The sequence below is a fragment of the Macaca fascicularis genome, chromosome 11, assembly GCF_037993035.2.
Source record: "Macaca fascicularis isolate 582-1 chromosome 11, T2T-MFA8v1.1".
NCBI classification, from domain to species: Eukaryota; Metazoa; Chordata; class Mammalia; order Primates; family Cercopithecidae; genus Macaca; species Macaca fascicularis.
In genome coordinates, this window is record NC_088385.1 from 13,857,603 (window position 1) to 13,925,376 (window position 67,774).

Below are 67,774 nucleotides of genomic sequence, written 5' to 3' on the forward strand. Positions count from 1 at the left end.
AGGTGGAGCTTCTAGTAAGCTGAGATTGTGCCACTGCAGTCCAACCTGGGCGACCAGGCCAGAGGCCCTCTAAAAAAAAAAATGTCTAATGTCAAAATGGAAAGCACAGGGGGATGCTGTTGAATGAGTTCAAGGTTGTCTTAATGGAAAACCTGATAATTTCCAAAACAGCTCTAATTAACTCCTATTCAAATACTATGCCCTTGTTATAAGATAAAATGTTTCATACTGATGTTGAACTGAAAGATGAATTCTCATTTGCTAGCATGTAAATCAGTTCATATTCCTATTCATAATTTTGCAATTTTATTCCTTCTTTAACCTCTCCATAATTGGTGTTAAGCAATGGCAGTTGTTGGGGAAATTTTCTAACCTAATACATAAATCATACATCGGATGCCTACACTGTTACATGCAGCTAGGTCAAAACTAGAATCATGACCACTGTTGAATCTTCATTTTTTCAATGCCAGATTTAGTGAATCCCAGCTTTTCCTACCAAAAGCATACAAAGTTTTCCTGAGAAGCCCAGTAAGGCCAATGTTCCTTAAAATCTGGTTGCCACTAACTAATAATTTTGTATAACTCATTGTTAACATGCTCATGAACACAAACACGTACACACACACACACACACGTGCGTACACATACACACCACTCATGGTTGAGAAAAATTACTGTCCTATAATTACTAAAATGAAAAATTAATTTTCTTACTCGGGCTTTTCAGTGCATTTTCAATATTTATCAAACTTAATCTCTCATGTTTAGGCCTTTGACTAAGTTATTCTCTTGAGCCTTAAACTTCAATACTAGTTATTTAATTAAAATACTCAGTAATTTTATAACTGTTCCTTGGGCACCTAAAAAAATGTTTCTCATTGAAGAGTCTACACTTCTCTGTGTATAAATATTCAGTTTTGTTTTCCTATATTTAATTTATTTTTGATTACTTAATGTTTTAAGAAGAATAGTTGTTAAAATCAGTCTCCAATCTTGGATTTTATTTCTTTTCATTTTTTATAGTATAATGGTTTCTAAGTGGGGATCTTGGAGTCACACTGCCAAGACAAGAAACCAGATTCCCTGCTTGCTACGTCTGTGACCTGAGACTCCATTTTACAACTACTCCCTACCTCAGTATAATCACCTATAAAAAGCAGATGATAGGCCGGTGGAGTGGCTCACACCTGTTACCCCAGCACTTTGGGAGGCCAAGGCAGGTAGATCACCTGAGGTCAGGAGTTCGAAACCAGCATGGCCAACACGATGAAACCCTGTATCCACAAGAAATACAAAAATTAGCCAGGTGTGGTGGTGCACGCCTATAATCCCAGCTACTCAGGTGGTTGCACCGGGAGAATAATTTGAACCCAAGAGGTGGAGGTTGTAGTTAGTTGAGATCACACCACTGCACTTCAGCCTGGGAGACAGAGCAAGACTCCATCTCAAAAAACAACAACAAAAAAAGATGATAATAAAACTGTCTTTGGTTAGTTTTCTTGGGAGTTAATATACTATTTGAATAAGTACTTTCCATTTTACCTGTTTGTTCTAGGCAGGAACCAAAGATTGTTAATTATTGATTTCATCCTGTTTATCTTGATATTTAAGACACCAGTGAGAACTTACACTTCGTTTCTTTTTTCTTCTCCCGAGACAGAGTCTCCCTCTGTTACCCAAGCTGGAGTACAGTGGCACGATCATAGCCCACTGCAGCCTTGAACGCCTGAGCTCAAACAATCCTCCTGCCTCAGCTTCCCAAATATTTGGAACTATAGGCATGCACAACCACGCCAGCAAACTTTTTAATTTTTTCTGGAGATGGAGTTTCCATATGCTGCACAGGGAACTCCTGCTCTCAAAGGACCCTCCCACTTTGGCCTCTCAAAGTACTAGCACTACAGGCATGAGCCATCACATCCAGCCTGCAGTGGGAGTGCTTGAAGGTCAGATGCTACCTACCTAGAGCTTCGGCTCATGCCCATCCCAAGGTGATCTGATCAGTTTGTAGCTATTACCTCTTCCTGAATGTGTAATTGAAATGGATACATATGGCAGCTAGCAGAACTGTCACATTCTTCTTGAACTGTAGAGTAAGGGACAGTATTATAGCGGGACCAAGGGGAAGCCTCTGATATTCTCCACTACTGGCAACACAATGTATAAAATATAATAACCACATTCCCTAAGGAAGGGAATTGATCACTGCCATGACAAAACACTTGAAAAATTACAGGGGATGGTAGTCCTTTCTATAACCCAATGCACTTAACCTATCTGACCTCTATCAAAACCAGATGGATTATAGAATGAATGTAGACTACCATAAACTTAAATCAGCACTCACAAATGCTTTTCAGGAAGTGCTATCTTCATGGAGCAGAGCAGAGCTTCTGGTACTTTATACGGGGCTCATGATTTGGTGAATGTTTCTTAATCTACACCCATTAAAAGGGAAATCAAAACAATTTGCCTTCTATTAAGAATAATAGCACTGCTTCACTGTTTTATATCAGAGCTATGTCACTTCTGTTCTCAGTTCAATTTGCATTTTTTAAACATCGTGCTAATTTAATATATTAATAATATTGCAGCCCGGGCCCTGAGGCACATGACTGTAATGCTAGCACTTTTGGAGGCCGACATGTGCAGATCACTTGAGGCCAGGAGTTTGAGACCAGCCTGGGAAACATGGTGAAATCCTAACCCTCCAGAAAATACAAAAATTAGCCAGGCATAGTGGTATTCCCCTGCAGTCCCAGCTGCTAGCAATGTGGAGGTGGGAGAATCACGTGAGCCCAGAAGGTTGAGGCTGTAAGGAGCTCTGATCCTGCCACTGCACTCCAGCCTCAGGGACAGAATGAGAACCTGTTCAAAATAATAACAATAATAATAATGTATTAGTTGGTACAATAATGAGGAAATGACAAGTTTCTTAAATACAGTAAAATACCCTAATGTTGAATGGAAGGAAAATACCAAAAGAAAAGAAATAAACCTGAGGAGATTCAGGGACCTACAACGTAGGTGATGTTTTAAAGCGGTCAGTGTCCCCAGTCCACATGTCCAAACAATCTTTTTTAAAGTAAAGGGCATTTTGTTCTCTCTATATATTTCCTATCACTATAAAAGAAACACAGTGTTTTGGGGGCCTATTGAGATTTTGGAGCCAACGTGGGAGGGGACTTGAGAGAATTGTTGCTACAGGCTGGGGTGGCCAGGTGCATTCCCTTATTTGTCCCCTCCCATGTTCTACTTTTGTCATATCAGAGTGTCCTTTTGTCAATCCTCCCTGCAATTGGCTACTTTTAGGATCCCATTGATTGGTGCATTTTACAGAGCACTGATTGGTGCATTTTACAGAGCAATGATTGGTGCGTTTTACAGAGCACTGATTGGTGCATTACAATCCTCTGGCCAGCTACAGAGTGCTGATTGGTGCGTTTTTACAGAGTGCTAATTGGTGCATTTTACAATACCCTTGCTATCTACAGAATAGTTCTCCAATTCCCCACTCGACCCAGGAAGTCCAGCTGGCTTCACCTCTCAATGTATTATCACTGGTTGTGATTGTTTGAGTATCCTGACCTTAAACTCTATACACGCCTAATTTGTGAATGTGCTGGGTCATTCTTTTTACTTTTAAATGTTGTGACCAGTGTTAAGCCAGAAATCACCATAGCATGTTAATTGATGAGTTCAATCATCTCTTTATGGACAAACAAAAAAATGAAATCCAAAGACATGTGAGACATATATGTCTAATATAGTTTCGGAGGGTTTTCTACTGCAGAAAAACAACTGATAAAATAACTCTGCTAAACCAAGAGTGTGGGAAATATGTACAACCTTGTGTCAGGAATTCAGGAGCCAAAAGAAAAAATAGATGGGGAATGGCAAAGGTTTGTCCTGTGAGGTGGATAATTAAGGCTAGAAGAAATCCTTTGGAAAGATCTGGGGGTGGCAGATAACGTCATCTCAAATTTCCTCATGTTGCAACTAAATAAGTTCCTATTTCAACTATCTTAGAGCTGTATAAGAATGTATACAAATAGTTAATATTTACCCTCAGTATGGAATGAGACTAGTAATAATAATTTCTAGGAGACATTTCTCCTAATTACAAATTTGTATTATTAAAGTTATAATGCACACTTAGAAATGAACCAATACAAAAATGGGAAATATCACAATGTATCATAAACACTCAAGTAACCCTGATGCAGGGCAAGAGAAGGAACACAGAAAACAGCCTAGGTCCATCTCCATGCCACTTTCCTGACATGAAAATGATAATGATTTTCTTTTCTTTGTAATACTTTTGTCAAAGAAGAGAATAAAATAAAGGTCTAGGCATCTTCCTGCAACTTGGAAGAAACTAGAAATTGATTTGATGTGAATAGTTCTTTTTGGATAACAGCTTGTCTCTTTCTGGGTCATCACAAACTCTCCTCACAGGGAAATTCAATGAGCAATACTGGATCTCAAAATGTCATTTCAATTAATAAGATAAAGTATCTCAACCACAGCTCCACCATTCTATCCCATAATTTTAATTTTACGCTGTTTTTATTAGCAGAAATCAAGACTTCTTAGCTTATCACAATCTTTAAAAGATCAAATAGTAAAAGAGTACTTACATGTTTATCAAAAAATGAAGGATATCTGATATAAGTAGACTCGAAGTCCCATGGAAACAAAACCGAATCTGGTGCATCTATGGAATTCCAACATTTATTCCCTATCCGTGAATATAGTTTTGGTTATAGAACTATACCTTTCGAACTCCATCATCACTCACTCAAGTGTGACAGAAGATCTGAGGTCTTAACCTCTGTTTGAAAATTTGGTCCTAAAACCTGCTCTTTAGAAATAAAAGCTTGCTCATAAATTGTGTTATTTGCTTTATCTTTCTTATTAGGGAGTTTTATTTACACTAAAATCTACGTTGTTTCTATACTGATCATAGGGAAAGGAGGATTCCTTTAAGGTCGTCCATAAATAATTATTGCTTAAGCAATGTATTGTAAAATTAAACTACAGACCCTTTGATATATAATGTCCCAGTATCCACCCATCAAAGGAAGACTGACTACCTTGCCCCTGAACTTTGAGTTCAATCATTTAACTTGCTTTGATAAACAGAAAATTACAAGACTTTCCATAGAGATTTGAGATGACTTAGATACTGGGGATGTATTGAGCTTGACTTGAACTTTGCTGTTGACTACTGTAACTTTCCCACAATGATGATCTTTTTAAAATTACTTATTTTCCAATTTATGTCATTAAATATTTCAAAAACAAATAATTTCATGAGATAGATGAAGACATAGATGATGATGATAATGACGGCAGGTGAAAGGGAGAATGCTATTTGATAAATGTGATTTCACTCTTGTTTCTACGTACTGGAGTTCAGGGTGATGAGAGAACACTATTATTCCTCCTCATGGCCTCATGGTTTTTCTATTACTCTCAGCATCAGGCCTAAACAAATACCCTCACATGGCATTTCATCAAGAATAATGTAAACCCAACATATTTTGATGATTTATTTGCTTTTATTCCTTTTACTACATTTTAAAAATTAATAAGAAAAGTGACCTTTAACAATTAGGATTCTATTTTGGAGATTTTGTACATTTTTTAATACGAACATGGACACATACTCTATGTAATAATACAGTGTATCAACTTTATTTCATCTTTTAATAGCATCATTAGCAAGCCAAATTCTTGCAAATGCTTTTTCCCATTCTTAGTTTTGGTGACTAAATCTGGATTATTTTACTACAGCAGTCAAAGTAGCATTATATAAGCAAAGATATATACTCAAAGATCATGCTAAATGTTTCATACCCTTACAAATTTGCCTTTCTATGATTTTTTTTTTCTAATGCAGAGCCAAAAAATTTATAGTAACAAAATACTTTACCCAACACACCAGTGTACACAGGAATGGTATTGTGAAATTAGAATGCTAACATATGAATATAAACATTTCATTTAGAGACACATTTTTAATATATTTAATTTAATATATTTAATAACCATCATACAATAATTTATTGGAAATTCATGAATTTCTGACACTTTCAAATGTGGATCATAAGTTATTTAATTGTAAATAAGGAAAAAGCTGTCTATCAATCATAAATATTCAAATTTCGATGTTTCAAATTCAAATTAGCCTTAAGAAGGTGGATTTCCAGTTCTTGCTTATCTCTTTTGTTTTAACTAATGTAATAAAATTTTGGGCCAGGTGTGGTGGCTTGCACCTGTAATCCCAGCATTTTGGGAGGCTGAGGCAGGAGGATTCCCTGAGCACAGGAGTTCAAGACCAGCCTGGGTAACATGGCAAAACACTGTCTCTAAAAATAATAGGAAAAAATAGCAAGGTGTGGTGGTTCACGCCTGTTGTCCTAGCTACTCAGGAGTCTGAGATGGGAGAATCACTTGAGCCAAGGTGGCAGAGGTTGCATTGAGCTGAGAGTGTGCTTGTGCACTCCAGCCTGGGCAACAGAGTGAGACCCCATCTCAAAATAAAAAAAGAAAAGTTTTAAATTTTAACTTGCATTTCTTAGTACCATAATGCTCTATTCTCCTTTATTCAGCATAAACTCTAATTACAATGGTATCTATGAGAAGATGTTATATCACCCTAACTTTATACTTAGAAATGTACTTTATATTTCTGCTTTTTTAACATTTTTATTGTGGAGCATAACATACATACAGAGAGTAATAACACCTAATAAACAGAAAAAGAAAAAATTACAACATTAACATTGATGTTACCATACCTTTGTCAGAAAATTGAATTTGCCAGCCATCCAGATAATCCCAATATATGTCTTCTTGTTGGTATTTTCTGCCCTCCTGACTATCCCAATTGTTATGATGATCACTCATATTTCGCTGTAGAGTTTTATCAACAGTGTAATAAATTACAATGTATTAAAAATAATGTTTTCCAAACTTTATGTAAATGAGATTATACTAAATGCATTTTTCCATCTTGGTAATTCCTCTCACATCTGTATTATTTTCTATGTAGCTCAAATGTGTTCATTTTCCTTGTATTCTTCTGTTGTGAACATGCCAGTCTTGTTCGTTAATTTTGTTCACTGTATAGTATTCAATTGTATAAGATATGCCACTACTACTTTATCCATTTGTAGGACTGATAGACATTTGGAGGACTTCTCAACTTTAGCTATTAAAACTCAGTGACATGCATGTGTATGTATATGTATTCTGATAAGAGTGAAAATACTGGGTCTTAGGATGTGACCCTTTATCTTAATCAGATAATGCCATACTCAGCTGAAATGAAGGCACAGATTTATAATTCTGGGAGTAGTGTATGAAAATTCTCATTTTTTCATATCCTTTCCAAAATAAGTAATGTCAGGCTAATATTTACACTTTTGTATTTGTATAAAATATTATTAAACAATAGTTTCCAAACCCTTTTCTATTCTTATTCAGAATGTATTTTTACTTCAAAAAATTACATTAATCTTTTTCATTCTATGACTGTTATTTCATATACACTTATTAATAATGCCTTATATATTACACATATTTATTTATATTTCATTACAAATTTGTCTAACCTTTTTTCTTCAAGTTTCAAATACTCTCTTGTTATAAGCAAGTGTAATTATACTGGAGATATTTCTGTTAATCAATCATTATGTCAAATGACTTTGAAAAAATATCATTAGTTAACAGCATACTGTCAGGGAAATTTCAGGATTGTTTAACAACTGTTAAAATGACTCAAAGAAAAAAACATGTTGAAATATAAAAATAGTGTACAAGCTTAATGTAGGTGTCCATGGGAAAATACAAATATATTATTGTTGTTAGTGAAAAAATGATTGGTAGTAAATTTATCATATCTGAATTTTTTTAAAGTCAGGCCTGATATCACTGGTCAAGATTCCCCTTAAAGTCCTGACCTTAACTTCTGTGTGTACCTGATTCCTGAATGTGCAGTAATATTCTCGTTCCTTTTAAATTCTGTGACCGATGTCAAACAGGAAAGCATCTCATTATGCTAATGGTTGAAATCAATGCTGCCTTTATGGAAAACATGATAATTTCCAAAACAGCTCAAATTAACTCTTATTCAAACACAATGTCCTTGCTGTAAGATAAAATTTTCCATATAGGTGTTGAAGTGAAAGGTGAATGCTCGTCTACTCGCATGCCAAGGAAGAGTTTTTTAATTGTTCTGCAATTTTTTCCTTGTTTAACTTCTCCATAATTTGTGTTCAGCAACTTCAGTTGTTAGAGAAAATTTTATAGCCCATTACATAGATGACACATTGGTTGTATAACCCAGTAAAGGGAGCTTGGGAACAACTAGGATCATCATCAAAGTAGATTTAATTTTTCAATGCCAGTAATATGTTGAGTGAATCCCAACTTTTCCTAGCAAAAGCATTCAAGATTTTCTTAGGAACCTCTGAGAGGCCCATAATTCTTAAAGCCTGGTTGCTATGAATACTTTTGTATAATTTATTGTTAACAAGCTCGTTAACACAAACACACTCACACACATATACACCCCCTCATGGATAGAAGGAATTGTTGTCCTATAATTTCTAAAATGGAAAATTAATTTCAGGGAGATCAACCAGGTAGACATAGCCCTATTTTCCCATTTGGGCTTTTCAACCCATTTTCAATATTTATCAAACTTCTCTCTCATGTTGAAGCCTTTGAATAAGATTTTCTCTTGAGTCTACTTAATTTTTAAATACTAATTTTTTATTTAAAATACTAAGCAATTGTGTAACTATTGTGGGCTACTTGAAAAACACATGCTTCTTGCATGTTCAACTTTGTATTTTCAGTACAACTTTGTATTTTTCTCTTACTCTATTTTCTCTCCTCTAATCTTACAGAACTCCAGAAGTATGTTATATATTCTGACTGTAGCATGAATGTTACCCTCTAGTCTTATGTTTTCCATCTCTTTCTCTCTATTCTTCGTTCTTTGTAGCTATCTTCCAATTCACTAATTATCTCTTCTACTCCATCTAACTGATTAACTCTGTCTATAGATTCTTAATATGGATAATTCATTATTTTAGTCTTACTCTTTTAGTGTTCAGAATAATCTTTTATTCTCTTTCCATAAATTATTTTCTACAGGGAAACTGAACAAACTAATCTTAACACCGTGTTCTTTTTAAATGTGTTTTTGATTTTTGGGTTTTTTCTTTTTTGTTTTAGTATGTTAGTAATGAAAATAGTAACAAATTTCTTCTTTTCCCAACACTTTGTTCAGAGAATAGAATAGAAGCTTCATCTTGGAATTTACCTTCAATTTGAAAGAAACTGGAAATTAAGTTGATGTTAGTAGGTTTTTTTGGGATAGTAGTTTTTCTGTTGTTTAATGTAGGTGTCTGTTGCTAGGTCCACACCACAAAATCTCCTCCCAAGGAAACTCAATGAGCAGCACTCCATCTGAAAATATCACTGCAATAGATAAATTATAGTTCATCAACCACAGCTACATCATTGTATTCCAGGAATTAATTTTCACTTTGCTTATGTTGTAAAAATGGGACTCTGTGCTTTTGAACTCCAGCATTACCTAGATGCAATAGAGAAGATGTGGACTTACATCTTTTATTTATTTAGCCCCAAAATCCTATCTTTAGAAACAAGAGCTTGATCATGAAATTGTTTATTTATTTTTCTTATTAAGCAATTTTATTTATACTAAAATCAAAATCTTTTTATACTGTTCCGGTGATTGGTTTAATATCATCTATAATTGTTTTCTTAAGCAATGTGTTTTAAACTACACTACACTTAACTCTCTAAATCTAAATGTATTCAGCTTGACTTGAACCTTGCTGTTTACTAATGTAACTTTCCCACAGTGATGTCCCTTAGAAATTACATAGACTTTGCCCAAATTATATATGTAAACATTTCCAATATAAATCATTTAATAAGATAGATGTAACTGTAGATGATGATAATAATCATGATGATGTCAGCTAAAAGGGAGAATGTTGTTTAATAAATGTGTCTTTTCAAAGTACTAGAGTTAAGGGTGGTGGGAGAATACTATTATTCTTTCTCATGGATTTATGATTTATGATTTATTTTATTTTATTTTATTTTAAACATGGAGTTTCACTCATGTCACCCAGGCTGGAGTGCAATGGCGCGATCTCGGATCATTGCAACCTCTACCTCTCCGGTTCAATCAATTTTCCTTCCTCAGCCCCCATATAGGTGGGATTACATTTGCCCACCACCACGCCCAGCTAATTTTTGTATTTTTAGTAGAGACGCAGTTACACTATATTGGCCAGGCTGGTCTGGAACTCCTGACCTCAGGTGATCCACCAGCCTCGGCCTCCCAGAGTGCTGGGATTAGAGGCATGAGCCACCATGCCCTGCACAATTCTTATATTATTCTCAGCATCAGGCCTAGACAAATATCTTCACATAGTATTTCATCAGAAATAACATAAAACCAACATATTTCCAATGTTGTTCTTGCTATTATTTTTTCTTTTACCACATTCTAAAAATTATAGTAAAAGTGACCTCCAGCAAATAATACTATTTTTTTGGGGGGCTGTTTAACTTTGTTCCAGTTTCATATTAACTTACACAAATACTCTGTGCAATTAGAGAGTGAATAAGCTTCATTTCATCTTTTAATAGCATCATTAACAAGTGACATTCTCTCTACTGCTTATTTACATTCTCAGCTACTGTCACAAAATCTGGGTGATTTTATTATAGCAGTCAAAGTGGTTACACTACATACATTTTATGCCTTAACAAAATTTTCTTTCTACTAATTCTTTTCTAATATTCAAAAAATTTGTAGCATCAAAATATTTTTCCTTACACATGTGTACACATGCATGGTATTATAACATTTGAATGGTAAAAATATGTGTATAATTACTTAATTTAGGGATAAATTTAGAAAATTGTCCTTTATATTTAATATCTATATTACTAAAATACGTTGGAAATTCACTAATTTCTGCCACTTTGAAATGTTGTTATCATAAATATTTAAACTGAAAATAAGAAAAAAGGTATCTAGTAAAATACAGATGTGCAAAATCTAATGTTTCAAAGTAAGAATAACATTAAGAATGTGGAGGTAGACTTCCTTCTTATCTTTTCCTTTTTTAAATTAATTTAAAGAAAAGTTTAAAATTTTATCTTGGATTTATTACTATCATAATGCTCTATTCTTCTTTATTCAGCAAAAATTCTAATTACCATGGTATCTATAAGAATATGTTTCTTCAGCCTATTTTATATTCATTCATTTATTATATGTTTCTGCTTTTTAAGTGTTTTCATTACTGTCAAACATAACATATATATAAAGTAATAAAACCTAGATGTACAGCAAAGAAAAAAATTATAGCATTAAGAGTCATGTTACCACATCTTGGTCATGAAGTAGAGTTCGCCAGCAATCCAGACACTCCCCATATACGCTTCCTGTTGACATCATTTCCCTTTTGTTTCCTCCATCCCTATTGTCCCAATTGTTATGACAATCACTCATATGCCTCACTTTAGAACTTCGACAACAATGAAATAAATTGCAGTTCATTAAAAATATATTTTGTAAACTTTATATAAATGGAATTACACTGAATCTTTTTTCCATCTTAATATCTCATATCTATGTAGTTCAAGTTTGTTCATTTTCCTTTTTATTAATATTCTTTGCAAATGTCTCTCTAGTTGATTCATTTTGATTGCTGTGTCGTATTCTATAGTACAAGTATGCTGTAATTCATTTATCCATTTTATCACCGATGGACTTCTAAACTTTAGCTATTGGAACTCAGTGATACGCACATGTGTGTATATATATTCTGATAAGAGCGCAATACTGGATATTCAGATGTGATTCACCATCTTAATCAGATAATGCCAAACTCAAAGTAATTACACTGATTTACAATTCTAGGATTACAATGCTAGAACTGTAATGTATGAAAATTCCCATTACTACATATGTTTCCAAAATAAGTAACATCAGACTGCATTTTACACTTTTATATTTATTTAAAATATTATTAAACCTAACATTTTATAAGCCTTTTTCTATTATAATTGAGAATGGATCCTTAATTTAAAAATTGTTACTCTTTTTATGACCATGATTTCATGCACATTTATTAATAATGAGTTATATATTTTACATATTCATTCATATTCCTTTATTAGGTTTTCTAATTTTTTTCTTAAACTTTTAAATACTCTTTTGTAATGAATGAGTGTAATTATACTGGACGTATTTCCTTTAACTAAACATTATGTTAAATGACTTTGAGAAATATGGTTAACAGCATACTGTAAGGTAAATTTCAGCATTGCTTAACAACTCCTTAAAAAGATTCAAAGAAAATAATATGTTGAAATATCAAAATAGTCTATAAGCCTAAAGAAGGTATCCAGGGGAAAATATGAATTTAACCATTACTGTTATGGAAAAAAATGAGTAGTAGTAAACATACCATGTCCAAATTTTTTAAGGCAGGCCTAATATCAATGGACAAGATTCCCTTTAAGGTCTTGACCTTAAACTCTGTGTGCACCTGATTTCTGATTGTGCAGTAATGTTCTTGTTCCTTTTAAATTCTCTGACTAATGTCAAGCAGGAAAGCACCAGGGCATGCTGTTGAATGAGTTCAAGGCTGTCTTAATGGAAAACATGATAATTTCAAAAGCAGCTCAAATTAACTCCTACTCAAATACTATGTCCTTGTTATATGATAAAATTTTTCATACTGATGTTGATGTGAAAGCTGAATTCTCATTTGCCAGCATGCAAATCAAGTCATACACTTATTCATCATTTTGCAATTTTTTCCTTGTTTAATCTTTTCATAACTTGTGTTCAGTAATGTCAATTGTTGGGGAAATTTTCCAAACTAATACATAAATCATGCATTGGATTCCTACACTGTTACATGTACCTTGGTCAAAACTAGAATCATGACCACTGTTGATCCATTTTTTCAATGCCAGATTTATGGAGAGTGAATCCCAACTTTTCCTACAAAAAGCATGCAAGGTGTTCTTGGGAAACCCAAGAAGGCCAATATTCCTTAAAATCTAGTTGCTGCTAACTAATAATAATTGGATAACTTATTGTTAACATGCTCATTAACACCAACACATTCACACACACACATACATACCTCTCATGGCTGGGAAAAATTACTGTCCTGTAATTTGTAAAATGAAAAATTCATTTTCTTACTTGGGCTTTTCAGCCCATTTTCAATGTTTATCAAACTTAACCTCTCATAGTTAGGCCTCTGACTAAGTTATTCTCTTGAGCCTAATACTTAAATATTAATTATTTAATTAAAATATTCAACAATTTTATAACTATTCCTTGAGCACTTAAAAAAACATGTTTTCCATAGAAGAGTCTACACTTCCCTATGTATGAATATTCAGTTTTATTTTTCTCTATTTAATTTATTTTTGATTACTTAATGGTTTACAATGAATAGATGTTAAAATCAGTCTCCCATCCTGGATTTTATTTCTCTTCAGTGTTTATAGTATAAAGGTTTCTAAGAGGGGATCTTGGAGTCTGACTGCCAGAACAGGAAACCAGATTCCCTCCTTGGTATAGCTACGATCTGAGACTCCATTTTCCTACTAATCCTTGAGTCAGTATAATCACTTACAAAAAGCAGGCACGGTGGCTCATACCTGTAATCCAAGCACTTTGGGACGCCGAGGCAGGTGGATCAGCTGAGGTCAGGATTTTGAGACTAGCATGGCCAACATGGTGAAACCTGCCTGTCTCCACTAAAAATACAAATATCAACCAGGTGTGATGGCACCCGCCTATAATCCCAGCTACTCAGTGGCTGCAGCAGAAGAATTGTTTGAAACGAGAAGGCAGAGGGCATAGTTAGTCAAAATCACGCCACTGCACTCTAGCCTGAGAGAAAGAGTGAGACTCCATCTCAAAGTAACAACAACAACAAAAAGGAGATGATAATAAAACTTTCTTTGGTTAGTTTTCCTTGGAGTTAATATACTATTTCTATACTACTTTCAATCTTACCTGTCTGCTATAGGCAGGAACCAAAGATTGTTAATTATTGATTTGATCCTGTTTTTCTTGATATTTAACATATCAGTGAGAATTTACACTTTTTTTTTTCTTCTGAAACAGAGTCGCCCTCTGCTACCCAAACTGGAGTACAGTGGCAGGATCATAACCCACTGTAGCCTTGAACACCTGGGCTCAAGCAATCCTCCTGCCTCAGTTTCCCAAGTTTTTGGAGCTATAGACAAGCACCTCCATGCCTGCTAATTTTTTAATTTTTCATAGAGACGGAGTTTCCATATGCTGCACAGGGAATTCCTGCTCTCAAGGGATCCTCCCACCTTGGCCTCCCAAAGTACTAGGACTACAGGTATGAGCCATCACATCCAGGCCACAGTAGGAGTTTTGAAGGTCAGATGCTACCTAGAGCTTCATTTGGCTCACATCCATCCCAAGGTAGATCTAATCAGTTTGTAATAATAACTCTTCCTGAATGTGTAATTGAAATGGATATATATGGCAGCTGGCAGAACTATCACATTCTTCCTGAACTATAGAGTAAGGGACATTATTATAGCAGGACCAAGGGGAAGCCTCTGAAATTCTCTAACGGCAACACAGTGTATAAAGTATAATACCCGCATTCTGTAAGGAATGGAATTGGTCACTGCCATGACAAAAAGCTTGAAAGTAACAGGGGATGATAGTCTCTTTAAATTCCTATTCAGTTAAGCAGTCTGGCCTCTACCAAAGCAAGGTGGGTTATAGAATGAATTCAGATTATGATAAACTTAAATCAGCACTTACAAAAGGTTTCCAGGATGTGCTATCCTCACTGAGCAGAGCAGAGCTTCTGGTACTTCTTATGGGGCTCATGATTTGGTGAATGTTTCTTAATCTACACTCATTATGAGGGAAAATAAAAAAAGTTTGCCTTGTAAGAATAATAGCACTGCTTCCCTGTTTTATGTCAGGGCCATGTCACTTCTGTTCTCAGTTCAATTTACATTTCTTTAAAACATCGTGCCAATTTAGCATACGATTAATATAACAGATCAGGCCCTGTGGCACATAACTCTAATCCCAACAACTTAGGAGGCCAAAACGGGCAGATCACTTGAGCCCAGGATTTTGAGACAAGCCTGGGTAACACGGTGACATCCAGCCCAACAAAAAATACAAGAAATAGCCAGGCATGGTGTTGTGCCCCTACAGTCCCAGTTGCTAGGAATGCCGAAGCAGGAGAATCACTTGAGCCCAGAAGATTGAGGCTGCAATGAGCTGTGATCCTGTCACTGCACTCCAGCCTTGGGGACAGAATGTGACCCTGTCTCAAAATAATAGCAATAATAATAATAATATATTAGTTGCTACAATAATCAGGAAGTGGTAAGTTTCTTAAATATAGTAAAATACTATAACATTGAGCAGAAGTAAAATACCAGAAGGAAAGAGAGAAATTGGAGAAGATTCAGGGACATAAACACAGGTGATGTTTTAAGGTTTTCAGCGTCCCTAGTCCACAAGTTGAAACAATCTTTTTTAAAGAAAAAGGCGTGTTGCTCTCTCCATATATTTCCTATCTTTACAAAAGAGGCACAATGTTTTGGGAGCCTATTGGGATTTTGGAGTCAACATATTCTACATTTGACAATATTGCTCTGACTCATGAACGAAGTTTCTAAAGGTTACTGGTCTCAGGTGGAGGCCAGAACTAAAGAGGGCTCTACAGCAGATATAGGCTCTGGTCCAAGCTGCTCTGGCCACTGGGCCAGATGATCCAGCAGAATTCAAAGCTGCTAGAGGCATGCAGAGTGGACATTATAGGACTCTGTGCATGTCTCTGACAAGCCTGTAGGAGAGGGGAGAGCAAATTCCTGTGGAATTAGTGCAAAACCATTCCCTCTTCAGCGGAGGAGTATCCTCTGCCTGACAAACAAAACAGCAAATGCAGAACATTAATCCAAGCATAGAGTTCATCTAAGCACAAGCCCCTCTAGGCACAAAACTCTGTGCAGCTCTGCAAGTCATGTGCCCCTAAAGCCAGCCATGACTGGAGGGCATGAGCACATCTGAGTGGCAAAAGGATAGGACTGCACTGGACACAGACATGTGCTTTCTTAGATTCCCTTCACTATCTCCCATTCCCCAGACCAGCACCTTGCCTGCTCCAGATCATCATTCCATTTGGAACTCGAATGCATCACCACACTGTGGGCATGAGGTCTGACTTTCATAACCTCCACCAAGGGACTAGATGATATAAGACAGAACAACAGAGAAGGTAGTTCGGCCTCAGGGGTACCATGGCCAATGGGAAATACAAGACTAATGACAGCTGAACAGATACATTCTCCCTCCTCTTTCTCTTCCATGGACTAATGCTGGCTGTGGTTTCCCCTTGTACCCTTCTGGAAAAGTGCTGGGAGCCAAGTGCATGCACCTAATGACCACCGTGCTGTCTCTCTCACCTCACTGTGAAGTGGCTGCCAGCAGAGTCACACCAGACATCACCACACATTGTTTCACGTTTGTTCCTGTCTCAATTTCCACATGTTCTTGCTATTTTTGTCTTGAACTTGCCTTCCAAATAAATATCATCACTTTAATATCAGGTATTACATTAAAAACATTTTAGTAAAGTAGCTGGTTACTAACTCAATTTTTAGAAAGGAAATGCCATTTTTTATATGATAATCAACTATAAAATATCATAATACAAATATATATTTCACAATAGAAAAAATACATATGCAAATAGACCAAAGTACTTTATATGCTTTTTAAAAATATTGTAATAGGTGCCATCTAATTTTGATGTTCTACCTTGTCTCCAATTCAGACACCTGATACAGCTGCATCAAGACTATATTATTGTGGTATTTCCCCTAAAATTGTGGAATAGCCAAACTTTTCCTCTGAGGAATCATTTTGCTGAATAAGCATGCAACCTCAACCTGAGACCAGAACAGGGGAATTCATGCAACTGTTGATGTTGTGATGAGTTTCCTTTTCTTTGGTTTACCACATCAACTCATCCACTTTATCCACCCATTTATTTGCTCATTAAAATATCATTTCTGACCACCTATTCTTTGTGCTGGGTTTTAGGTACTGGGAGTCAACAGAAAGCAAGATAGAAACAATTTCTTCTTTTTTGGCTCTTACATTGTTCTGAGGAAGACGTGTGATTTTAAAAAATACATAAATCAGGTGTGGGGATGATTTATCTTCAGGTTTATTTTTTTTTTTCTTCTTTTCTTTTTTTTTAATTTATTTATTATTATTATACTTTAAGTTGTAGGGTACATGTGCATAACGTGCAGGTTTGTTACATATGTATACTTGTGCCATGTTGGTGTGCTGCACCCATCAACTCGTCATTTACATCAGGTATAACTCCCAATGCAATCCCTCCCCCATCCCCCCTCCCCATGATAGGCCCCGGTGTGTGATGTTCCCCTACCTGAGTCCAAGTTATCTCATTGTTCAGTTCCCACCTATGAGTGAGAACATGCGGTGTTTGGTTTTCTGTTCGTGTGATAGTTTGCTAAGAATGATAAAAAAACATTGTTAAAATATTATAATACCAAGAATTAATACAGTCATGTAGAATTTAGCTGTGAACAAGACTGCACATTTCCTTCTTATAACACAGCTTCCTGTTAGGAAATATGTCAACACACTTCCATTTCATCACTGACAACAAACTTACAATGTTAAGGCACATCCTATAATTAATACATAGATTTCATAGATGCTATTTTAACACTTACAAAAAGTTTCACTGAATTATTTTCCATAATTTCTATACTATTTTCACATTGTTAGTTTTTTTTTAGAAAAGAAAAGATTGCAGTTCTCTTATCTGAAGTTTAGAAGGAATTTAATAAATGGAAGATAAGGATATCATTAGCAATTCAGGGGCTTAGAGGTGCTTTAGAAAAAATAATAAATAATTTACATCAGAGCTCAATTTCAAAAAAAGCCTTTCTTTAGATCAAAAGTTGGAAGAAATGACTTTTCTAACTGCATATGAAAGCTGATAATAGCAATCAAGATCATGATCATGATTTTTCATCCCTCTTATAGAAGACTTTTTTTCCTAAGCTATTCACATACTTGTATTAAATCTAATGTTCCTCAGTACTGTTTATGAAAGACATAGATGAAATTTACTCTACATATGCTTGTCACTCAAATTTTATTGTGTGCATTGCTTTCTAACAACAATTCTGTTTGCTTTTTACTACACATAAAATAGGAATTCATAATGGAATAAAACCCCAAAGAAACATCCTCACTATTGAGATACAATTGAATGACATTATTATCCAAAAAGTTACAGGTTAAAACAACGAATTCTAAGAACACTGTGGTATATTTGTGTGGTTCAAATAACAATAAAAAGAGCAATATTTTTCCCGAGATAAGCTGTCAGTTCTTAATAATTATAAATAGACATAAATTCTTCAAATGAAATAAAAACTACATGCATAAAATAAACATGGCTTCATAATTCTGAGGAATTTTTGTCGTACTCTCTATAATTTGGCAGTTCTCTGGAAAAAACAATAAAAAGCATGTTATTGTCAATGTTCTTCAGTTTTTCATACACACATAAATACACACACACACATAGATACTTTTCTAGACTAACATTAGGTAAAAGACTTTTCTAGGTATACATTTGGAAATTATTCATATACATACATTACAGAAATCCCAGTAAGAAAAAGAAAATGTTTCATACACCACCAGTTTGTTTTCTGCTAGAAGACACACAAGGCCCCTCTCGTGAATCTACAGAGATGAAGGCTTCTGTCCTTTCACCCAGTACCTCACATTCCACAAAGTTGAAAGAAAAATCTGCTTTAGTTTCATGCTTCCCCAAATCAGGATGAATGGGTGGGTGGAAGGATAGCTGAATACAGTAGCTTGGCAGAACATGATGACAGGTTTGTTTTCCAGCCTCTCAAAATTCCAAACTGATAGCATTATGGCCAGAAAGTAAATGGCACATAACAGGAGAAAGGAGGTCACAGTTTGTAAAGCTTTTATGTGGACCTTGGTGGTGGGATCTTGAGATCCTTTGCCATGGACCTGCATCTTCTTCAGATGTTTACACAGAGAGCAGATTAACAGCAGAAAAGATATCAGGGTCAGAGTGATGGGTACAAAGTTTGCTAGCATGGTTACAGTCATATTTGAAAAGTATATTGCACTCCTCAATTTGATCTTCCATGTCATGTTTCCTTCATATTCTTTTGTCTGTACAATCTGATTCATGTTTATGACAAAAAGATGACAAGCCAAAAATAGCAAAGACCCCAACAGCATCACCAGAATGACATTCATAACTCTCCTCTTTAAGTGAAGAAAAATCAGGTTGGAGAAAGTGGCAATCTTGAGCAAATAAAACATGCTGAGGCTAGTACCAAGCCAGTTGCTGAAATGGTTGGTCACTACCCAGACGTTATAAGCAGTACTTCTTACTTCTACACTATAAAAAGCTAGATTAAACTCAGTTGCACACCAATGTAGTAATAATACCCAGAGCAAACCAACTCTGAAGACAGCCAGAGCAGTGAGAATTTAGTCAGCAAATGAGATCTTTTGTCTCTTGACCCACTCAATGGAATTTACCAATGCTATGAAGCCATTAGCAAAATTTCCAATAAAAAATATATAACCACTCTTAGAATGGAAAAAGTGATAGACAGAAAAGTTATCATGTCTGAACAGACAGAAAGAAAATTTTAAAATGCCGGTGGAACATCACAGCTTGTGATGGCTTGAATATCGTGACCTTAACTCTATATGCACCTGATTTGTGTATCTGCTGTGACATTCTTTTTACTTTTAATTGTCGTGACCAGTGTAAAGCCAGAAATCACCATAGCATGCTAATGGATGAGTTCAATGCTCTCTTTATGGAAAACATTCTTATTTTCAAAACAACTCAAATTAACTCATTCACTCACTGTCTGTTCTTGTTATAGGCTGGAATTATTCATACTGAAGTTGACATGAACCCTGAATTCTCATTTGCTAGTATGCAAACAAGGACATATTCACTTTCAGTGTTTGCAAGTTTTCCTTGTGTAACCTCTCCATTATTTGTCTTTAGCGACTTTAGTTGTTAGGGAAGTTTGATAACTCAATACAAAGATCATATAGTAAATGTCTAAATTCTTAAAGGGAGCTTGATCATAACTAAGATAATCACCTATGCAGTCTTTTTTAAACACCAGGTTTAAATACACAGAATCCAACCTTCTTTTATCAAAGGCATCTAAGATTTACTTGAGAACCACAGGCAGGCCAGTACTCCATAAGATCTGGTTGCTGCTAATACTTTTGTGTGACTTCATTATTCACAAGCTCATAAATACACGCACAAACACACACATGTGCCCATCACTTATGAATGGAATGAATTATTTTCTTGTAATTTGCAAAATATAAAATGAGTTTCCAGGAAGTTGTCCAGCTGAAATTAGTCCTATTTTCCCACTCAGGATTTTCAGCCCATGAACAATATTTATTTATCAAACACATCTCTAGTTATTAGGTCTTTGGTAAAGTTTCTTTCAAGTTTAATGTTTAAATATTTATTATTTAATTAAAATATTCAGCAATTTTATAAGTATTCATGGGTACCAGGTCCTTTGATATATAACCTTGCAGTAACCTCCCATCACAGGACGACTGACTACTTTTCCCCTGAACTTGAAGTTCAATAATTTAGCTTGCTTTGATAAACAGAAAATTAATATACTTTGCATAGAGATTTGAGACGGCTTCCATACTGGGGATTCTTCCTCTTTCTATTTAGGGTGAGAATATCTCCTAGCTAGTACTCTGTTCCCAGAAGGAGAATGAGAAACTAATGAAGGCAGATTGTCCCCACCCGATCCAGACTAAATTGGCCAAACTCTAACGACCTCCAAGATGCAGAATTTGGCCCACCACAAATCCCCAGAGACATCCACCAAACCCTGCTTAGAAAAATGAAATCTAAAGATATAATATATAAATATATGATGTAGTTTTGGAGGGTTTCTCTTGCAGAAAAACATAACTGATAAAAGAACTCTGCTAAACTAAGAGTGTGTAAAATATGTACAACCTTGCTGTGTCAGAAATTCAGGAGCCAAAAGGAAAAAATCGGTGGGGAATGGCAAAGGTTTATTCCTATGAGGTGGATAATTAAGGCTAGAAGAAATCCTTTGGAAAAATCTGGAGGTGACAGATAACATCATCTCAAATTTCCTCATGTTACAACTAAATAAGAAAGTTCTTACTTCAACTGTCTTAGAGTTGTATAAGAATGTATACAAATAGTTTATTTTTCCTGCAGTATATAATGAGTAATAATAAATTTATATGAGATATTTCTCCTAATTTAAAATTTTTATGTTAAAATTATAATGCACACTTAGAAATGAGCCAAAACAAAAATGGGAAATACCGCAATGTATCATAAGCACTCAAGTAACCATGATGCCGGGCGAGACAAGGAACACCGAAAACAGCCTAGGTCCACCTCCATGCCACTTTCCAAGCCCGTAACCCCTTGTTCACATCTCTGGAGATAATCAATATCCATAATTTATGATGATCATTTCCTTGATTTTCCTTATACTTTACCAATTAGGTATGCAACCCTAAACTGCACAGCTTGGTCTGGCCTGCTTTCAACTGTGTGTAGGTACAATCCTTCATGTTCTTCTTGGTTGTGGTTTCTTGGTCTCAACATTGTGTTTCTGAAATTTAGTCACAGAGTTGCATGTACATATGATTTTTTTTCACTTCTCTATGTTGTTCTCTTGTGTGGATTTACTGTAATGATTGATCTATCCTTAATATATATTTGGCCAGCTTTTTTTTGAACAGTTATGAATAATTCTACTAAAGCATTCTCTCAAATATCATTTGATACAATTCCTTTGTATATATACCTTTGGATAGAATTACAGGGTCATTGTTCAAAATCTCCTCATAGATGTAGAACAGTTCAAAAAATACTTTAAGTAAATTTACTCCTGTCACCTCCGCCTCCAGTCTACTTTTTGCCATTTGCATATATACTATCAATTAGGTAATTACCGCAATAAGACATTATTTTTGACAGTAAACATTTGTTTACAATTATGCATATATTTACCAAATCAGTCTCCAATCTTGGATTTTATTTCTTTTCCTTTTTTAGAGTATAATGGTTTCTAAGAGGAGATCTTCTAGTCAGACTGTGAAGACAGGGAACCAGATACCCCGCTGGTTAGCGTATAGCTATGATGTGAGACTGCATTTTACAACTACTGCCTGCCTCAGTATAATTACCTTAAAAAAGTAGATGATAGATTGGGCATGGTGGCCCAGGCCTGTAATTCCGGCATTTTGGGAGGCCAAGGCAGGTAGATCACCTGAGGTCAGGAGTTTGAAACGGGCATGGCCAACACGGTGAAACTCTGTCCCTACTAAATATACAAAAATTAGCCAGGCGTGATCACGCACACCTATAATCCCAGCTACTCAGTTGGCTGTGGCAGGAGAATCATTTGAACCCAGGGGATGGAGGTTGTAATTGGTCAAGATCGTGCCACTGCACTCCAGCAGGGAGACAGAACAACACCCTGTCTCAAAAAAAACAACAAAGAAAGGAGATGAAAATAAAATTGTCTTTGGTTAATTTTGTTAGGAGTTAATCTATTCTTTACATAACTACTTTCAATTTTACCTGTTTGCTATAGGCAGGAACCAAAGATTGTTAATTATTGATTTGATCCCATTTTACTTGATATTTAAGATACCAGCGAGAACTTACACTTTTTTTTTTCTTCTTCCTCTGAGACAGAGTCTCCCTCTGTTACCCAAGTTGGAGTACAGTGGCAGGATCATAGCCCACTGCAGCCTTGAATGCCTGGGCTCAAGCAATCCTCCTGCCTTAACTTCCCAAGTGTTTGGAACTATAGGCATGCACAACCATGCCAGCTAATTTTTTTAATTTTTTTGTATGGATGGAGTCTCCATATGCTGCACAGGGAATTACTGCTCTCAAGGGATCCTCCCTCCTTGCTCTCCCAAAGCACTAGGACTACAGGCATGAGTCCTCACATCCAGCCTGCAGTGGGAGTGCTTGAAGGTCAGATGCTACTTAGAGCTTCGGCTCATGTCCATCCCGAGGTGGATCTAATCAGTTTGCAGTTATTACTTCTTCCTGAATGTGTAATTGAAACCTGTAGAGTAAAGGTCATTATTATAGCAGGACCAAGGGGAAGCCTCTCAAATTCTCCTCTACTGGCAACGCAATGTATAAAATATAATAACTGCATTCCCTAAGGAATGGAATTGGTCACTGCCGTGACAAAACACTTGCAAGTTACAGGGGACAGTAGTCTCTTTAGATCTCTATTCACTTAACCTATCTGGCCTCTACCAAAACCAGATGAATTATAGAATGAATGCAGACTACCATAAACTTAAATCAACACTCACAAATTCTTTCCAGGATTTGCTATCTTCACTGAGCAGAGCAGAGCTTCTGGTACTTTTAATGTGGCTCGTGATTTGGTCAATATTTCTTAATCTACACCCAGTAAGAGGGAAAATCAAAACAATTTGCTTTGTATTGTAAGAATAATAGCACTGCTTCACTGTTTTATGTCAGGACTATGTCACTTCTGTTCTCAGTTTAATTTACATTTTTTAAAACATCGTGCTAATTTAATATATTAATAATATTACAGACCGGGCCCTGTGGCACATGACTGTAATCCCAGCACTTTTGAGGCCAAAACAGACACATCACTTCAACCTAGGAGTTTGAAATCAGCCTGGGTAACATAGTAAAATCCTACCCCAACAGAAAATAAAAAATTAGCCAGGCGTGAGATTGTTCCCCTGCAGTCCCAGCTGCTAGCAATGCCGAGGTAGGAGAATCACTTGAGCCCAGAAGGTTGAGGCTGTCATGAGCTGTGATCCTGCCACTGCACTCCAGTCTCAGGGACACAGTGAGAACCTGTTCAAAATAATAGCAATAAGAATAATAATTAATAATAATAATATATTCGTTGGTACAATAATCAGGAAGTGGCAAGTTTCTTAAATACAGTAAAATACCCTAATGTTGAATGGAAGTAAAATACCAGAACAAAATAAATAAACCTGAGAAGATTCAGGGACCTACAACATAGGTGATGTTTTACAGCGTTCAGTGTCCCCAGTCCACACGTCGAAACAATCTTTATTACAGTAAACGATGTTTTGCTCTATATATTTCCTATCACTACAAAAGAGACACAATATTTTGGGGGCCTATTGGGATTTTGGAGCCAACATATTCCACATTTGAAAATATTGCTCTGACTCATTAACGAAGTTTCAAAAGGCTACCTGTCTCGAGTGGAACCCGGAATAAAAGAGGGCTCTACAGAAGATATAGGCTCTGGTCCAAGCAGATTTTGTGATGAGTTTACTTTTCATTTTCTAATTGGTTTACCACATCAACTTATCCGTTTTACCCACCCATTTATTTGTTCCTTAAAACATCATTTTTGAACATCGACACTTGGTACTGGGTTCTAGAACCTGTGAGTCAACAGAAAGCAAGGATGACATGATCTGCTTTTTTACAGTTCTTACATTGTATTGAGGAAGATATATGATTAAAAAAATACATAAATCAGCTGTGGGGATGATTTATCTTGAGGTTTAAATAACATCGTTAAAATTTCATAACACAAAGAACTAATACCTTCATATATAATTTAGCTGTGAACAAGACTGTACATTTCTCTCTTATAATAGAACTTTTTATTAGTGAATATGTCAAAACATTTTCATTACTGACAACAAAATTATAACGTTAAGTCACATTCCATAATTAACATATAGATTTCATAGATAGTATTTTAACATTTACAAAAAGTTTCACTGAATTATTTTCCATCATTGTTATACTACTTTTACATTGATAGTTTTTGTTTTTGTTTTTGTTTTAGAGAAGAGATTTGAGTTCTCCTCTCTGAAGTTTAGAAGGAATTTTATAAATGGAAGATAAGGATATATTTAGCAAATCGGGGGCTTAGAAGTGCTTTAGAAAACATACTAAAACAATTTGCATCAGATCTCAATTCAAAAACAGTTTTTCTTTAATTCAAAACCTGGAAGAAATGACGTTTCTAACTGCATATGGAAAATGATAATAGCAATCAGGATCATGATCATGAATTTTCATCCCTTTATTACCAAAGAGATTTTCTTCTAAGCTATTCACATACTTGTATTAAATCTAATGTTCCTCAGTACTGTTTATGGTAGACATAGACGAAATTTACTCTACATATGCTTGTCACGCAAAATTTTTTGTGGGCATTGTTTTCTATCAATAATTCTGATTGCTTTTTACTAAACATAAAACAGGAAATCATAATGGAATAAAACCTCAAAGATGCATTCTCATTATTGATTTAGAATTGAATGACCTTACCATCCAAAAAGTGAGATGTTCTAACAACAAATTCTAAGCACACTGTGGTGTATTTGTGTGGATCAAATAACAATAGAAAACAGCAATATTTTTCCTGAGATAAGCTGTTAGTTCTTAATAATTATAAATAGACATTGTAAATTCTACAAATTAAATATAAAATACATGAATGAAAACCATGGCTTCGGAATTCTGAGTAATTTTTGTCATATTTTGTATAATTTGGCAGTTCATGTGAAAAAACAAAAAAGCATATGTTATTGTCAGTGTTCTTAAGTTTTTCATATAAATTACACACACACACACACACACGTATACTTCTTTTGACTAATTTTAGGTGAAAGACTTTTCTAGGTATATGTCTGGAAATTACTCATACACATACATTACAGAAAACACAGTAAGAAATAGAAAATGTTTCATACACCACCAGTTTGTTTTCTGCTAGAAGACACACAATGCCCCTCTTGGGAATTTATGGAGATGAAAGCTTCTGTCCTTTCACACAGTACCTCACGTTCCACAAAACTGAAAGAAAAATCTGCTTTAGCTTCTTGTTTCCCCAAATCACGATGAATGGGTGGGCTGAAGAATAGCTGAATCTAATAGCTTGGCAGAACATGAAGACAGGTTTGTTTCCCAGACTCTCAAAACTCCAAATTGATATAATTACAGACACAAAGTAAACGACACATAACAAGAGGAAGGAGATCACAATTTGCAAAGCTTTTATGTGGACTTTGGTGCTGGGATCTTGAGATCCTTTGCCATGGAGCTGCATCTTCTTCAGATGTTTACACAGAGAACAGATTAACAGCAGAAAACATATCAGCGTCAGAGTGAAAGGTACTAAGTTCTCTAGCGTGGTTACAGTCATACCTGGATGATAAATCGCATTCCTCAATATGATCTTCCAAGTCATGTTTTCTTCATATTCTTTTGTCCGTACAATCTCATTCATGTTTACCATAAAAAGATGACAAGCCAAAACCAGCAAAGGCCCCAACAGCATCACCAGAATGACATTCTTAACTCTCTTCTTTAAATGAAGAAAAATAAGGTTGGAGAAATTGGCAATCTTGAACAAATAAAATATGCTGAGACTAGTAGCAAGCCAGTTGCTGAAATGGCTGGTTACTGCCCAGACGTTATAAGTGGTAGTTCTTACTTCTATAGTATAAAACGCTGGATTCAACACAGTTGCATACCAATTTAATAATAATACCCAGAGCAAACCAATTCTGGAGACCGCCAGAGCAGTGAGAATTTGGTCAGCAAAGGAGATCTTTTGTCTCTTGACCCACTCAGTGGAATTTACCAACGCTATGAAGCCATTAGCACAATTTCCAATAACAAATGTAACCACTACTAGAATGGAAAAAATGATGGATAGAAAAGTCATCATGTCTCAATAGACAAAAAGAAAATTTTTAAATGCTGATGTTGTGTCTGGAGTTGGTTCCTGCAGGTGGGTTCGTGGTCTCACTGACTTCTAGAATGGAGCCACGGATCTTTGCAGTGAGTGTTACAGTTCTTAAAGATGGCACGGACCCAAAGACTGAGCGGTAGCCAGGTTTCAGCTCTTAAAGATAGCATGGACCCAAAGACTGAGCGGTAGCAAGGTTTATTGTGAAGAACAACAGGACAACCCTTCCACAGCATTGAAGGGAACCTGACTGGGTTTTTGCTGCCGGCTGGAACAGCCACTTTTATTCCCTTATTTGTCCCTTCCCATGTTCAGTTTTTGTCCTATCAGAGTGCCCTTTTTCAGTCGTCCCTGTGATTGGCTACTTTTTGGATCCTGTTGATTGGTGCGTTTTACAGAGCACTGATTGGAGCATTTTACAGAACGCTGATTGGTGCCTTTTACAGAGGATTCATTGGTGCATTTTACAATCCTCTGGCTAGCCACAGAGCGCTGATTGGTGCATTTTACAAACCCCATGCTGGCTACAGAATACTTCTCCAAATCCCCACTCGACCCAGGAAGTCCAGCTGGCTTCACCTCTCAATGAAATATGACTGGTTGTGATTGCTTGAATATCCTGACCTTAAATTCTATATGCACCTAATTTGTGAATGTGCTTGCTCATTCTTTTTAAATGTTGTGACCACTGTCAAGCCAGAAATCATCATGGCATGTTAATTGATGAGTTCAGTGATCTCTTTATGGAAAACATTCTTATTTTCAAACAACTCAAATTAACTCATTCATTCATTGTCTGTTCCTTTTATAGGCTGGAATTATTCATACTGAAATTGACAGGAAACATGAATCCTCATTTGCTAGTACACAAATAGGAGCATATTCTCTTTCAGTGTTTGCAATTTTTCCTTGTGTAAGCTATCCATCATTTGTCTTTAACGACTTCAGTTGTTAGGGAAGTTTTATAATCCAATACATAGTTCATGTAGTAAATGTCTAAGTTCTTAAAGGGAGCTTGTTCTTAACTAAGATAATCACCTATATTGACATTTTAAATGCCAGATTTAAATACACAGAATACAAACTGCTTTTAGCAAAAGCATCTAAGATTTTCTTGAGAACCACAGGCAGGCCAGTACTCCATAAGATCTGGTTGCTGCTAATACTTTTGTATAGCTTCATTAGTCACAAGCTCAGAAATACACACCCATATGCATGCATGGGCACACCGCTTATGAATGGAACAAATTATTTTCTCGTAACTTCCAAAACAAAAAATGAGTTTCCAAGAGGTTATCCAGATGAAATTAGTCCTATTCTCACACTCACAGTTTTCAGCCCATGAATGATATTTATTTATCAAACACATATCTAATTCTTAGGACTTTGGTAAAGTTTCTCTGGAGTCTAGTGTTTGAATATTTATTATTATATAAAATATTTAGCAATTTTATAAGAATTCCTGAGTACCGGGCTCTTTGATAGATAATCTCGCAGCATACTCCCATTGCAGGAAGACTGACTACCTTGCGCCTGGACTTGGAGTCCAATCATTTAACTTACTTTCATAAACAGAAAATTACTGCCCTTTGCGTAGAGATTTGAGATGGCTTCCATACTGGAGATTCTTCCTCTTTCCATTTACCATGAGAACATCACGTAGAAAGTACACTGTTCCCAGATGGAGAATGAGAAACTAATGAGGTCAGGTTGCCCCCAGCTGATCCACACTAAATTGGCCAAACTCTATCTCCAAGATGCCGAATTTGGCCCATCTCAAATCACCAGAGCCATCCATCAACCCAGCTTAGAAAAATGAAATCCAGGCCAGGCGCGGGGGAGGGTAAGGAGGGTAGATCACGAAGTCAAGAGATTGAGACCATCCTGGCCAACATGGTGAAACCCCGTCCCTACTAAAAATACAAAAATTAGGCGGCCTTTGTGGCGTGTGCCTGTAGTCCCAGCTACTTGGGAGGCTGAGGCAGGAGAATCGCTTGAACTCCGGAGGCAGAAGTTGCAGTGAGCCAAGATCGTGCCAGTGCACTCCAGCCTGGGCAAGAGAGTGAGACTCCATCTCAAAAAACAGAACACACACACACACACACACACACACACACACACACAAATGAAATCCAAAGACATGTGAGATATATATATCTAATGTAGTTTTAGAGGGTTTTCTCCTGCAGAAAAACATAACTGATAAAAGAACTCTGCTAAACCGAGAGTGTGAGAAGTATGTACATCTTTGTTGTGTCAGGAATCAGGAGCAGAAAGTAAAAATAGATGTGGAATGGCAAAGGTTTGTCCTGTGAGGTGGATAATTAAGTCTAGAATAAATCCTTTGGAAACATCTGCGCTTGACAGATAACATCATCTCAAATTTCCTTATAATGCAACTAAATAAGAAAATTCCTATTTCAACTATCTTAGAGTTGTATAAGAATGTATATACAGCTAATTGATTTTTCCCTTCAGTATATAATGAGATGAGTAATAATAATTTCTATAAGACATTTCTCCTGACTAAAAATTATATGTTAAAATTGTAATGCACACTTAGAAATGAACCAAAACAAAAATTGGAAATACCGGAATGTATCAGAAACAGTCAAGTAACGCTTATACAGGGCAAAAGAGGGAACATCGAAAACAGCCTAGGTCCATCTCCATGCCATTTTTCTGACATGAAAGTGGTAATGATTTTCTTCTTTTTGTAACACTTTGGTCAAAGAAAAGAATAAAAGCAAGGTCTAGGCATCCTCCTGCAACTTGGAAGAAATTGAAAAATGATTTGATGTAATAGCATTTTTGGATAGTAGCTTTTCTGTTTCTGGATCATCATCGCAAACTCTCCTCACAGAGAAATTCAGTGAGAAGTACTGGATCTCAAAATGTCACTTCGATTAATAAGACAAAGTATCTCAACAACAGCTCCACCATTCTATTCCATGATTTTAATTTTACGCTGTTTTTATCAGCAGAAATCAAGACTTCTTAGTTTACAACAATCTTTAAAAGATCAAATAGTGAAACAGTGCTTACAAGTTTATGAAAAACTGAAGGACGTCTGATACAAGTAGACTTGAAGTCTCATGGAAATAAACCTGAATCTAGTGCTTCTGTGGAATTCCACCATTTAATCCCTATCCGTGAATATGGTTTTGGTTATAGAACTACAACCTTTGAAATCCATCATCACTCACTCAAGTGTGACAGAAGATCTGAGGTCTTACCTCTGTTTAACAATTTGGTCCTAAAAACTCGCTCTTTAGAAATAAAAGCTTGCTCATAAAAATGTGTTATTTGCTTTATCTTTCTTATTAGGGAGTTCTATTTACACTAAAATCTAAATTGTTTCTATTGTGATCTTAGTGAAATGAGGATTCATTTAAGGTCGTCCATAAATAATTATTTGCTTAGGCAATGTATTCTAAAATAAACTACACTTAATGTTTAAACCTAAATGTATTGAGCTCGACTTGAACTTTGCTGTTTACTATTGTAACTTTCTCACAATGATGATCTTTTTAAAATTCCTTATTTTCCATATTATGTATTTAAATATTTCAAAAACAAATCATTCCATGAGATAGATGAAGATATACATGATGACGATGAGAATGATGATGGCAGGTGAAAGGGAGAATGCTTTTTGATAAATGTGATTTCAGTCTTGTTTCTAAGTACTGGAGTTCAGGGTGATGAGAGAACACTATTATTCCTCCTCATGGCCTCATGATACTTCTGTAATTCTCAGCATCAGGCCTAGACAAATACCCTCACATGGTATTTCATCAAGAATAATGTAAAACCAACATATTTTCAATGATTTATTTGCTTCTTCTTTTTTTCTTTTACTGCATTTTAAAAGTTGATAACAAAAGTGACCTCCAACAATTAGGATTCTATTTTGGGGATTTCTAACACTTTCAAATGTGTATCACAAATAATTAAATTGGAAATAAGCGAAAAGGTGTCTATCAGTCATAAATATTCAAATTTTGATGTTTCAAACTCATATTAACACTAAGATGGTGGATTTATAGTTCTTTCTTATCTTTTCTTTTGTTTTAATTAATTAAAGTAATGTTTTGGTACAGGTGTGGTGGTTCACACCTGTAATCCCAGCATTTTTGGTGGCTGAGCCAGGTGGATTGCCTGAGCACAGGAGTTCAAGACCTGCCTGGGCAACATGGCAAAACCTTGTCTCTACAAAAAAAAAAAAAAAAAAAAAAAAAAAAAAAAAAAACTAGAAAAAATTAGCAGGGCGTGGTGGTGCACGCCTGTTGCCCTAGCTACTCTGGAGGCTGAGATGGCAGAATGACTTGAGCCAAGGTGGCAGAGGTTGCATTTAGCTGAGACTGTACTTCTGCACTCCAGCCTGGACAACACGGCGAGATCCAGTCTCAAAATTAAAAAAGAAAAATTTTAAATTTTAACTTGGATTTCTTAGTACCATAATGCTCTATGCTCCTTTATTCAGCAAAACTCTAATTACAATGGTATCTATGAGAATTTGCTGTATCACCCTAATTTTGTACTTAGAAATGTACTTTATGTTTCTGCTTTTAACTTTTTTTTAATACACACTTTAAGTTCTAGGGTACATGTGCACAACGTGCAGTTTTGCTACATATGTATACATGTGCCATGTTGGTGTGCTGCATCCATTAACTCGTCATTTACATTAGGGATATCTCCTAATGCTATCCCTCCCCCCTCCCCCCTCCCCTTCCCCCTACCCTACAATAGGCCCCGGTGTGTGATGTTCCCCTTCCTGTGTCCAAATGGTCTCATTGTTCAATTCCCACCTATGAGTGAGAACATGCGGTATTTGGTTTTCTGTTCTTGCAATAGTGTGCTGAGAATGATGGCTTCAAGCTGCATCCATGTCCCTACAAAGGACACGAACTCATCCTTTGGTATGGTTACGTAGTATTCCATGGTGTATATGTGCCACATTTTCTTAATTCAGTCTGTCACTGATGGACGTTTGGGATGATTCCAAGTCTTTGGTATTGTGAATAGTGCTGTAATAAACATACGTGTGCATGTGTCTTTATAGCAGCGTGATTTATAATCCTTTGGGTAAATACCCAGTAATGCGATGACTGGGTCAAATGGTATTTCTAGTTCTAGATCCTAGAGGAATCGCCACACTGTTTTCCACAATGGTTGAACTAGTTTACAGTCCCACCAACAGTGTAAAAGTGTTCCTATTTCTCCACATCCTCTCCAGCACCTGTTGTTTCCTGATTTTTTCATGATTGCCATTCTAACTGGAGTGAGATGGTATCTCATTGTGGTTTTGATTTGCATTTGTCTGATGGCAAGTGATGATGAGCATTTTGTCATGTGTCTGTTGGCTGTACGAATGTCTTCTTTTGAGAAGTGTCTGTTCATATCCTTTGCCCACTTTTTGATGGGGTTGTTTGCTTGTTTCTTGTAAATTTGTTTGAGTTCTTTGTAGGTTCTGGATATTAGCCCTTTGTCAGATGAGTAGATTGCAACAATTTTCTCCCATTCTGTAGGTTGACTGTTCACTCCGATGGTAGTTTCTTTTGCTGTGCAGAAGCTCTTTAGTTTAATTAGATCCCAATTGTCAATTTTGGCTTTTGTCGCCATTGCTTTTGGTGTTTTAGACATGAAATTTTTAACACTTTTATTTTGTGGCATATAACATACATATACAGAGTAATAACACCTAACAAAAAGTAAGAAAAAATTATAATGTTAACGTTGATGCTACCAGACCTTGGTAAGGAAATAGAATTTGCCATTGTATATTTAGAAAACCCCATTGTGTCAGCCCAAAATCTCCTTAAGCTGCTAAGCAACTTCAGCAAAGTCTGAGCATACAAAATCAATGTGCAAAAATCACAAGCACTCCTATACACCAATAACAGACAAACACAGAGCCAAGTCATGAGTGCACTCCCATTTACAATTTTTTCAAAGAGAATGAAATATCTAGGAATCCAACTTTCAAGGGATGTGAAGGACCTCTTCAAGGAGAACTACAAACCACTGCTCAATGAAATAAAAGAGGACACAAACAAATGGAAGAACATTCCATGCTCATGGTTAGGAAGAATCAATATCGTAAAAATGGCCATACTGCTCAAGGTAATTCATAGATTCAATGCCATCCCCATCCAGCTACCAATGACTTTCTTCACAGAATTGGAAATAACTACTTTAAAGTTCAGATGGAACCAAAAAAGAGCCCGCATTGCAAAGACAAACCTAAGCAAAAAGAACAAAGCTGGAGGTGTCATGCTACCTTACTTCAAGCTATATTACAAGGCTATAGTAACCAAAACAGCATGGTACTTGCACCAAAAGAGAGATATACCAGTGGAACAGAACAGGGCCCTCAGAAATAATAAAACACATCTACAACCATCTGATCTTTGACAAACCTGGCAAAAACTAGAAATGGGGAAAGGATTCCCTATTTAATAAATGGTGCTGGGAAAGCTGGCTAGCCATATGTAGAAAGCTTACACTTTATACAAAAATTAATTCAAATGGATTAAAGACTTAAATGTTAGACCTAAAACCATAGAAACCCTAGAGGTAAACCTAGGAAATACTATTCAGGACATAGGCATGTGCAAGGACTTCATGACTAAAACACCACAAGCAATGGCAACAAAAGCCAAAATTGACAAATGGGATCTAATTAAACTAAAGAGCTTCTGCACAGCAAAAGAAACTACTATCAGAGTGAACAGGCAACCTACAGAATGGGAGAAAATGTTTACAATCTACCCATCTGACAAAGGGCTGATATCCAGAATCTACAAAGAACTTAAACAAATTTGCAAGAAAAAATCAAACCACTACATCAAAAAGTGGGCAACTGTGGTTGTTTATTGTATTTTAACACCTAAAGGAATTCCTCAAACAAAATTGGTGTTAAGCTGTTGTGAGGTGCTTGAATATGTAATATTTTCTCTCTACAGTCCACTAAATTCCTTTTTCTAGTAACCAGTTTCCTGGTTCTAATCATACAATCACATGTGTTTTGGTGGGCTTGTGCAACCTAACTAGGCTACCCTGTTGCTCTACCACCACCACCACCACTCCCCATTCCAACTTCATTCAGTGCTTTTGATGTGAGGACTAGGATGTTCCAGATTCAGTTTATTTAGATATTTGATTCAACGATGACCAACACAGTCAAAGATACTTCACACAGATGAGATCCAAATAAAAGTTTAAAAAAAAAAAAAAAAAGTAGAATTTCCAGCAATCCAGATACTCCCGATGAAAGTCTTCTTGTTGATATTTTCCTTCCTCCTGACTATCCCAATTGTTTTAATGATCACTCATATGTTTAACTGTAGAGATTTATTACCAAGGTAAAAAATTACAATGTATTAAAAACAATGTTTTTCAACATTATGTAAATGAGATTATACTAAATGTATTTTCCATCTTGATAATTCCTCTCATATCTGTGAGTATTAATATCTATGTAGCTCAAATTTGTTCATTTTCATAGTTGTATTATTCTGTTGTAAACATGTAAGTCTTGTTTGTTAATTTTGATTGCTGTATAGCATTCCATTGTATAAGTATGCCACAGTTTGTTTATCCATTGAGAGGACTGGTAGACATTTGGAGGATATCTCAACTTTAGCTACTGAAACTCAGTGATATGCATGTGTATGTATATGCATTCTGATAAGAGTGAAAATACTGGATCTTAGGATGTAATCCTTCATCGTAATCAGATAATACCATACTCAGCTGAAATGATGGCACACATTTATGGCACTCCCAGGAGTAGTGTATGAAAATTCCCATTGTGTCATATACTTTCCAAAATAAGTAATGTCAGGCTAATATATACATTTTTGTATTTACATAAAATGTTATTAAACAATATTTTCCAAGCCGTTTTCTATTCTTATTCAAAATGTATTTTTATTTCAATAAATTATATTAATCTTTTTTCATTCTATGATTGTTATTTCATATAAACTTATTAATAATGCTTTATGAATGTGAATATGTCAACACACTTCCATTTCATCACTGACAACAAGCTTACAATGTTACGGCACATCCTATAATTAATACATAGATTTCATAGATGCTATTTTAACACTTACAAAAAGTTTCACTGAATTGTTTTCCATAATTTCTATACTATTTTCACATTGATAATTTTTTTTTAGAAAAGAGAAGGTTGGAGTTCTCTTATCTGAAGTTTAGAAGGAATTTGATAAATGGAAGATAAGGATATCATTAGCAATTCAGGGACTTAGAAGTGCCATAGAAAAAATACTAAAATAATTTACATCAGAGCTCAATTTCAAAAAAAGCCTTTCTTTGGATCAAAAGTTGGAAGAAATGATTTTTTAACTGCATATTAAAGCCGATAATAGCATTCAAGATCATGATCATGATTTTTCATCCCTCTTATAGAAGACTTTTTTTTCTAAGCTATTCACATACTTGTATTAAATCTAATATTCCTCAGTACTGTTTATGAAAGACATAGATGAAATTTACTCTACATATGCTTGTCACTCAAATTTTATTGTGTGCATTGTTTTCTAACAACAATTCTGTTAGATTTTTACTAAACATAAAATAGGATTTCATAATGGAATAAAACCCCAAAGATACATCCTGATTATTGAGATAGAATTGAATGACATTATTATCCAAAAGTTATAGGTTAAAACAATGAATTCTAAGCACACTGTGGTATATTTGTGTGGTTCAAGTAACAATCAAAAGAGCAATATTTTCCCCAAGATAAGCTGTTAGTTCTTAATAATTATAAATAGACATAAATTCTTCAAATGAAATAAAAACTACATGCATAAAATAAACATGGCTTCAGAATTCTGAGGAATTTTTGTCATACTTTCTATAATTTGGCAATTCTTTGAAAAAACAATAAACAGCATGTTATTGTCAATGTTCTTCAGTTTTTCATACCCACAGAAATACACACACACACACATATATGCTTTTTAGACTAACATTAGGTAAAAGACTTTTCTAGGTATACATTTGGAAATTATTCATATACATACATTACAGAAAACCCAGTAAGAAATAGAAAATGTTTCATACACCACCAGTTTGTTTTCTGCTAGAAGACACACAAGGCCCCTCTCGTGAATCTACAGAGATGAAGGCTTCTGTCCTTTCACCCAGTACCTCACATTCCACAAAGTTGAAAGAAAAATCTGCTTTAGCTTCTTGTTTCCCCAAATCAGGATGAATGGGTGGGTGGAAGGATAGCTGAATACAGTAGCTTGGCAGAACATGAAGACATGTTCGTTTTCCAGCCTCTCAAAATTCCAAACTGATAGCATTATGACCAGAAAGTAAATGGCACATAACAGGAGAAAGGAGGTCACATTTGCAAAGCTTTTATGTGGACCTTGGTGGTGGGATCTTGAGATCCTTTGCCATGGACCTGCATCTTCTTCAGATGTTTACACAGAGAACAGATTAACAGCAGAAAAGATATCAGGGTCAGAGTGATGGGTACAAAGTTTGCTAGCATGGTTACAGTCATATTTGAAAAGTACATTGCACTCTTCAATTTGATCTTCCATGTCATGTTTCCTTCATATTCTTTTGTCTGTACAATCTGATTCATGTTTATGACAAAAAGATGACAAGCCAAAAATAGCAAAGACCCCAACAGCATCACCAGAATGACATCCTTAACTCTCCTCTTTAAGTGAAGAAAAATCAGGTTGGAGAAAGTGGCAATCTTGAGAAAATAAAATATGCTGAGGCTAGTAGAAAGGGGGATGAAGACGATTTGGTTAATTGGTATAAACATAGTTAGAGAGGAGGAATACATTCTAGTGTTTCATAGCATAGTAGGGTGACAGTTAACAACAATATACTGCATATTTCAAAATAACTCTAGGAGATTAGTAATGTTCCCAACACAAAGAAATTATAAATGTTTGAGGTGATGGATGTCCTAAATACCTTGATTTGATTAGTACCTATTGTATTTGTATGTATATATGAAAATATCACGCATACCCCATAAAGATGCACAATTTTTATGTATCAATAAAAATGATAAAATACAGAAATAACATTAAATTTAAAAATAACTAATGACTTAAAAACAATAAAGGAAATAACCAATGGAAAAAAAAAAAAAAAAAAAAAAAAAAGAAAGCCAGCTGCTGAAATGGTTGGTCACTACCCAGATGTTATAAGCAGTACTTCTTACTTCTACACTATAAAAAGCTAGATTAAACTCAGTTGCATACCAATGTAGTAATAATACCCAGAGAAAACCAACTGTGGAGACAGCCAGAGCAGTGAGAATTTGGTCAGCAAACGAGATCTTTTGTCTCTTGACCCACTCAATGGAATTTACCAATGCTATGAAGCCATTAGCAAAATTTCCAATAACAAATATAACCATTATTAGAATGGAAAAAGTGATAGATAGAAAAGTTATCATGTCTGAACAGACAGAAAGAAATTTTTAAAATGCCGGTGTAACATCGCAGGTTGTGATTGCTTGAATATCCTGACCTTAAAATCTATATGTACCTGATTTGTGTATCTGCTGTGCCATTCTTTTTACTTTTAATTGTCGTGACCAGTGTAAAGCCAGAAATCACCATAGCATGCTAATGGATGAGTTCAATGCTCTCTTTATGGAAAACATTTTTATTTTCAAAACAACTCAAATTAACTCATTCACTCATGTCTGTTCTTGTTATAGGCTGGAATTATTCATACTGAAGTTGACATGAACCCTGAATTCTCATTTGCTAGTATGCAAACAAGGACATATTAACTTTCAGTGTTTGCAAATTTTCCTTGTGTAACCTCTCCATTATCTGTCTTTAGCGACTTTAGTTGTTAGAGAAGTTTTATAACCCAATACAGAGATCATATAGTAAATATCTAAATTATTAAAGGGAGCTTGGTCATAACTAAGATCATGACCTATACAGTCTTTTTAAACACCAGATTTAAATACACAGAATTCAACCTTCTTTTATCAAAAGCATCTAAGATTTACTTGAGAACCACAGGCAGGCAGGTACTCCATAAGATCTGGTTGCTGCTAATACTTTTGTGTGACTTCATTATTCACAAGCTCATAAATAAATGCACAAACACACACATGTGCACACCACTTATGAATGGAATGAATTATTTTCTTGTAATTTCCAAACTATAAAATGAGTTTCCAGGGGGTTGTCCAGCTGAAATTACTCCTATTTTCCCACTCAGGGTTTTCAGCCCATGAGCAATATTTATTTATCAAACACATCTCTAATTATTAGGTCTTTGGTAAAGTTTTTTCAAGTCTAAAGTTTAAATATTTATTATTTAATTAAAATATTCAGCAATTTTATAAGTATTCATGGGTACCAGGTCCTTTGACATATAATCTTGCAGTAACCTCCCATCACAGGACGACTGACTACTTTTCCCCTGAACTTGAAGTTCAATAATTTAGCTTGCTTTGATGAACAGAAAATAAATATACTTTGCATAGAGATTTGAGATGGCTTCCATACTGGGGTTCTTCCTCTTTCTATTTAGGATGAGAATATCTCCTAGCTAGTACACTGTTCCCAGAAGGAGAATGAGAAACTAATGAAGGCAGATTGTCCCCACCTGATCCAGACTAAATTGGTCAAACTCTAACGACCTCCAAGATGCAGAATTTGGCCCACCACAAATCCCCAGAGACATCCCCCAAACCCTGCTTAGAAAAATGAGATCTAAAGATATAATATATAAATATATGATGTAGTTTTGGAGGGTTTCTCTTGCAGAAAAACATAACTGAGAAAAGAGCTCTGCTAAACTAAGAGTGTGTAAAATACATACAACCTTGTTGTGTCAGCAATTCAGGAGCCAAAAGGAAAAAATCGGTGGGGAATGGCAAAGGTTTATTCCTATGAGGTGGATAATTAAGGCTAGAAGAAATCCTTTGAAAAAATCTGGATGTGACAGATAACATCATCTCAAATTTTCTCATGTTACAACTAAATAAGAAAGTTCTTACTTCAACTCTCTTAGAGTTGTATAAGAATGTATACAAATAGTTTATTTTTCCTGCAGTATATAATGAGTAATAATAAACTTTTATGAGATATTTCTCCTAATTTAAAATTTTTATGTTAAAATAATAACGCACACGTAGAAATGAGCCAAAACAAAAATGGGAAATACCACAATGTATCATAAGCACTCAAGTAACCATGATGGCAGGCAAGACAAGGAACACCGAAAACAGCCTAGGTCCACCTCCATGCCACTTTCCAAGCCCGTAACCCCTTGTTCACATCTCGGGAGATAAGCAATACCCATAATTTATGATGATCATTTCCTTGATTTTCCTTATACTTTACCAATTAGGTATGCAACCCTAAACTGCACAGCTTGGTCTGGCCTGCTTTCAACTGTGTGTAGGTACAATCCTTCATGTTCTTCTTGGTTGTGGTTTCTTGGTCTCAACATTGTGTTTCTGAAATTTAGTCACAGAGTTGCATGTACATATGATTTTTTTTCACTTCTCTATGTTGTTCTCTTGTGTGGATTTACTGTAATGATTGATCTATCCTTAATATATATTTGGCCAGCTTTTTTTTGAACAATTATGAATAATTCTACTAAAGCATTCTCTCAAATATCATTTGATACAATTCCTTTGTATATATACCTTTAGATAGAATTACAGGGTCATTGTTCAAAATCTCCTCATAGATATAGAACAGTTCAAAAAATACTTTAAGTAAATTTACTTCTGTCACCTCTGCCTCCAGTCTATTTTTTTTGCCATTTGCCTATATATTATCAATTATGTAATTACCGCAATAAGACATTATTTTTGACAGTAAACATTCGTTTATAATTATGCATATATTTACCAAATCAGTCTCCAATCTTGGATTTTATTCCTTTTCCTTTTTTACAGTATAATGGTTTCTAAGAGGGAATCTTCTAGTCAGACTGTGAAGACAGGAAACCAGATACCCTGCTGGTTAGCGTATAGCTATGATGTGAGACTGCATTTTACAACTACTGCCTGCCTCAATATAATTACCTAAAAAAGCAGATGATAGATTGGGCATGGTGGCCCAGGCCTGTAATTCCAGCATTTTGGGAGGCCAAGGCAGGTGGATCACCTGAGGTCAGGAGTTTGAAACCGGCATGGCCAACACGGTGAAACTCTGTCCCCACTAAATATACAAAAATTAGCCAGGTGTGATCACTCACACCTATAATCCCAGCTACTCAGTTGGCTGTGGCAGGAGAATCATTTGAACCCAGGAGATGGAGGTTGTAATTGGTCAGGATCGTGCCACTGCACTCCAGCAGGGAGACAGAACAACACCCTGTCTCAAAAAAAAAACAACAAAGAAAGGAGATGAAAATAAAATTGTCTTTGGTTAATTTTGTTAGGAGTTAATCTATTCTTTACATAACTACTTTCAATTTTACCTGTTTGCTATAGGCAGGAACCAAAGATTGTTAATTATTGATTTGATCCCATTTTACTTGATATTTAAGATACCAGCGAGAACTTACATTTTTTTTCTTCTTCCTCTGAGACAGAGTCTCCCTCTGTTACCCAAGTTGGAGTACAGTGGCAGGATCATAGCCCACTGCAGCCTTGAATGCCTGGGCTCAAGCAATCCTCCTGCCTTAACTTCCCAAGTGTTTGGAACTATAGGCATGCACAACCATGCCAGCTAATTTTTTTAATTTTTTGTAAGGATGAAGTCTCCATATGCTGCACAGGGAATTACTGCTCTCAAGGGATCCTCCCTCCTTGCTCTCCCAAAGCACTAGGACTACAGGCATGAGTCCTCACATCCAGCCTGCAGTGGGAGTGCTTGAAAGTCAGATGCTACTTAGAGCTTCGGCTCATGTCCATCCCGAGGTGGATCTAATCAGTTTGCAGTTATTACTTCTTCCTGAATGTGTAATTGAAACCTGTAGAGTAAAGGTCATTATTATAGCAGGACCAAGGGGAAGCCTCTCAAATTCTCCTCTACTGGCAACGCAATGTATAAAATATAATAACTGCATTCCCTAAGGAATGGAATTGGTCACTGCCGTGACAAAACACTTGCAAGTTACAGGGGACAGTAGTCTCTTTAGATCTCTATTCACTTAACCTATCTGGCCTCTACCAAAACCAGATGAATTATAGAATGAATGCAGACTACCATAAACTTAAATCAACACTCACAAATTCTTTCCAGGATTTGCTATCTTCACTGAGCAGAGCAGAGCTTCTGGTACTTTTAATGTGGCTCGTGATTTGGTCAATATTTCTTAATCTACACCCAGTAAGAGGGAAAATCAAAACAATTTGCTTTGTATTGTAAGAATAATAGCACTGCTTCACTGTTTTATGTCAGGACTATGTCACTTCTGTTCTCAGTTTAATTTACATTTTTTAAAACATCGTGCTAATTTAATATATTAATAATATTACAGACCGGGCCCTGTGGCACATGACTGTAATCCCAGCACTTTTGAGGCCAAAACAGACACATCACTTCAACCTAGGAGTTTGAAATCAGCCTGGGTAACATGGTAAAATCCTATCCTAACAGAAAATAAAAAATTAGCCAGGCGTGAGATTGTTCCCCTGCAGTCCCAGCTGCTAGCAATGCCGAGGTAGGAGAATCACTTGAGCCCAGAAGGTTGAGGCTGTCATGAGCTGTGATCCTGCCACTGCACTCCAGTCTCAGGGACACAGTGAGAACCTGTTCAAAATAATAGCAATAAGAATAATAATTAATAATAATAATATATTCGTTGGTACAATAATCAGGAAGTGGCAAGTTTCTTAAATACAGTAAAATACCCTAATGTTGAATGGAAGGAAAATATCGGAACAAAATAAATAAACCCGAGAAGATTCAGGGACCTACAACATAGGTGATATTTTAAAGCGTTCAGTGTCCCCAGTCCACACGTCGAAACAATCTTTATTACAGTAAACGATGTTTTGCTCTATATATTTCCTATCACTACAAAAGAGACACAATATTTTGGGGGCCTATTGGGATTTTGGAGCCAACATATTCCACATTTGAAAATATTGCTCTGACTCATTAACGAAGTTTCAAAAGGCTACCGGTCTCGAGTGGAACCCGGAATAAAAGAGGGCTCTACAGAAGATACAGGCTCTGGTCCAAGCAGATTTTGTGATGAGTTTACTTTTCATTTTTTAATTGGTTTGTCATATCAACTTATCCGTTTTATCCACCCATTTATTTGTTCATTAAAACATCATTTTTGAACATCTACACTTGGTACTGTGTTCTAGAACCTGTGAGTCAACAGAAAGCAAGGAAGACATGATCTGCTTTTTTACAGTTCTTACATTGTATTGAGGAAGATATATGATTAAAAAAATACATAAATCAGCTGTGGGGATGATTTATCTTGAGGTTTAAATAACATCGTTAAAATTTCATAATACAAAGAACTAATACTTCATATACAATTTAGCTGTGAACAAGACTGTACATTTCTTTCTTATAGTAGAACTTTTTATTAGTGAATATGTCAAAACATTTTCATTACTGACAACAAAATTATAACGTTAAGGCACACTCCATAATTAATACATAATTTCATAGATACTATTTTAACCTTTACAAAAAGTTCCACTGAATTACTTTCCATCATTGCTATACTACTTTTACACTGATAGTTTTTTTTTTTTTTTTTTTTAGAGAAGAGATTTGAGTTCTCCTATCTGAAGTTTAGCAGGAATTTTATAAATGGAAGATAAGGATATATTTAGCAAATCAAGGGCTTAGAAGTGCTTTAGAAAAAAATACTAAAACAATTTGCATCAGATCTCAATTCAAAAACAGTTTTTCTTTAATTCAAAAGCTGGAAGAAATGACATTTCTAACTGCATATGGAAAATGATAATAGCAATCAAGATCATGATCATGAATTTTCATCCCTTTATTACCAAAGAGATTTTCTTCTAAGCTATTCACATACTTGTTATTAAATCTAATGTTCCTCAGTACTGTTTATGGTAGACATAGACGACATTACTCTACATATGCTTGTCACTCGAAGTTTTTGTGGGCATTGTTTTCTATCAATAATTCTGATTGCTTTTTACTAAATAAAACAGGAATTCATAATGTAATAAAACCTCAAAGATGCATTCTCATTATTGATTTAGAATTGAATGGCCTTACCATCCAAAAAGTTAGATGTTCAAACAACGAATTCTAAGCACATTGTGGTATATTTGCGTGGATCAAACAACAATAGAAAACAGCAATATTTTCCGTGAGATAAGCTGTTATTTCTTAATAATTATAAATAGATATTGTAAATTCTACAAATTAAATATAAAATACATAAATGAAAACCATGGCTTCGAAATTCTGAGTAATTTTTGTCATATTTTGTATAATTTGACAGTTCGTGTGAAAAAACAAAAAAGCGTATGTTATTGCCAATGTTCTTAAGTTTTTCATATACATTACACACACACACACACACACACATATATACTTCCTTTGACTAAGTTTAGGTAAAAGACTTTTCTAGGTATAGGTTTGGAAATTATTCATACACATACATTACAGAAAACATAGTAAGAAATAGAAAATGTTTCATACACCACCAGTTTGTTTTCTGCTAGAAGACACACAATGCCCCTCTTGGGAATTTATGGAGATTGAAGCTTCTATCCTTTCACCCAGTACCTCACGTTCCACAAAACTGAAAGAAAAGTCTGCTTTAGCTTCTTGTTTCCCCAAATCATGATGAATGGGTGGGCTGAAGGATAGCTGAATCTAATAGCTTGGCAGAACATGAAGACAGGTTTGTTTCCCAGACTCTCAAAACTCCAAATTGATATAATTACAGACACAAAGTAAATGACACATAACAAGAGGAAGGAGATCACAATTTGCAAAGCTTTTATGTGGACCTTGGTGCTGGGATCTTGATATCCTCTCCCATGGAGCTGCATCTTCTTCAGATGTTTACACAGAGAACAGATTAACAGCAGAAAAGATATCAGGGTCAGAGTGAAAGGTACTAAGTTCTGTAGCGTGGTTACAGTCATACCTGGATGGTAAATCGCATTCCTCAATATGTACTTCCAAGTCATGTTTTCTTCATATTCTTTTGTCCGTACAATCTCATTCATGTTTACCATAAAAAGATGACACGCCAAAATGAGCAAAGGCCCCAACAGCATCACCAGAATGACATTCTTAACTTTCCTCTTTAAGTGAAGAAAAATAAGGTTGGAGAAATTGGCAATCTTGAGCAAATAAAATATGCTGAGACTAGTAGCAAGCCAGTTGCTGAAATGGTTGGTTACTGCCCAGACATTGTAAGTGGTAGTTCTTACTTCTACACTATAAAACGCTGGATTCAACACAGTTGCATACCAATTTAATAATAATACCCAGAGCAAACCAACTCTGGAGACCGCCAGAGCAGTGAGAATTTGGTCAGCAAAGGAGATCTTTTGTCTCTTGACCAACTCAACGGAGTTTACCAGTGCTATGAAGCCATTCGCAAAATTTCCAATAACAAATGTAACCACTACTAGAGTGGAAAAAATGATGGGTAGAAAAGTTATCATGTCTGAACAAACAAAAAGAAAATTTTTAAATGCTGATGTTGTGTCTGGAGTTGGTTCCTGCAGGTGGGTTCGTGGTCTCACTGATTTCCAGAATGAAGCCACGGACCTTTGCAGTGAGTGTTACAGTTCTTAAAGATGGCACAGACCCAAAGACTGAGCGGTAGCCAGGTTTCAGCTCTTAAAGATAGCATGAACCCAAAGACTGAGCGGTAGCACGGTTTATTGTGAAGAACAACAGGACAATACTTCCACAGCATTCAGTGTGATGTTGCTCCGGCCTGGAATGGCCAGCTTTTATTCCCTTATTTGTCCCTTCCCATGTTCAGTTTTTGTCCTATCAGAGTGCCCTTTTTTCAGTCGTCCCTGTGATTGGCTACTTTTTGGATCCTGTTGATTGGTGCGTTTTACAGAGTACTGATTGGAGCATTTTAGGGAGCACTGATTGGTGCCTTTTACAGAGGATTCATTGGTGCATTTTACAATCCTCTGGCTAGCCACAGAGCACTGATTGGTGCATTTTACAATCCCCATGCTGGCTACAAAATAGTTCTCCAAATCCCCACTGTACCCAGGAAGTCCAACTGGCTTCACCTCTCAATGAAATATCACTGGTTATGATTGCTCGAATATCCTGACCTTAAATTCTATATGCACCTAATTTGTGAATGTGCTTGCTCATTCTTTTTACTTTTAAATGTGACCACTGTCAAGCCAGAAATCACCATGGCATGTTAATTGATGAGTTCAATGATCTTTTTATGGAAAACATTCTTATTTTCAAACAACTCAAATTAACTCATTCATTCATTGTCTGTTCTTTTTGTAGGCTGGAATTATTCATGCTGAAATTGACAGGAAACCTGAATCCTCATTTGCTAGTACACAAATAGGAGCATATTCTCTTTCAGTGTTTGCAATTTTTCCTTGTGTAAGCTATCCATCTTTTGTCTTTAACGACTTCAGTTGTTAGGGAAGTTTTATAACCCAATACATAGTTCATGTAGTAAATGTCTAAATTCTTAAAGGTAGCTTATTCTTAACTTAAGATCATAACCTATATGGACGTTTTAAATGCCAGATTTAAATACACAGAATCCAAACTGCTTTTAGCAAAAGCATCTAAGATTTTCTTGAGAACCACAGGCAGGCCAGTACTCCATAAGATCTGGTTGCTGCTAATACTTTTGTATAGCTTCATTATTCACAAGCTCATAAATACACATACATATGCACGCATGGGCACACCGCTTATGAATGGAACAAATTATTTTCTTGTAATTTCCAAAATAAAAAATGAGTTTCCAAGAGGGTATCCAGATGAAATTAGCCCTATTCTCACACTCAGAGTTTTCAGCCCATGAATCATATTTATTTATCAAACATATATCTAATTCTTAGGACTTTGGTAAAGTTTCTGTGAAGTCTAATGTTTGAATATTTATTATCATATAAAATATTTAGCAATTTTATAAGAATTCCTGAGTACCGGGCTCTTTGATAGATAATCTCGCAGCATACTCCCATTGCAGGAAGACAGACTACCTTGCGCCTGAACTTGGAGTTCAACCGTTTAACTTACTTTAATAAACAGAAAATTACTGCACTTTGCATAGAGATTTGAGATGGCTTCCGTAATGGGGATTCTTCCTCTTTCCATTTACCATGAGAACACTTAGAAAGTACACTGTTCCCAGAAGGAGAATGAGAAACTAATGAAGTCAGGTTGCCGCCAGCTGATCACACTAAATTGGCCAAACTCTATCTCCAAGATGCCGAATTTGACCCGTCTCAATTCACCAGAGCCATCCATCAAACCCAGCTTAGAGAAATGAAATCCAGGCCAGGCGCAGGAGAGGGTAAGGAGGGCAGATCACGAAGTCAAGAGATTGAGATCATTCTGGCCAACATGGTGAAACCCCCGTCCCTACTAAAAATACAAAAATTAGGCGGGCTTGGTGGCGTTTGCCTGTAGTCCCAGCTAGTGGGAGGCTGAGGCAGGAGAATCACTTGAACCCAGGAGGCAGAGGTTGCAGTGAGCCAAGATCGTGCCACTGCACTCCAGCCTGGGCAAGAGAGTGAGACTCCATCTGAATAAACAGAACACACACACACACACACACACACACACAAATGAAATCCAAGGACATGTGAGATATATATGTCTAATGTAGTTGTAGAGGGTTTTCTCCTGCAGGAAAACATAACTGATAAAAGAACTCTGCTAAACCGAGAGTTTGAGAAATATGTACATCTTTGTTGTGTCAGGAATCAGGAGCAGAAAGTAAAAATAGATGTGGAATGGCAAAGGTTTGTCCTGTGAGGTGGACAATTAAGGCTAGAATAAATCCTTTGGAAACATCTGTGCTTGACAGATAAAATCATCACAAATTTCCTCATGGTGCAACTAAATAAGAAAATTCCTATTTCAACTATCTTAGAGTTGTATAAGAATGTATATACAGCTAATTGATTTTTCCCTTCAGTATATAATGAGATGAGTAATAATAATTTCTATGAGACATTTCTCCTGATTAAACCTTATATGTTAAAATTGTAATGCACACTTAGAAATAAACCAAAACAAAAATTGGAAATACCGGAATGTATCATAAACGGTCAAGTAACGCTTATACAGGGCAAGAGAGGGAACATCGAAAACAGCCTAGGTTCATCTCCATGCCATTTTTCTGACATGAAAGTGGTAATGATTTTCTTCTTTTTGTAACACTTTGGTCAAAGAAGAGAATAAAAGCAAGGTCTAGGCATCCTCCTGCAACTTGGAAGAAATTGACAACTGATTTGATGTGATAGCATTTTTTGGATAGTAGCTTTTCTGTTTCTGGATCATCATCGCAAACTCTCCTCACAGAGAAATTCAGTGAGAAGTACTGGATCTCAAAATGTCACTTCGATTAATAAGACAAAGTATCTCAACAACAGCTCCACCATTCTATTCCATGATTTTAATTTTACGCTGTTTTTATTAGCAGAAATCAAGACTTCCTAGTTTACAACAATCTTTAAAAGATCAAATAGTGAAACAGTATTTACAGATTTATGAAAAACTGAAGGACGTCTGATACAAGTAGACTTGAAGTCCCATGGAAATAAACCTGAATCTAGTGCTTCTATGGAATTCCACCATTTAATCCCTATCCGTGATTATAGTTTTGGTTATAGAACTACAACCTTTGAAATCCATCATCACTCACTCAAGTGTGACAGAAGATCTGAGGTCTTACCTCTGTTTGACAATTTGGTCCTAAAAACTCGCTCTTTAGAAATAAAAGCTTGCTCATAAAAATGTGTTGTTTGCTTTATCTTTCTCATTAGAGAGTTCTATTTACACTAAAATCTAAATTGTTTCTATTGTGATCTTAGTGAAATGAGGATTCATTTAAGGTCGTTCATAAATAATTATTTGCTTAGGCAATGTATTCTAAAATAAACTACACTTAATGTTTAAACCTAAATGTATTGAGCTCGACTTGAACTTTGCTGTTTACTATTGTAACTTTCTCACAATGATGATCTTTTTAAAATTCCTTATTTTCCATATTATGTATTTAAATATTTCAAAAACAAATCATTCCATGAGATAGATGAAGATATACATGATGACGATGAGAATGATGATGGCAGGTGAAAGGGAGAATGCTTTTTGATAAAAGTGATTTCAGTCTTGTTTCTAAGTACTGGAGTTCAGGGTGATGAGAGAACACTATTATTCCTCCTCATGGCCTCATGATACTTCTGTAATTCTCAGCATCAGGCCTAGACAAATATCCTCACATGGTATTTCATCAAGAATAATGTAAAACCAACATATTTTCAATGATTTATTTGCTTCTTTTTTTTTTTTCTTTTACTGCATTTTAAAAGTTGATAACAAAAGTGACCTCCAACAATTAGGATTCTATTTTGGGGATTTGGAGCATTTTTCAACATGAACATGGATGAATACTCTATGCCATAATACAGTATATCAAGTATTTTATCTTTTAATGGCATCATTAGCAAGTTAAATTCTTGCAAATGCTTTTTCACATTCTCAGCTATGGTGACTAAATCTGGATTATTTTACTATAGCAGTCAATGTAGCATTATAGATGCACAAACGTACTCAAAGATCATGCTAAATATCTTTATACCTTAAAAATTTGCCTTTGTATGATTTTTTTCTGTAATGCAGAGCCAAAAAATATATAGCAACAAAAAATTTTACCCAACACAGGAATTGTATTGTGAAATTAGAATGCTAACAATATGAATATAAATATTTCATTCAGAGATACATTTTTGAAGATATTTAATATATTTAATATCATCATATTATTATTTATGGTAAATTCATGAATTTCTAACACTTTCAAATGTGTATCACAAATAATTAAATTGGAAATAAGAGAAAAAGTGTCTATCAGTCATAAATACTCAAATTTTGATGTTTCAAACTCATATTAGCACTAAGATGGTGGATTTACAGTTCTTTCTTATCTCTTCTTTGTTTTAATTAATTTAAATAATGTTTGGTACAGGTGTGGTGGCTCACACCTGTAATCCCAGCATTTTTGGTGACTGAGCCAGGTGGATTGCCTGAGCCCAGGAATTCAAGAACTGCCTGGGCAACACGACAAAACTCTGTCTCTACAAAAAAAAACTAGAAAAAATTAGCAGGGCGTGGTGGTGAATGCCTGTTGCCTTAGCTACTCTGGAGGCTGAGATGGCAGAATGACTTGAGCCAAGGTGGCAGAGGTTGCATTGAGCCGAGATTGTGCTTCTGTACTCCAGCCTGGACAACACGGCGAGATCCTGTCTCAAAATTAAAAAAGAAAAGTTTTAAATTTTAACTTGAATTTCTTAGTACCATAATGCTCTATGCTCCTTTATGGTATCTATGAGATACCATATCTGATTACAATAGTATCTATGAGAATTTGCTGTATCACCCTAATTTTGTACTTAGAAATGTACTTTATGTTTCTGCTTTTTTAACTTTTTTTTTAATATATACTTTAAGTTCTAGGGTACATGTGCACAACGTGCAGGTTTGTTACATATGTATACATGTGCCATGTTGGTGTGCTGCACCCATTAACTCATCATTTACATTAGGAATATCTCCTAATGCTATCCCTCTCCCTTACCCCCACCCCACAATAGGCCCCGGTGTGTAATGTTCCCCTTCCTGGGTCCAAGTGATCTCATTGTTCAATTCCCACCTATGAGTGAGAATATGTGGTGTTTGGTTTTCTGTTCTTACGATACTTTGTCGAGAATGATGGCTTCCAGCTGCATCCATGTCCCTACAAAGGACATGAACTCATCCTTTTTTATGGCTGCAGAGTATTCCATGGTGTATATGTGTCACATTTTCTTAATCCAGTCTGTCACTGATGGACATTTGAGTTGATTCCAAGTCTTTGCTATTTTGAATAGTGTTGCAATAAACATACACGTTCATGTGCCTTTATAGCAGCATGATTTATAATCCTTTAGATATATACCCAGTAATGGGATGCCTGGGTCAAATGGTATTTCTAGTTCTAGATCCTTGAGGAATCACCACACTGTTTTATACAATGGTTGAACTAGTTTACAGTCCCACCAACAGTGTAAAAGTGTTCCTATTTCTCCACATCCTCTCCAGCACCTGTTGTTTCCTGATTTTTTAATGATTGCCATTCTAACTGGAGTGAGATGGTATCTCATTGTGGTTTGATTTGCATTTCTCTGATGGTGAGTGATGATGAGCACTTTTTCATGTGTCTGTTGGCGGTATGAATGTCTTCTTTTGAGAAGTGTCTGTTCATATCCTTTGCCCACTTTTTGATGGGGTTGTTTTTTTCTTGTAAATTTGTTTGAGTTATTTGTAGGTTCTGGATATTAGTCCTTTGTCAGATGACTGGATTGCAAAAATTTTCTCCCATTCTGTAGGTTGCCTGTTCACTCTGATAGTAGTTTCTTTTGCTGTGCAGAAGTTCTTTAGTTTAATTAGATCCCATTTGTCAATGTTGGCTTTTGTTGTCATTGCTTTTGGTGTTTTAGACATGAAGTTTTTAACATTTTTTATTGTGGAGTATAACATACATATGCAGAGTAATAACACCTAATAAAAAGTAAGAAAAAATTATAAGGTTAACATCGATTTTACCACACCTTGGTAAGGAAATAGAATTTGCCATTGTATATTTAGAAAACCCCATTGTGTCAGCCCAAAACCTCCTTAAGCTGCTAAGCAACTTTAGCAAAGTCTGAGCATACAAAATCAATGTGCAAAAATCACAAGCACTTCTACACACCAATAACAGACAAACACAGAGCCAAATCATTAGTGCACTCCCATTCACAATTGCTTCAAAGAGAATAAAATACCTAGGAATCCAACTTTCAAGGGATGTGAAGGACCTCTTCGAGGAGAACTACAAACCACTGCTCAATGAAATAAAAGTGGACACAAACAAATGGAAGAACATTCCATGCTCATGGTTAGGAAGAATCAATATCGTGAAAATGGCCATACTGACCAAGGTAATTCGTAGATTCAATGTCATCCCCATCAAGCTACCAATGATTTTCTTCACAGAATTGGAAAAAACTACTTTAAAGTTCAGATGGAACCAAAAAGAGCCCACATTGCCAAGACAAATCTAAGCAAAAAGAATAAAGCTGGATGCTACCTTACTTCAAGCTATACTACAAGGCTATAGTAACCAAAACAGCATGGTACTGGTACCAAAACAGAGATATAGACCAGTGGAACAGAACAGAGCCCTCAGAAATAATAACACACATCTACAACCATCTGATCTTTGACAACCCTGGCAAAAACTAGAAATGGGGAAAGGATTCCCTAATTAATAAATGGTGCTGGGAAAACTGACTAGTCATATGTAGAAAGCTTACTCCTTATACAAAAATTAATTCAAATGGATTAAAGACTTAAATGTTAGACCTAAAACCATAGAAACCCTAGAGGTAAACTGAGGAAATACCATTCAGGACCTAGGCATGTGCAAGGACTTCATGACTAAAACACCAAAAGCAATGGCAACAAAAACTAAAATTGACAAATGGGATCTAATTAAACTAAAGAGCTTCTGCACAGCAAAAGGAACTACTATCAGAGTGAACAGGCAACCTACAGAATGGGAGAACATTTTTGCAATCTACCCATCTGACAAAGGGCTGATATCCAGAATCTACAAAGAACTTAAACAAATTTACAAGAAGAAAACCAAACAACCACATCAAAAAGTGGGCAACTGTGGTTGTTTATTGTACTTTAACGCCTAAAGAAATTCCTCAAACAAAATTGGTGTTAAGCTGTTGTGAGGTGCTTGAATATGTAATATTTTCTCTCTACAGTCCACTAAATTCCTTTTTCTAGTAACTAGTTCCTGGTTCTAATCATGTAATCAGTGTTTTGATGGGCTTGTGCAACCTAACTAGGCTACCCTATTGCTGTACCACCACCACCACCAGTCCCCATTCCAACTTTATTCAGGGCTTTTGATGTGGGCACTAGGATGTTCCAGATTCAGTTTATTTAGATATTTGATTCAGTGATGACCAACACAGTCAAAGATACTTCACACAGATGAGATCCAAATAAAAGGGTGAAAAAAAAATAGAATTTCCAGCAATCCAGATACTCCTGATATAAGTCTTCTTGTTGGTATTTTCCTCCCACCTGACTATCCCAATTGTTTTAATGATCACTCATATGTTTCACTGTAGAGATTTATCACCAAGGTAAAAAATTACAATGTATTAAAAATAATGTTTTTCAACATTATGTAAATGAGATTATACTGAATGTATTTTCCATTTTGATAATTCCTCTCACATCTGTAAGTATTATTATCTATGTAGCTCCAATTTATTCATTTTCTTTGTTGTATTATTCTGTTGTAAACATGTCAGTCTTGTTTGTTAATTTTGATTGCTGTATAATATTCCATTGTATAAGTATGCCACAATTTGTTTATCCATCGGGATGACTTATAGACATTCGGAAGACTTCTCAACTTTAGCTATTGAAACTCAGTGATATGCATGTGTATGTATATGCATTCTGATAAGAGTGAAAATACTGGATCTTTGGATGTAATCCTTCATCATAATTAGATAATACCATACTCAGCTGAAATTATGGCACACATTTATGGCACTCCAGGAGTAGTGTATGAAAATTCCCATTGTGTCATATACTTTCCAAAATAAGTAATGTCAGGCTAATATATACCTTTTTGTATTTATATAAAATATTATTAAACAATATTTTCCAAGCCCTTTTCTATTCTTATCCAAAATGTATTTTTACTTCAATAAATTACATTAATCTTTTTCCATTCTATGACTGTTATTTCATATAAACTTATTAATAATGCTTTATGAATGTGAATATGTCAACACACTTCCATTTCATCACTGACAACAAGCTTACAATGTTACGGCACATCCTATAATTAATACATAGATTTCATAGATGCTATTTTAACACTTACAAAAAGTTTCACTGAATTGTTTTCCATAATTTCTATACTATTTTCACATTGACAGTATTTTTTATAAAAGGGAAGATTGGAGTTCTCTTATCTGATGTTTAGAAGGAATTTGATAAATAGAAGATGAGGATATCATTATCAATTCAGGGACTTAGAGGCGCCTTAGAAAAAATACTAAAATAATTTACATCAGAGCTTAATTTCATAAAAAGCTTTTCTTTAATTCAAAAGCTGGAAGAAATGACTTTTCTAACTACAAATGAAAGCGGATAATCGCAATCAAGACCATGATCATGATTTTTCATCCCTCTTATAGAAGACTTTTTTTTCTAAGCTATTCACATACTTGTATGAAATCTAATATTCCTCAGTACTGTTTATGAAAGACATAGATGAAATTTACTCTACATATGCTTGTCATTCAAATTGTATTGTGTGCATTGTTTTCTAACAACAATTCTGTTTGCTTTTTACTAAACATAATATAGGAATTCATATTGGAATAAAACCCCGAAGATACATCCTCATTATTGATTTAGAATTGAATGACATTATTATCCAAAAAGTTATAGGTTAAAACAACGAATTCTAAGAACACTGTGGTATATTTGTGTGGTTCAAATAACAATAAAAAGAGCAATATTTTTCCCAAGATAAGCTGTCAGTTCTTAATAATTATAAATAGACATAAATTCTTCAAATGAAATAAAAAATACATGCATAAAATAAACATGGCTTCATAATTCTGAGGAATTTTTGTCCTACTTTCTATAATTTGGCAGTTCTTTTGAAAAAACAATAAAAAGTATGTTATTGTCAATGTTCTTCGGTTTTTCATACACACATAAATACACACACACACATAGATACTTTTCTAGACTAACGTTAGGTAAAAGACTTTCCTAGGTATACATTTGGAAATTATTCATATACATACATTACAGAAAACCCAGTAAGAAATAGAAAATGTTTCATACACCACCAGTTTGTTTTCTGCTAGAAGACACACACAAAACCCCTCTCATGTATCTACAGAGATGAAGGCTTCTGTCCTTTCACCCAGTACCTCACATTCCACAAAGTTGAAAGAAAAATCTGCTTTAGCTTCTTGTTTCCCCAAATCAGGATGAATGGGTGGGTGGAAGGATAGCTGAATACAGTAGCCCGGCAGAACATGAAGACATGTTCGTTTTCCAGCCTCTCAAAATTCCAAACTGATAGCATTGTGACCAGAAAGTAAATGGCACATAACAGGAGAAAGGAGGTCACATTTGCAAAGCTTTTATGTGGACCTTGGTGGTGGGATCTTGAGATCCTTTGCCATGGACCTGCATCTTCTTCAGATGTTTACACAGAGAACAGATTAACAGCAGAAAAGATATCAGGGTCAGAGTGATGGGTACAAAGTTTGCTAGCATGGTTACAGTCATATTTGAAAAGTATATTGCACTCCTCAATTTGATCTTCCATGTCATGTTTCCTTCATATTCTTTTGTCTGTACAATCTGATTCATGTTTATGACAAAAAGATGACAAGCCAAAAATAGCAAAGACCCCAACAGCATCACCAGAATGACATTCTTAACTCTCCTCTTTAAGTGAAGAAAAATCAGGTTGGAGAAAGTGGCAATCTTGAGCAAATAAAACATGCTGAGGCTAGTACTAAGCCAGCTGCTGAAATGGTTGGTCACTACTCAGATGTTATAAGCAGTACTTCTTACTTCTACACTATAAAAAGCTAGATTAAACTCAGGTGCACACCAATGTAGTAATAATACCCAGAGAAAACCAACTGTGGAGACAGCCAGAGCAGTGAGAATTTGGTCAGCAAACGAGATCTTTTGTCTTTTGACCCACTCAATGGAATTTACCAATGCTATGAAGCCATTAGCAAAATTTCCAATAAAAAATATAACCACTATTAGAATGGGAAAAGTGATGGGCAGAAAAGTTATCATGTCTAAACAGACAGAAAGAAATTTTTTAAATGCTGGTGTAACATCACAGGTTGTGATTGCTTGAATATCCTGACCTTAAATTCTATATGCACCTGATTTGTGTATCTCCTGTGACATTCTTTTTACTTTTAACTGTTGTGACCAGTGTAAAGCCAGAAATCACCATGACATGCTAACGGATGAGTTTAATGCTCTCTTTATGGAAAACATTCTTATTTTCAAAACAACTTAAATTAACTCATTCACTCACTGTCTGTTCTTGTTATACACTGGAATTATTCATACTGAAGTTGACGTGAAACCTGAATTCTCATTTGCTAGTATGCAAACAAGGACATATTCACTTGCAGTAATTGCAATTTTTCCTTGTGTAACCTCTCCATTATTTGTCTTTAGCAACTTCAGCTGTTAGGGAAGTTTTATAATCCAATACAGAGATCATATAGTAAATGTCTAAGTTCTTAAAGGGAGCTTGGTCATAACTAAGATCATCACCTATACAGTCTTTTTTAAATGCCAGATTTAAATACACAGAATCCAACCTTCTTTTATCAAAAGCATCTAAGATTTACTTGAGAACCACAGGCAGGCCAGTACTCCGTAAGATCTGGTTGCTGCTAATACTTTTGTGTGACTTCATTATTCACAAGCTCATTAATACACACACAACAAACACATGTGCCCACCACCTATGAATGGAATGAATTATTTTCTCATCATTTCCAGAATAAAAAAATGAGTTTCCAGGAGGTTGTCCAGCTGAAATTAGTCCTATTTTCCCACTCAGGGTTTTCAGCCCATGAATAATATTTATTTATCAAACATATCTCTAGTCCTTAGGTCTTTGGTAAAGTTTCTCTGAAGCCTAATGTTTAAATATTTATTATTTAATTAAAATATTCAGCAATTTTATAAGTATTCCTGACTACCAGACCCTTTCATATATAATCTTGCAGCATCCTCCCATCACAGGAAGATTGCCTTTCCCCTGAACTTGGAGTTCAATCATTTACTTACTTTCATGAACAGAAAATTACTACACTTTGCATAGAAATTTGAGATGGCTTCCATACTGGGGATTCTTCCTCTTTCCATTTAAAGTAAGAATATCGCCTGGCTAGTACACTGTTCCCAGAGGAGAATCAGAACTAATGAAGGCAGATTGTCCCCACCTGATCCAGACTAAATTGGTCAAACTCTAAGGACCTCCAAGATATAGAATCTGGCCCATCTCAAATCACCACAGTCATCCACCAAACCCATTTAGAAAAATGAAATACAAAACATGTGATATATAAATGTCTAATGTAGTTTTGGAGGGTTTCTTAAATCAACACTCACAAATTCTTTCCAGGATTTGCTATCTTCACTGAGCAGAGCAGAGCTTCTGGTACTTTTAATGTGGTTCATGATTTGGTCAATATTTCTTAACCTACACCCAGTAAGAGGGAAAATCAAAACAATTTGCTTTGTACTGTAAGAATAATAGCACTACTTCACTGTTTTTTGTCAGGGCTATGTCATTTCTGTTCTCAGTTTAATTTACATTTTTTAAAACATCGTGCTAATTTAATATATTAATAATATTACAGACCGGGCCCTGTGGCACATGACTGTAATCCCAGCACTTTTGGAGGCCGAAACGGACACATCACTTCAACCCAGGAGTTTAAGATCAGCCTGGGTAACATGGTAAAATCCTACCCCAACAGGAAATAAAAAATTAGACTGGCGTAGGGTTGTTCCCCTGCAATCCCAGCTGCTAGCAATGTGGAGGTGGGAGAATCACTTGAGCCCAGAAGGTTGAGGCTGTCATGAGCTGTGATCCTGCCACTGCACTCCAGTCTCAGGGACACAGTGAGAACCTGTTCAAAATAATAGCAGTAAGAATAATAATTAATAATAATAATATATTCGTTGGTACAATAATCAGGAAGTGGCAAGTTTCTTAAATACAGTAAAATACCCTAATGTTGAATGGAAGGAAAATACCAGAACAAAATAAATAAACCTGAGAAGATTCAGGGACCTACAACATAGGTGATGTTTTACAGCGTTCAGTGGCCCCAGTCCACACGTCGAAACAATCTTTATTACAGTAAACGACGTTTTGCTCTATATATTTCCTATCACTACAAAAGAGACACAATATTTTAGGGGTCTATTGGGATTTTGGAGCCAACATATTCCACATTTGAAAATATTGCTCTGACTCATTAACGAAGTTTCAAAAGGCTACCGGTCTCGAGTGGAACCCGGAATAAAAGAGGGCTCTACAGAAGATATAGGCTCTGGTCCAAGCAGATTTTGTGATGAGTTTACTTTTCATTTTTTAATTGGTTTACCACATCAACTTATCCATTTTATCCACCCATTTATTTGTTCATTAAAACATCATTTTTGAACATCTACACTTGGTACTGGGTTCTAGAACTTGTGAGTCAACAGAAAGCAAGGCAGACATGCTCTGCTTTTTTACAGTTCTTACATTGTATTGAGGAAGATATATGATTAAAAAAATACATAAATCAGCTGTGGGGATGATTTATCTTGAGGTTTAAATAACATCGTTAAAATTTCATAACACAAAGAACTAATACCTTCATATACAATTTAGCTGTGAACAAGACTGTACATTTCTCTCTTATAATAGAACTTTTTATTAGTGAATATGTGAAAACACTTTCATTACTGACAAAAAAATTATAATGTTAAGTCACATTCCATAATTAATACATAGATTTCATAGATACTATTTTAAAATTTACAAAAAGTTTCACTGAATTATTTTCCATCATTGTTACACTACTTTTACATTGATAGTTTTTTTTTTGTTTTTCGTTTTTTGTTTTAGAGAAGAGATTTGAGTTCTCCTATCTGAAGTTTAGAAGGAATTTTATAAATGGAAGATAAGGATATATTTAGCAAATCAAGGGCTTAGAAGTGCTTTAGAAAAAAATACTAAAACAATTTGCATCAGATCTCAATTCAAAAACAGTTTTTCTTTAATTCAAAAGCTGGAAGAAATGACATTTCTAACTGCATATGGAAAATGATAATAGCAATCAAGATCATGATCATGAATTTTCATCCCTTTATTACCAAAGAGATTTTCTTCTAAGCTATTCACATACTTGTTATTAAATCTAATATTCCTCAGTACTGTTTATGGTAGACATAGACGACATTACTCTACATATGCTTGTCACTCGAAGTTTTTTGTGGGCATTGTTTTCTATCAATAATTCTGATTGCTTTTTACTAAATAAAACAGGAATTCATAATGTAATAAAACCTCAAAGATGCATTCTCATTATTGATTTAGAATTGAATGGCCTTACCATCCAAAAAGTTAGATGTTCAAACAACGAATTCTAAGCACACTGTGGTATATTTGTGTGGATCAAATAACAATAAAAAACAACAATATTTTTCGTGAGATAAGCTGTTAGTTCTTAATAATTATAAATAGATATTGTAAATTCTACAAATTAAATATAAAATACATAAATGAAAACCATGGCTTTGGAATTCTGAGTAATTTTTGTCATATTTTGTATAATTTGACAGTTCGTGTGAAAAAACAAAAAAGCGTATGTTATTGCCAATGTTCTTAAGTTTTTCATATACATTACACACACACACACACACACACACATATATACTTCTTTTGACTAAGTTTAGGTAAAAGACTTTTCTAGGTATAGGTTTGGAAATTATTCATACACATACATTACAGAAAACACAGTAAGAAATAGAAAATGTTTCATACACCACCAGTTTGTTTTCTGCTAGAAGACACACAATGCCCCTCTTGGGAATTTATGGAGATGAAGGTTTCTGTCCTTTCACCCAGTACCTCATGTTCCACAAAACTGAAAGAAAAATCTGCTTTAGCTTCTTGTTTCCCCAAATCACGATGAATGGGTGGGCTGAAGAATAGCTGAATCTAATAGCTTGCCAGAACATCAAGACAGGTTTGTTTCCCAGACTCTCAAAACTCCAAATTGATATAATTACAGACACAAAGTAAATGACACTTAACAAGAGGAAGGAGATCACAATTTGCAAAGCTTTTATGTGGACCTTGGTGCTGGGATCTTGAGATCCTTTGCCATGGAGCTGCATCTTCTTCAGATGTTTACACAGAGAACAGATTAACAGCAGAAAAGATATCAGGGTCAGAGTGAAAGGTACTAAGTTCTGTAGCGTGGTTACAGTCATACCTGGATGGTAAATCGCATTCCTCAATATGTACTTCCAAGTCATGTTTTCTTCATATTCTTTTGTCCGTACAATCTCATTCATGTTTACCATAAAAAGATGACAAGCCAAAACGAGCAAAGGCCCCAACAGCATCACCAGAATGACATTCTTAACTCTCCTTTTTAAGTGAAGAAAAATAAGGTTGGAGAAATTGGCAATCTTGAGCAAATAAAATATGCTGAGACTAGTAGCAAGCCAGTTGCTGAAATGGCTGGTTACTGCCCAGACATTATAAGTGGTAGTTCTTACTTCTACACTATAAAACGCTGGATTCAACACAGTTGCATACCAATTTAATAATAATACCCAGAGCAAACCAACTCTGGAGACCGCCAGAGCAGTGAGAATTTGGTCAGCAAAGGAGATCTTTTGTCTCTTGACCCACTCAGTGGAATTTACCAATGCTATGAAGCCATTAGCACAATTTCCAGTAACAAATGTAACCACTACTAGAGTGGAAAAAATGATGGGTAGAAAAGTTATCATGTCTCAACAAACAAAAGAAAATTTTTAAATGCTGGTGTTGTGTCTGGAGTTGGTTCCTGCAGGTGGGTTCGTGGTCTCACTGACTTCCAGAATGGAGCCACGGACCTTTGCAGTGAGTGTTAAAAGTTCTTAAAGATGGCATGGACCCAAAGATTGAGCAGTAGCCAGGTTTCAGCTCTTAAAGATAGCATGGACCCAAAGACTGAGCGGTAGCACGGTTTATTGTGAAGAACAACAGGAAAATACTTCCACAGCATTCAGTGGGTTTTTGCTGCCGGCTGGAATGGCCAGCTTTTATTCCCTTATTTGTCCCTTCCCATGTTCAGTTTTTGTCCTATCAGAGTGCCCTTTTTTCAGTCGTCCCTGTGATTGGCTACTTTTTGGATCCTGTTGATTGGTGCATTTTACAGAGTACTGATTGAAGCATTTTACAGAGCGCTGATTGGTGCCTTTTACAGAGGATTCATTGGTGCATTTTACAATCCTCTGGCTAGCCACAGAGCGCTGATTGGTGCACTTTACAATCCCCATGCTGGCTACAGAATACTTCTCCAAATCCCCACTCGACCCAGGAAGTCCAGCTGGCTTCACCTCTCAATGAAATATGACTGGTTGTGATTGCTTGAATACCCTGACCTTAAATTCTATATGCACCTAATTTGTGAATGTGCTTGCTCATTCTTTTTACTTTTAAATGTTTTGACCACTGTCAAGCCAGAAATCACCATGGCATGTTAATTGATGAGTTCAGTGATCTCTTTATGGAAAACATTCTTATTTTCAAACAACTCAAATTAACTCATTCATTCATTGTCTGTTCCTTTTATAGGCTGGAATTATTCATACTGAAATTGACAGGAAACATGAATCCTCATTTGCTAGTACACAAATAGGAGCATATTCTCTTTCAGTGTTTGCAATTTTTCCTTGTGTAAGCTATCCATCATTTGTCTTTAACGACTTCAGTTGTTAGGGAAGTTTTATAATCCAGTACATAGTTTATACAGTAAATGTCTAAATTCTTAAAGGGAGCTTGTTCTTAACTAAGATAATCACCTATATTGACATTTTAAATGCCAGATTTAAATACGCAGAATACAAACTGCTTTTAGCAAAAGCATCTAAGATTTTCTTGAGAACCACAGGCAGGCCAGTACTCCATAAGATCTGGTTGCTGCTAATACTTTTGTATAGCTTCATTAGTCACAAGCTCATAAATACACATACATATGCACGCATGGGCACACCGCTTATGAATGGAACAAATTATTTTCCTGTAAGTTCCAAAACAAAAAATGAGTTTCCAAGAGGTTATCCAGATGAAATTAGTCCTATTCTCACACTCACAGTTTTCAGCGCATGAATGATATTTATTTATCAAACACATATCTAATTCTTAGGACTTTGGTAAAGTTTCTGTGAAGTCTAATGTTTGAATATTTATTATTATATAAAATATTTAGCAATTTTATAAGAATTCCTGAGTACCGGGCTCTTTGATAGATAATCTCGCAGCATACTCCCATTGCAGGAAGACTGACTACCTTGCGCCTGAACTTGGAGTTCAACCATTTAACTTACTTTAATAAACAGAAAATTACTGCACTTTGCATAGAGATTTGAGATGGCTTCCATACTGGAGATTCTTCCTCTTTCCATTTACCATGAGAACATCACCTAGAAAGTACACTGTTCCCAGAGGGAGAATGAGAAACTAATGAGGTCAGGTTGCCCCCAGCTGATCCACACTAAATTGGCCAAACTCTGTCTCCAAGATGCCGAAATTGGCCCATCTCAAATCACCAAAGCCATCCATCAAACCCAGCTTAGAAAAATGAAATCCAGGCCAGGCGCGGGGAAGGGTAAGGAGAGCAGATCAAGAAGTCAAGAGATTGAGACCATCCTGGCCAACATGGTGAAACCCTGTCCCTACTAAAAATATAAAAATTAGGCGGGCTTGGTGGCGTTTGCCTGTAGTCCCAGCTAGTGGGAGGCTGAGGCAGGAGAATCGCTTGAACCCAGGAGGCAGAGGTTGCAGTGAGCCAAGATCGTGCCACTGCACTCCAGTCTGGGCGAGAGAGTGAGACTCCATCTCAAAAAATAGAACACATACACACACACACAAATGAAATCCAAAGACATGTGAGATATATATATCTAATGTCGTTTTAGAGGGTTTTCTCCTGCAGGAAAACATAACTGATAAAAGAGCTCTGCTAAGCCGAGAGTGTGAGAAGTATGTACATCTTTGTTGTGTCAGGAATCAGGAGCAGAAAGTAAAAATAGATGTGGAATGGCAAAGGTTTGTCCTGTGAGGCGGACAATTAAGGCTAGAATAAATCCTTTGGAAACATCTGCGCTTGACAGATAACATCATCTCAAATTTCCTTATAATGCAACTAAGTAAGAAAGTTCCTATTTCAACTATCTTAGAGTTGTATAAGAATGTATATACAGCTAATTGATTTTTCCCTTCAGTATATAATGAGATGAGTAATAATTTCTATAAGACATTTCTCCTGACTAAAAATTTATGTTAAAATTGTAATGCAGACTTAGAAATGAACCAAGACAAAAATTGGAAATACTGGAATGTATCAGAAACGGTCAAGTAACGCTTATACAGGGCAAAAGAGGGAACATCGAAAACAGCCTAGGTTCATCTCCATGCCATTTTTCTGACATGAGAATGGTAATGATTTTCTTCCTTTTGGAATACTTTGGTCAAAGAAAAGAATAAAAGCAAGGTCTAGGCATCCTCCTGCAACTTGGAAGAAATTGATAATTGATTTGATGTGATAGCATTTTTTGGATAGTAGCTTTTCTGTTTCTGGATCATCATCGCAAACTCTCCTCACAGAGAAATTCAGTGAGAAGTACTGGATCTCAAAATGTCACTTCGATTAATAAGACAAAGTATCTCAACAACAGCTCCACCATTCTATTCCATGATTTTAATTTTACGCTGCTTTATTAGCAGAAATCAAGACTTCTTAGTTTACAACAATCTTTAAAAGATCAAATAGTGAAACAGTACTTACAAGTTTATGAAAAACTGAAGGACATCTGATACAAGTAGACTTGAAGTCCCATGGAAATAAACCTGAATCTAGTGCTTCTATGGAATTCCACCATTTAATCCCTATCCGTGATTATAGTTTTGGTTATAGAACTACAACCTTTGAAATCCATCATCACTCACTCAAGTGTGACAGAAGATCTGAGGTCTTACCTCTGTTTGACAATTTGGTCCTAAAAACTCGCTCTTTAGAAATAAAAGCTTGCTCATAAAAATGAGTTATTTGCTTTATCTTTGTTATTAGGGAGTTCTATTTACACTGAAATCTAAATTGTTTCTATTGTGATCTTAGTGAAATGAGGATTCATTTAAGGTCGTCCATAAATAATTATTTGCTTAGGCAATGTATTCTAAAATAAACTACACTTAATTTCTAAACCTAAATGTATTGAGCTCGACTTGAACTTTGCTGTTTACTATTGTAACTTTCTCACAATGATGATCTTTTTAAAATTCCTTATTTTCCATATTATGTATTTAAATATTTCAAAAACAAATCATTCCATGAGATAGATGAAGATATACATGATGACGATGAGAATGATGATGGCAGGTGAAAGGGAGAATGCTTTTTCATAAATGTGATTTCAGTCTTGTTTCTAAGTACTGGAGTTCAGGGTGATGAGAGAACACTATTATTCCTCCTCATGGCCTCATGATACTTCTGTAATTCTCAGCATCAGGCCTAGACAAATATCCTCACATGGTATTTCATCAAGAATAATGTAAAACCAACATATTTTCAATGATTTATTTGCTTCTTTTTTTTTTTTTCTTTTACTACATTTTAAAAGTTGATAACAAAAGTGACCTCCAACAATCAGGATTCTATTTTGGGGATCTGGAGCATTTTTCTATATGAACATGGATGAATACTCTATGCAATAACACAGTATATCAAGTTTATTTCATCTTTTAATGGCATCATTAGCAAGTCAAATTCTTGTAAATGCTTTTTCACATTCTTAGCTATGGTGACTAAATCTGGATTATTTTACTATAGCAGTCAATGTGGCATTATAGATTCACAAATATACTCAAAGATCACCCTAAATATCTTTATACCTTAAGAAATTTGCCTTTCTATGATATTCTTTCTCTAATGCAGAGCCAAAAAATGTATAGTAACAAAAAATTTTACCGAACACAGGAATAGTATTGTGAAATTAGAATGCTAACAATATGAATATAAATATTTCATTTAGAGACACATTTTTGAAGATATTTATTTAATATCATCATACTATTATTTATGGTAAATTCATGAATTTCTGACACTTTCAAATGTGTATCACAAACAATTAAATTGGAAATAAGAGAAAAAATGTCTATCAGTCATAAATATTCAAATTTTGATGTTTCAAACTCATATTAACACTAAGATGGTGGATTTATAGTTCTTTCTTATCTCTTCTTTTGTTTTAGTTAATTAAAGTAATGTTTTGGTACAGGTGTGGTGGTTCACACCTGTAATCCCAGCATTTTGGTTGGCTGAGCCAGGTGGACTGCCTGAGCACAGAAGTTCAAGACCTGCCTGGGCAACAGGGCAAAACCCTGTCTCTACAAAAAAAAAAAAACTAGAAAAAATTAGCAGGGCGTGGTGGTGAACGCCTGTTGCCCTAGCTACTCTGGAGGCTGAGATGGCAGAATGACTTGAGCCAAGGTGGCAGAGGTTGCATTGAGCCGAGATTGTACTTCTGCACTCCAGCCTGGACAACACGGCGAGATCCTGTCTCAAAATTAAAAAAGAAAAATTTTAAATTTTAACTTGGATTTCTTAGTACCATAATGCTCTATGCTCCTTTATGGTATCTATGAGATACCATATCTGATTACAATGTTATCTATGAGAATTTGCTGTATCACCCTAATTTTGTACTTAGAAATGTACTTTATGTTTCTGCATTTTTAAACTTTTTTTTAAATATATACTTTAAGTTCTACGGTACATGTGCACAACGTGCATGTTTGTTACATATGTATACATATGCCATGTTGGTGTGCTGCACCCATTAACTCATCATTTACATTAGGTATATCTCCTAATGCTATCCCTCCCGCTTCCCCCCACCCCACAATAGGCCCCAGTGTGTGACGTTCCCCTTCCTGTGTCCAAGTGATCTCATTGTTCAATTCCCACCTATCAGTGAGGACATGTGGTGTTTGGTTTTCTGTTCTTGCGATAGTTTGCTGAGAATGATGGCTTCCAGCTGCATCCGTGTCCCTGCAAAGGACATGAACTCATCATTTTTTATGGCTGCAGAGTATTCCATGGTGTATATGTGTCACATTTTCTTAATCCAATCTGTCACTGATGGACATTTGAGTTGATTCCAAGTCTTTGCTTTTGTGAATAGTGCTGCAATAAACATACGTGTTCATGTGTCTTTATAGCAGCATGATGAACAATCCTTTAGATATATACCCAGCAATGGGATGGCTGGGTCAAATGGTATTTCTAGTTCTAGATCTTTGAGGAATCACCACACTGTTTTCCACAATGGTTGAACTAGTTTACAGTCCCACCAACAGTGTAAAAGTGTTCCTATTCCTCCACATCCTCTCCAGCACCTGTTGTTTCCTGATTTTTTCATGATTGCCATTCTAACTGGAGTGAGATGGTATCTCATTATAGTTTGAATTGCATTTCTCTGATGGTGAGTGATGATGAGCACTTTTTCATGCGTTTGTTGGCTGTATGAATGTCTTCTTTTGAGAAATGTCTGTTAATATCCTTTGCTCACTTTTTGATGGGGTTGTTTGTTTTTTTCTTGTAAATTTGTTTGAGTTCTTTGAGGTTCTGGATATTAGCCTTTTGTTAGATGAGCAGATTGCAAAATTTTTCTCCCATTCTGTAGGTTCACTGCTCACTCTGATGGTAGTTTCTTTTGCTGTGCAGAAGTTCTTTAGTTTAATTAGATCCCATTTGTCAATTATGGCTTTTGTTGCCATTGCTTTTGGTGTTTTAGACATGAAGTTTTTAACATTTTTTATTGTGGAGTATAACATACATATACAGAGTAATAATATCTAATAAAAAGTAAGAAAAAATTATAAGGTTAACATCTATGTTACCACACCTTGGTAAGGAAATAGAATTTGCCATTGTATATTTAGAAAACCCCATTGTCTCAGCCCAAAATCTCCTTAGCTGATAAACAACTTCAGCAAAGTCTGAGCATACAAAATCAATGTGCAAAAATCACAAGCACTTCTACACACCAATAACAGACAAGCACAGAGCCAAATCATTAGTGCACTCCCATTCACAATTGCTTCAAAGAGAATAAAATACCTAGGAATCCAACTTTCAAGGGATGTGAAGGACCTCTTCGAGGAGAACTACAAACCACTGCTCAATGAAATAAAAGAGGACACAAACAAATGGAAGAACATTCCATGCTCATGGTTAGGAAGAATCAATATCGTGAAAATGGCCATACTGACCAAGGTAATTCATAGATTCAATATCATCCTCATCAAGCTACCAATGACTTTCTTCACAGAATTGGAAAAAACTACTTTAAAGTTCAGATGGAACCAAAAAGGAGCCCGCATTGCAAAGACAAACCTAAGCAAAAAGAACAAAGCTGGAGGTGTCATGCTACCTTACTTCAAGCTATATTACAAGGCTATAGTAACCAAAACAGCATGGTACTTGTACCAAAACAGAAATATAGACCAGTGGAACAGAACAGAGCCCTCAGAAATAATAACACACATCTACAACCATCTGATCTTTGACAACCCTGGCAAAAACTAGAAATGGGGAAAGTATTCCCTATTTAATAAATGGTGCTGGGACAATTGACTAGTCATATGTAGAAAGCTTACACCTTATACAAAAATTAATTCAAATGGATTAAAGACTTAAATGTTAGACCTAAAACCATAGAAACCCTAGAGGTAAACTGAGGAAATACCATTCAGGACCTAGGCATGTGCAAGGACTTCATGACTAAAACACCAAAAGCAATGGCAACAAAAACTAAAATTGACAAATGGGATCTAATTAAACTAAAGAGCTTCTGCACAGCAAAAGAAACTACTATCAGAGTGAACAGGCAACCTACAGAATGGGAGAACATTTTTGCAATCTACCCATCTGACAAAGGGCTGATATCCAGAATCTACAAAGAACTTAAACAAATTTACAAGAAGAAAATCAAACAACCACATCAAAAAGTGGGCAACTGTGGTTGTTTATTGTATTTTAATTCCTAAAGAAATTCCTCAAACAAAATTGGTGTTAAGCTGTTGTGAGGTGCTTGAATATGTAATATTTTCTCTCTACAGTCCACTAAATTCCTTTTTCTAGTAACCAGTTTCCTGGTTCTAATCATATAATCACACGTGTTTTGATGGGCTTGTGCAACCTAACTAGGCTACCCTATTGCTGTACCACTACCACCACCAGTCCCCATTCCAACTTTATTCAGGGCTTTTGATGTGGGCACTAGGATGTTCCAGATTCAGTTTATTTAGATATTTGATTCAGTGATGACCAACACAGTCAAAGATACTTCACACAGATAAGATCCAAATAAAAGGGTGAAAAAAAAATAGAATTTCCAGCAATCCAGATATTCCCCATATAAGTCTTCTTGTCGATATTTTCCTCCCTCCTGACTATCCCAATTGTTTTAATGATCACTCACATGTTTCACTGTAGAGATTTATCACCAAGGTAAAAAATTACAACGTATTAAAAATAATGTTTTTCAACATTATGTAAATGAGATTATACTGAATGTATTTTCCATCTTGATAATTCCTCTCACATCTGCGAGTATTATTATCTATGTAGCTCCAATTTGTTCATTTT

General features: G+C 35.5%; 5 protein-coding genes and 1 pseudogene across 5 annotated transcripts; all 6 read right to left on the minus strand.

Annotated features, from left to right (window-relative positions):
• Positions 1-18,317: 18,317 nt before the first annotated feature.
• On the minus strand, positions 18,318-19,836 carry LOC102135407 (taste receptor type 2 member 46-like; annotated as a pseudogene).
• Positions 19,837-25,668: 5,832 nt separating this feature from the next.
• On the minus strand, positions 25,669-27,660 carry LOC135966078 (taste receptor type 2 member 31-like). Its single transcript, XM_065523500.1, has one exon. It carries the CDS (start codon positions 26,998-27,000, stop codon positions 26,071-26,073), a length of 930 nt encoding a protein of 309 aa, XP_065379572.1. The 5' UTR covers positions 27,001-27,660; the 3' UTR covers positions 25,669-26,070.
• Positions 27,661-36,286: 8,626 nt separating this feature from the next.
• LOC135966079 (taste receptor type 2 member 46) lies at positions 36,287-39,020 on the minus strand. Its single transcript, XM_065523501.1, has 2 exons — positions 37,202-39,020; positions 36,287-36,811 (listed from the first exon to the last, which is right to left on the minus strand). The coding sequence occupies exons 1-2, from the start codon at positions 37,490-37,492 to the stop codon at positions 36,410-36,412; spliced, it is 693 nt and encodes a 230-aa protein (XP_065379573.1). The 5' UTR covers positions 37,493-39,020; the 3' UTR covers positions 36,287-36,409.
• A 4,309-nt stretch (positions 39,021-43,329) lies between these two features.
• On the minus strand, positions 43,330-45,499 carry LOC135966080 (taste receptor type 2 member 31). The gene has a single exon (XM_065523502.2). The coding sequence runs from the start codon at positions 44,648-44,650 to the stop codon at positions 43,739-43,741; it is 912 nt and encodes a 303-aa protein (XP_065379574.1). The 5' UTR covers positions 44,651-45,499; the 3' UTR covers positions 43,330-43,738.
• An 8,569-nt stretch (positions 45,500-54,068) lies between these two features.
• On the minus strand, positions 54,069-55,118 carry LOC102136193 (taste receptor type 2 member 46). Its single transcript, XM_045384610.2, is given in 2 exon segments — positions 54,069-54,431; positions 54,434-55,118. Coding segments are annotated over 2 exon segments (927 nt in total). The 3' UTR covers positions 54,069-54,189.
• Positions 55,119-57,946: 2,828 nt separating this feature from the next.
• On the minus strand, positions 57,947-60,722 carry LOC102135788 (taste receptor type 2 member 31). Its single transcript, XM_045384611.3, has one exon. The coding sequence runs from the start codon at positions 59,868-59,870 to the stop codon at positions 58,941-58,943; it is 930 nt and encodes a 309-aa protein (XP_045240546.2). The 5' UTR covers positions 59,871-60,722; the 3' UTR covers positions 57,947-58,940.
• Between the last annotated feature and the right edge of the window lie 7,052 nt (positions 60,723-67,774).

What these genes read in the sequence shown, in the direction of transcription:
- LOC135966078 (XM_065523500.1), bottom strand. Translation starts at nt 27,000, where the DNA reads ATGATGACTTTTCTATCCATCATTTTTTCCATTCTAGTAGTGGTTACA.
- LOC135966079 (XM_065523501.1), bottom strand. Translation starts at nt 37,492, where the DNA reads ATGATAACTTTTCTATCTATCACTTTTTCCATTCTAATAATGGTTATA. An exon ending in CCAACCATTTCAGCAGCTGG is followed by an intron (nt 36,812 to 37,201) that starts CTTTCTTTTTTT and finishes GTCTTCATCCCC; the next exon opens with CTTTCTACTAGCCTCAGCAT.
- LOC135966080 (XM_065523502.2), bottom strand. Translation starts at nt 44,650, where the DNA reads ATGATAACTTTTCTACCCATCATTTTTTCCACTCTAGTAGTGGTTACA.
- LOC102135788 (XM_045384611.3), bottom strand. Translation starts at nt 59,870, where the DNA reads ATGATAACTTTTCTACCCATCATTTTTTCCACTCTAGTAGTGGTTACA.